Source organism: Lynx canadensis, chromosome A2 (assembly GCF_007474595.2).
Source record: "Lynx canadensis isolate LIC74 chromosome A2, mLynCan4.pri.v2, whole genome shotgun sequence".
NCBI lineage: Eukaryota > Metazoa > Chordata > Mammalia > Carnivora > Felidae > Lynx > Lynx canadensis.
The window spans coordinates 94715587-94787675 of record NC_044304.2 but is presented as its reverse complement, the minus strand read 5'-3'; the positions used below and the strand labels follow the sequence as shown (position 1 = coordinate 94787675).

Genomic DNA, 72089 nt, shown 5'->3' with positions numbered 1-72089 from the left:
AAAACTCAACACCCAAAAGATGAATAATCCAATTTAATAATGGGCAGAAGACATGGATAGACATTTTACCAATGAAGACATACAGATGGTCAACAGACACGTAGAGATGCTCAACATCACTGATCATCAGGAAAATTCAAATCAAAACTATAATGTGATATTACCTCATACCTGTCAGAATGGCTAAAATCAAACACAAGAAACAACAGGTGTTGGCGAGGATGTGGAGAACAGAAAAACTCTCTTATATTGTTGGTGGGAATGCAACGTGGTGCAGCTGCTGTGGAAAACAGTATGGAGTTTCCTTGAAAAGTTAAAAATAGGGGCACCTGGGTGGCTCAGTTGGCTAAGCGTCTGACTCTTGGTTTTGACTCAGGTCATGATCTCATGGTCATAAGATTGAGCCCTGCGTTGGGCTGCATGCTGACAGCACAGAGCCTGCTTGGGATTCTCTCTTTCCCTCTCTTTCTGCCTCTCTCCTGCTTCTGCTCTCTCTTCTCTCTCTCTCAAAATAAATAAATAAACTTTAAAAAATGTAGAACTACCCTATGATTCAACAATCGTACTACTAGGTATTTACTCTAACAATATGAAAATGTTGATTCAAAGGGATATATACATGTACCCCAATGTTTATAGTAGCATTATCTACAATAGCCAAATTATGGAAACAGCCCAAATGTCCACTAATTGATGAATGGATAAAGAAGATGTGGTATACATATACAAAGGACTATTACTCAGCCATAAAAAAGAATGAAATCTTGGGAAACCTGGGTGGCTCAGTCAGTTAAGCATCTGACTCTTGATTTCAGCTCAGGTCATGATCTTGCAGTTCGTGAGTTTGAGCCCTCATCAGGCTGAGAGCTGACAAGTGCAGAGTCTGCTTGGGATTCTCTTTCTTCTCTCTCTGCCCTTCCCCCCCCCTCTCTTATGCCCTCAAAATAAATAAATAAACTTAAAAAAAAGAATGAAATATTGCCATTTTCAATGACACGAATGGAGCTAGAAAGTATTATGCTAAGTGAAATCACTCAGAGAAAGACAAATACCATATGATTCTACTCATATGTGGAATTTAAGAAACAAAACAAATGAGCAAGGGGGAAGAGAGAGAGAGAGGGGGAGAGAGAGAGAGGAGGCAAACCAAGAAACAGACCCTTAACTACAGAGAACAAACTGATGGTCACCAGGTGGCAGGTGGGTGGAAGATGGGTTAAGTAGGTTATGGGGATTAAGAAGTACAGTTGTTGTGATGAGCACTGGGTGATGTATGGAAGTGTTGAATCACTATATTGTACACCTGAAACTAATATTACACTGTGTGTTAACTGGATTTAAATAACTAAAAAATTAAGCCAAGTTCTTGTAAGATCCGACTCCATCTGACCTCATTGCCTTTTACCTTGTTCATTTTGCTTCAGTCATGCTGCCTTCTTAATTGCTCCTTAAACAATGGTCTTATGACCTGTGCACTTAGTGTTCTCTCTGTCCAGAATGGTCATCCCCTGGATACGGGGGCTTTTTCTTTCACTTCCTTCAAGTTTTTCCTCAAAGTTGCCTTCTAAGGGATCCAGATTTCCACCTCTTATACTTCATATTCTCCTCTGCTGCTCAAATACTTATAACTATCTAATATATTACATATTTTACTTATTTATCTTGTTTATTATTTGTGGGCCTTCCCCCACTAGAATGTAAGCTTCATAAAAATGGGGATATATGCCTTTGTTTTCTTGATGCTATAGTTCCTAGCTTCTAAATCAGAACCTGGCACAGTAAATGGTTGCTCAAGAAATGTTTGTGAATAAAGGAATGTATGTTTATAAAAGCTCCCATAGAGGGGAAAAAAAACCCCACCCCAGATCCAAGGATCCTGATGGCACAATGCTTCTCAACAGCAATACTGGAAACTGGAAGACAAGAGACCAACAACATAAAAAATGTAGGGGAAAATGATTTATATAGTCTCCAGATTACGAGACAAACTGCTAAGGAGAGTAAATTAAAGACACTTTCAGTTTTGCAAGATTTAAAAAATATTGTTCTCATGAACTCTTTAAGAAGTTATTGATGATAGACTTCATTAAAATGAGATTTAAAAAAAACAAACAAGAAATAGGAAGATATAGGCTCCAGGAAACAAGAGATTCAACACAAGGGGAGACACAAAGGGAAAACTTGGGATAATACTTAGTATCCAAAACTAGGATAATACTTAGTAAAATTCTAGGCTGTTGCCATGCAGAACATCTGGAGAGTGATCAATCCAGACAGAGGCAGGAGGCACTGGACCCCAGGAGGAATGTCTCTGAGAAGAAAACCAGAACTGAGAGCTCCCCTGATATGTTTGCTCATAAGGACTTCTGCACTGTTGAAGAGTTCATGAAACAATTATGACAGATAAATAGAAACAACACTGTGTGGCTTAGTTATGAATAATATTGAATAGTAATAATTATGTAAAATAATGGTCAAATGATTTGACCAAAAGTTGGAAGGTGAGTAAGAAGGAATGTGGGGGAAGGGCGCTGGGCTGACTCAGTCAGTAAAGCATGCGACTCTTGATCTCGGGATTGTGAGTGATCTCTATACATTGGGTGTAGAGATTACTTAAAAATAAAATCTTAAAAAATAAAAAGGAATGTGGAGAAGTTAGATAGAGGAACTGAATCCAGATTTTTTCATAGTAAAAAGGAGATATATACACATCCAAAATGGAATAATAAACAGAATAGTATAAGCATATTATTTAGAATTATGAATATAAATAAAGAAAGAGATAAAAGAGTTGAAAGAAAGAAGCTGCCTCTGGAGTCTGAGTGTGAGAGACAGAAATAGACAGGACCCTCAAAGTCTACTATTCTCATTTAAGCTTTGTAGTACTATTTGACTTTTTAGGTTATATAAATGTTATTTCAATAAAAGTAAAGAATTAAAATTTAAGAAGTTGACATGAAATGAAGAAACAGCATTATGAAAATGTCATTTAGAGTTATGGAAGAAATAAAAGGAACCAAATATAGATGGGTAAAAGACAGGAGCACCTGGCTGGCTCAGTTGGTAGAGTATGCACCTCTTGATCTGGGGGTTGTAAGTCTGAACCCCATATTGGGTGCAGAGATTACTAAAAGAAAAAAATCTTAAAAAAAAAAAAAGTAAAAGACAATGGTTACCACTGAAACGTGGGATTAGGGGCTGATTTTTTATGACCATAGGCTTGATAGCTTTTACAATTAAAAATAAAACCAGGGTCAGGGTGCCTGGGTGGCTCAGTTGTTTAGCATCCGACTTCGCTCAGGCCATGATCTCATGGTTCGTGAGTTCGAGCCCCGCATCAGGCTCTGTGCTAACAGCTCAGAGCCTGGAGCCTGCTTCGCATTCTGTGTCTCCCTCTCTCTCCGCCCCTCCCCTGCTTGCGCTCTGTCTCCCTCTCTCTCAAAAATAAATAAACATTAAAAAATTAAAAATAAATAAATAAATAAAATAAAACCAGGGGCACCTGACTGGCTCACGTCAGTAGAGTGGGTGACTCTTGATCTTGGGGCTGTGAGTTTGAGCCCCATCTTGGGTCAGGAGATTACTTAAAATCTTAAAGGGGAGCCTGGGTGGCTCAATCGGTTAAGCTTCCAACTTCGGCTCAGGTCATGATCTCACAGTTTGTGGGTTCAAGCCCCGCATAGGGCTCTGTACTGACAGCTCAGAGCCTGGAACCTACTTTGGATTCTGTGTCTCCCTCTCTCACTGCCCCTCCCCAGCTTGTACTCTGTCTGTCTCTCTCTCTCAAAAAAATAAATAAAAATAAAATAAATTAAAAAAATAAAATTAATAAAACCAAACCACAGTATGTGTTGGCCTATTAGGTATCTGTGAGAATGGGATAATACTGAAGCAATTGTGCATTGGTCTGCTTTCCTTTAAGTCAGTTGTGCTAGCAAAAAGAAACCACTACTATTTTGAGAAAATGGATATATTTGCACTTTAATGTGATGATATTACAATGGTTTGTCATTCTAAACACTCAATCTAGTATCTTAATATCAAGGAAAGGTATGTGTTGGTTTAATAGGAGTTACCCAAATACTGAAATTCAAATTCAAAATTGTCCACTTGAATTGAAATGACCTTCCTAGAAGAATTAATCCTCTTGGGATTTTGTTCTAATCTTATTTTAGCAACAGATTTTCTCTAATACCAAGTGGAGTCATTTGAGTTCTGACACAGAAATAGCAAAGAAACAGTAATGATAGGTTAAGTATTTGGTCAGAACTTCTATGTGTGCCATGAGGGGCTGCATGGAACCCACACATTAATTACATTTACTCAGGAGAAAATATCTGTTTTTATTTTTTAAGATACTTAGACAAAAATTTCACAATACCTCTCAATAACTCATTTGTTTTAAAATTTTCTTTTAAAATGTTTTTATTTTTGTTTTTTGTTTGTTTGTTGTTTTTGTTTTTGTTTTTTTTTTTTTTACAGTGGCACCTGGCTCAGTCAGTTAAGTGTCTGACTCTTGGTTTCAGCTCGGGTCATTATCTCACGATTCGTTGGTTTAAGCACCGTGTTCGGCTGTGTGCTGACAGTGCAGGGCCTGCTTGGGATTCTCTCTCTCTGCCCTTCTCACCCCCTGCTGTCAAAAATAAATAAATATTAAAAAATTAAAATGTTTTATTACATACTTCAATACATACTGAAAATATAATCCATACATAAGGGATAAAATATTGTAATATAAGGAGCACCAGTGAAACCACCACTCAATAGAACTGGGACACTACCAATGCTATAGTAATAACCCCTGGATGCTTCTTTCCCCATCCCATCCTCACTGTTAAAATAGCTTTCTCTATACCTTTGATACTTCCTGTTATGATTTAATTTCCTCTGGCTCTATTCTCTGGAGACGAATATCTATGAAACGTCTCTGCTTTCACTTACAAATAAGTGAGCCTGGTATTCAGAGTTGATAGATCTGGTTCCAAGTCCAGCTCTGCCACAACCTCACTAACTGTGTAACTGTAGCCGAGTTATCTAACTCTCCTGAGCCACACTCTCCTCACTTGTAACGCAAGGACAATACTTTCTAATTTCTAGGATTGGTGTAAGACATAAGTGAGCTAATAAAAGTAAAGCATTCATTACCTATAGCTATTTTTATAGAAAATAAATCGTTGTGATCTTATCTTAGAGTCTTTTTAAGACTCTAAGTGCAAAGTGTGAAAGGAAGTACTTACATGTCTGGCTAATTTCTTCATTTGGTAATCTTTGCTTCAAGAACAAACATAATTTAAAAAGAAATACTTCATCCTGTTTTTTTCTGGATATTTTAATAATTGAATCCAGTCAACCAGTATGGATGATTTTTGGTTGGCTATGCAGATATTGCTTGTCAGGGTGCCTAAATGCCCTGTTTATTAATGAATTCAATGCCTTTCCAAAGGCATAAGGATGAAGAAAACAGTAGAAAAAGCACATCAGAAATTCAGTTGGATATTAAGTAAGTCTAGATCTTGTGTTTAGCTGGGAGAGCATGATAAATAAATAGAAAAAGTGACAACGATTTGAAAAACATTTCATTTTAGTCACTTATTTTTTAAAATCATTTTTCTGCTTTAAGAAATAACATAACCAGTTGTTACAATAAAGCAGTCCAGAATGTTACCAGTTAGTCTGTCACCATGGTAGCAGAATCTGGGGAACATGTAAGATACATTATTCTAGAAATCCTGAGATTGACGCCTACGTTTGTACCAGGATACCTGTTTATCTGAAGAGATAACAAATCAATTCTCTTTATCCTTCTGAATTGCATGAAATGTTATCCTCTTGAGAGAGAAGATACTAGTGTGTAAAATTCCAGGACATCTTAATGATGGCCAACATCAAATAGCTGCAGAAATGAGATCAGTGCCAAAAAGACAAGAGGATAAAGAGAATTGAGCCTTTAAACTTAGAACTACTTAGTTTTTTGGTACCATATATGATGCAGATGTTAGAAATGGGAATGGGAATGATGATGATGATGAAAATGCAACTGTGAGTGAATCAGGCCAGAAGATTTAATATTAGTGTTAAACACAATCATTTTAGTAGATTTTGCCCATTCTTCTTGAAGAGCAGCACTGTTTCACTGTCATGGGCTGTGCATCCTTCACTGTAGTCTTAATTGTTGACTAATACGTTGTATTGAAATATGTGACAGTTATATAATTAGGTTAATTTAAAGGACTATTGTGAAGAAGTGTTTTTCCCACCTTTTTTGCTGTCACCTGAGGATAGGGCTACAATTACAGCATGACAAATGTTTGAGTGAAATATGAAAAATCCAGACAAGTGACAGTTTGCCCATTACTTGATGTCAAAAGACTGGTTTGACTGATTTTATGTTTCATTCATTGACTTGACGAGTTGTTTGACCAAATTGTTTTCTTTGGTATTTTTTAGACACAATTTAAATGTGATAACCAGCTATGTGGAACTCTGTCTTTAAAACTGCTTGTTCAGTCATTTCTATAATCAGAGTTTCAATAATGAGGTTTCCCACTGAACTATCGGTCCAATCCCTGTAATATTATGAGAAAAATACACACAGTGGTATTAACTTTCAGTGAAACATGAATTTTGAATGACAAAATAAATTTTGGATGACAAAAGGATGGTTGAGAATTATTGAGAATCTTTTCTTAATAAAGGGGACTTTAATTTTGTTTCTGATTGTTACAAAATTTTATAGAACAGATTGCTCTGATCTTAATTTATCATTTCTTTTTTTCTTTTAATTTTAAGTAGGCTCCACACCTACGCCAACATGGGGTTTGAACTCATGACCTTGAGATTGAGAGTCACAAGCTCTACTGACTAAGCCAGCCAGGTGCCTCCATCGATGGTTCATAAAATTACATTTTTATCTATTTACATCACAAAAATCTAGAAGTGACAATCTGAGCTGGTGTCAATACATACCTATTGTCCTTTTTATGGAACAATCACCCGGTACTCATAGAAACCTTACCAAAGGCAGAACTATCTGTTTTTATATTCATATTGCTTAAGACTCTTACCTCCAAAACTATGCACTTAGATTTTTCTATACCATTTCTGCTATTTTTATAAATCTATAAAGCTTTTTTCACTTTATGAATAACATAGTATCTGGACTTCTGGTCAAGAATTTTTATAGCTCAACTAAATATACGTACAAGGGCTTTTTTCTCCAAAATTATTTTAAGATGTACTTCCAGAATAGCTATTAGTAATTTGAGGGTTAGAGTCTTGGAACATTATGATTCCTATTATTGCAATACATATTTCTAAAAAGTCACAGTCCAATTATATATTTGTTTTATGTATCATAACACAATTTTGAATACTCTACTCAATATCTCTTTTGTTATTATTGGCAATGACTCTTTATTACTTTTAATAATAGCATTATGAATAGAAATAGAAAGATTTAATAGTTTTCATGATTTGAGAAAATATATTTCAAAATTCTCTCTTGTAACATGGTAATTTTCTTGCTTTTCAACAAATAGAATGGTTGCTATATTCTGTCAGCTTTCTATCTCTTTATATTTTCCATTTTTCAAATGCTAGAGTTTCCTGACATTTATAACATGTAAGAAAATACAGTGGTGCTTTGATTCCTTTTGGAGTACAAATATGAAGTGGGCGCTAGTCAAAAACATTGCTGCCTTCTCATAAATTACTGCCAGTACAGTGTTCATGGATGGCAACTTGGTTCTATTTGTCAAAATTTAAAATGTTCATACGCTTTCACCCAGTACTTTCAACTCCGATGTTTTTATTCTATAATCTTGCATATGTACAACAGAAAATATGTGCAAATGAAATATTTTTTTGTGGCCCCTTTGTAATAGCAAAAATGGGAAACATTAGTAAATGCTTGCTACTAAGAAACTGTCTAGATGAATTATGGTATACTTGTACAGTGGATTCCCTACTATACAGACAACAGCTTGAATAATGACTTTTGTATGTACTTATTTGGAACAATATTCAAGAATGAAAACTCAAGGAACAGAGAAAAGGAAATGGTATACTACCTTTAGAATGAAGGAAGAGAAAGAGAAAGAAAGAAATTATACACGTATGTTGGCAAATGTATGGATTATCATTGGAAGAATCTCTCAGAGACCGGGCACAGTGTTTGCCTCCAGAGAGGGGAACTGGGTAACTGAGGAAAAGGAGAGAGATTTAAATTTATATTATATATACTTTTGTATCTTTATATCATGTATGTACATTTTTCTTCACATACACATATAAGTACATACAAGCATTTCTCTAACCTAAAAGAAATATAACCTCATGTCTCTGAAGAAATACTGTCTGATATTGCTATTCATTTCCTCCTTCCCTTTCCATCACTTGAAGAGGACTGAAAGTCTTTTGATAGTTGACAAAGAGCAGACATATCTACTTTTACAAGGAGCCTGTGCAATCATTGCCAAGAAATTAGAGAAGAGTTGAACCTCTTACTCTTAACATTTTATTTACATTTTTTAAAGTTTATTTCTTTTGAGAGAGAGAGAGAGCGAGCAGGGGAGGGGCAGAGAGAGAGAGAGAGGGAGAGAATCCTAAGAAGGCTCTGGACTGTTAGCTCAAACCCAGTGCGAGGCCTGAACCCATGAACTGTGAGATCCTGACCTGAGCCACAATCGAGAGTCGGACACTTAACCATCTGAGCCACCCATTTTGCCCCTACCCTTAACATTTTAAAAGTGTTTGGCTTTGTAAATATGCCAATGTAGTTGGGTCTCTGCAATCTAAAGAGAAGTGGAGATCTGATAGTTATAAAAGTTGAGAAGAATCCCCTCTGGAACTGTTTGTGGTCCGAACTCAGTAACTGCCAAATTGCTTCAGTGTACTATGTACACAGTCTCGGAACAATATTTTAGCATCAAACTATAATTAAATCTCTGAATATGGTTGGTTTTGCACCATATAGAATATGTTCGATGTTATAAAATGTGTACTACATATATAAAACATATTTAGAGATTAATTGAGGTAGGTTTGAAAACATATTTGTTTTAAAAGGAGTTTTTAAATTTTAAAACAATAAAATCATACATACACAAGAAAAAAGTTTAAAATTTCAATACAGAAAAAGAATTACAAAGATTATATAACATTTTGTAAAATACTATCCTGCTTATAGGTAAAGATAGCCTCAAATCTTATATTTTGTGGTCATCCCACTGACTGTTAAAGAGAAACAAGAAAAGTAATTTCCTTAAAAGAAATCTCAAGGACATTGGGAAAAAAATCACATTGTCACATGCATTCTCACAACTAAGTACAAATACATGCAGATCAGATCAGTGCCAGCTGACTAATGTTTTCCCTTCACCATCCCCAGGAATTCATAATCTGTTTCTCCTCTAAAGATATTTAAATGACTATATAATCATACATATGGACTGGCACTTGATCTCCTAGAATGACTATAATAATACATACCCCCAGGAGAAAGATGTCTTTGTTTCCTGGATCTTGGAGTTGTACAACATATGGTCTGACAGATTTTAAGCTCCAAGTATCTATTTTTAGACATGATAGTTCTTTACCCTTATCTTTTAATAAAAGAGAAAGTATTTGTTGAGCTGAGACTTGCTTTCACAATAGCACTTTAGCTAGCTTTGTCAGCTTAGAAAGTTTAGTGAGATGAATAATTTAGTCTGTAGGAGTAATATGTCTAGAGAAGAAATTTAAGTAGGGGTTAGATAATGCAGGTAATTAATTAAATGATCTTAGGATAGCTGATTCACAATGACTAATTTAAATATGTACTAAAAATACATAAAGATCATAAATCATGATTGTGATATTCTCAAGAGCAATACAGAACACATACTTCACTATATAACAGAAAAAAATTTTGTTTCTTGTGCTTTAAAACATTTGAAAATTCTCTCTCACCCTCTTTTTTTTTTTTTTTTTTTTTTTTTTTTTTTTGCTAATGTTCACAGAGAATAACAGTACCTGGTCAAAATAGAGAAAAAAAAATCAAACTAAAGTTTATATTTAATGTGAAAAAATTAATATGTTTTAGAATGTATCTTTAATTAGACTAATGTTTGATTTTTAAAAGCACTCTTCTGAGAATAGTTGTAGACATTATAATTAGGGATCAATTCTTCAGATTGTCATGGAATTAAATGGGTACATGTGGTACTATGTCACCATACTTTCCTTGGAGTTAAGAAAATCAAATATATAGTAGAGTCCCCTGGGCAAAAGAAGAGAGTAACTCCTTCCATCTCACATATGGCTGGGAAGTCATTAATCTTATCAACAGAAGCAGATGCCATTAAAATCTGTGTCATATTCATTCCTCTCCTTTGGCAAACCTTAAGAACAGTTCCTGTGACCTTAGAAAGCAAACTTCTTAGTTAAGGGAGTGTAGTCTTCAATTTACAGATGAACTGGGTTCCAAAGCTTTGGTACCCAAAGTAGAATTTTAGATTAAGACAGTGTTATAGGTGGTGCTAATCTGAGAATACAATAGGCCCCTTCATCTGTGGTTTCACTTTCTGTGGTTTCAATTTTCTGCGGTAAACCGCAGTCGGGAAGCAGATGATCCTCCTTCTGACGAATCAGCAGAAAGTCAATAGTATCCAAATGTTATGTCACAGTGCCTACATCACTCACCTCACTTCATCTCATCATGTATGCATTTTATCATCTCACACCATCACAAGAAGAGTGAGTACATTACAGTAACATATTTTGAGAGAGGGAGAGAGACAACATTCATGTAACTTTTATTACAGTATATTGTCATAATTGCTTTTATTATTATTGTTGATCTCTTATTGTGCCCAGTTTATAAACTGAACTTTATCATAGATAAGTATGTACAGGAAAAAACAATAGTATATACAGGGTTCAGTGCTATCCACAGTTGCAGGCATCCAATGGAGGTCTTGGAACATGTCCTTTGAGAGTAAGGGGGTGGGGAATACTCTAATCTATAAAATAAAGTGCTATAATAAATAATAGTAGAAAAAATAGTTGGCCAACCGACACATGAAAAAATGCTCAACATCACTCATCATCAGGGAAATACAAAATAAAACCACAAGGAGATACCACCTCACACCTGTCAGAATGGCTACCATTAACAACTCAGGCAACAACAGATGTTGGCAAGGATGCGTAGAAAGAGGATCTCTTTTGCATTGCTGGTGGGAATGCAAGCTGGTGCAGCCACTCTGGAAAACAGTCTGGAGGCTCCTCAAAAAATTAAAAATAGAACTACCCTACGACCCAGCAATTGCACTACTATTTATCCAAGGGATACAGGTGTGCTGTTTCAAAGGGGCACATGCACCACAATGTTTATAGCAGTGCTATCCACAATAGCCAAAGTATGGAAAGAGTCCATCAACTGATGAATGGATAAAGAAGATGTGGTGTATATATACAATGGAGAATTACTCGGCAATCAAAAAGAATGAAATCTTGCCATTTGCAACTACGTGGATGGAACTGGACAGTATTATGCAGAGAAAGACAAAAATCATATGACTTCACTCATATGATGACTTTAAGAGACAAAACAGATGAACATAAGAGAAGAGAAGCAAAAATAATATAAAAACAGGGAGGGGGACAAACCATAAGAGACTCTTAAATATGGAGAACAAACAGAGGGTTACTGGAGGGGTTGTGGGAGGGGGGATGGGCTAAATGGGTAAGAGGCATTAAGGAATCTACTACTGAAATCATTGTTGCACCATATGCTAAGTAATTTGATGTAAATTAAAATATATATATATGGAAATTAACAGCTCAATAAAACAGTAAAAACCAAAACTGTGTAAAACAAGTATCAAAGCAGAAAACAACAAACTGATTAAAAATAATATTTAAGTTGAATGCTGGTTCCTGAATAAAAGGTTTCATTAGAGGACAATAAAGAGAATATAGATTTTTGTGGGAATTGTGAAGAGTTTTATTAGCACTTTCATGGACTCTAGAGGTTTTCTTTTCACGTCACAACTGCATTTTCAAAAATGTTACCTCCCTTTGTTCTGGTTTAAAGACACTGCTGGTATTAGTCTTATGCTTAGGCATGATCACAGTTATGTCGAGGGAGGTTTGTAGAAATGGATTAAGAGATAGGAGAAGATTCTGGATTTAGCTAAATACAAGTTTAAAAGAGGGAGAAAAAAGGAAAGGAGATTAAAGATGAAATATCTTAGGGAAAGAGATTATTCAGGTATCACTAACAGAAGTGTGTGTACTGAAATAAACAAAAACATCTGGCAGGTTGACATATGTGTGGCTGAGAGATGTGAGGTTAGATAATTTCCTGTCTATGGCTGTCACCAAGTGACACTCTTTATTCAGGATAATACTCTTTATTGTTACCGAGGTTTAAGCAGGGAATGGCAGAAGGGGCAGAAGGAGCGTGAGGGCATTAGAGTAAACACCTGCTTAACTCTAGCTTTGCCTCCCCAGCAACCGTTTCACCTTCTTTTACTCCCCCATGTTCCTTTGGGGTAGGAGGTTAATCACAAGGAATAACAACAGTCGTTAATTGCTGTAACTGGGAGTCTAGGCCACAGCGGGATTAAGCCCTGAGCTGTTGAGCTGCTAGCTAAGGTTCTTTGAATTTTTACTGGCTGCAAACAGAATTGGTCCCAGAATCCAGAGAGTGGCCTTAACCAGCTGGGGAAAATTAAGCTATTTGTGGCTAAGGTATAGTAGTTCTCAATTCTGGCTATACATTAGAATCATCTGCTGAGGATTAAGAAGAAAACAAAACAACCCCCCCCCCCCAAAACTAGAGCTGTATCTGGGCCTCATGTTAAACCAATTAAATCAGAATCCCTAGAGGTGGAGAGCTGGGCATCAGTATGTGTGAGGTGGAGAGCTGGGTGTCAGTATGTGTAAAAAGCTCCCTGGGTGATGTGCAACTAGGACTGAGAACAGGAGGATACCAGAGAAACAGAGTGGAAAGGTCAAGATCATGGGTAAAGGTGAAGAGAGATACTCTATGGGCAGCTCTGGAGTAGGGAACACTTCATAATCAGTTGGCTTGCCTCGTGTCAAAATGGGGTTTGGAGGACTCAAAGGGAAGCAGGAGGATACCAGCCATCTGAACCCATATAGTGGAGTTAGGAGTACAGTGAGGAAGGCTGGAGGGCAGTAGGCAAGGGTTCCTGTTCTTTGCTATTTGGTTTAGGGGCAGCCTTAAATTCTGTCCTCAGTGATCCTTTGACTAGCACTCTCATCTCTCCTTCCCAATATCTAGACAAGGACAGTAATCTACCACCAGAGCAAACTTCCCATTCAACAGAATCACAAAATTTTAGAGCTGGAAGGGACCTTCAATATTATCTGGTTTAACACTTCTCTTTTGGACTGTGAATATCTCCACAGACCTGTTAAAGGCAGGGAGGGTTTCTTATGCTTCATTGTTTCTCTAGTGCCCACGGAGTAGATGCATAAATATTAAATGACCAACTGAATGAATGAATTTTCAGATAAGGGAGCTGAGTTGCATAGTCAGTAAATTAGTCAGTTCATTCATTCAGTTAATACCAGAACAAACAGAAAGCTTTAGATATCCATCGTACAGCATTAGGGACTATAGTTAATAATATTATTGTACATTTGAAATTTTCTAACAATAGGTCTAAAGTGTTCTTACCACAGTATAAAATAATAGTAACTATGTGAGGCGATGGATGTTAATTTGTTTGATTATGGTAATCATTTTACAATGGATAGATATATCAAATCATCATGCTGTACATTTTAAATATTATATAACTTTTATTTGCCAATTATATCTCAATAAAGCTGAGAAAAATAAAACTACCAAAAAGTTGCAATATACTCATAATTTTTGCTTTAGTTTAACATAATTTGTTTTTTCCTACAATGGATATTTGGTATTTCATAAACAAAAATAAATTTTTACTTCTGGGAAAAAAAAAGAAACATAAGAAACTAGGATATTTCTGATGATCTTAGAAATATAAGTAAATTTAATCCAACCAATATCTGGAGTACTTACCAGGAAAGGCATTGTATTAGGTGCTATAGAGGTTAATAGAGTTTAATTATTAAGGGCCCAGACTCTGGGTTCAAATTTCCTGGGTTTGATTTTGATTTCTGATTCTTACTTTCTGGCTGTGTAATATTTATTTATTTATTTATTTATTTATTTATTTATTTACCCTTTTCCTGTTTCCCTTTTTTTTAACTGTAAAATGGAAATAACATATGCCTTGCAGGGATGACTGTACATTATACACAGTAAATAACAAATGTTAACTATTATAAGCATGATTTAATATTATCTGTTTTGAAACCCCACTACTGGGAAGAGTGAGACCTGTTACCTAGACAGGACTTTACTTTATGGAGCCTAATGCTGGGTTTAGGTGTGCCAGTGTACAGATAGGGCTGGAGCACCTCTGAGTTTAGGCAAAAAATTGGGGAAAGGAGTTTGAAGTCTGGAGGATGATCCAGGAAGAAGAAAATGTGAGCCAGTGAGGATCTGAGAGTTGATTTTCTTTCTTTTTCTTCCTTCCTTTCCTTTTTTTTTTTTTTTTTGAAGAGAGAGGGTGCAAGTGAGCATGGGCAGAGATGGAGAGAGAGACAGAGAGAGACAGAGAGAGAGAGAGAGAGAGAGAGAAACAGGTCTCACCCAAAGTGGAGCTCATGCTCACTCGATGTGGCACTCAAACTCATGAACTGTGAGATCATGACCTGAGCTGAAGTCAGATGCTTATCTGACTGAGCCACCCAGGTGCCCTGAGAGTTGATTTTCTGTGTAATGTGTTATGTAACTTCCTTGACAAAGCCTGCAGTGGAGTCTGCTTTGCTCACTAATGTTTTCAGGTGATATGGTTTACTCTGGCAGAATTCTAAGTGGTTTTGGGTTCTAGACTTCTGGGTCTAGAAAGGAGGATAGGATGTACAGCTGGCAGAACCAGATGATGGGAGGACAGCTGGCACCTGGATTCCACAAAGATGAATGAGAGTCTGTGCCCTTAAGAAATTGCGATATAACAGAGATTGATATGAATGCACCATATTAATTTAAATACAAGGTAGAATAAATTTGGTGTTAACAATGATTACATAAAGTGCTACAGAAATACAGAAATGGGAAAGATGTATTCTGAATGGGGGTCTGGAAAGGCTTCAGGGAGAGATGGTATTACCTTTTCTAGGTTAAGTGACCATTATGGACTCAATGTTTGTGTTTCCCCCAAAATTCATATGTTGAAATCCTAATATCCAATGTGATGATGTTAGGCAGGAGGGCCTTCCTTTGGGAAGTCATTAGGTTATGAGGTTGAAGCTTTTATGAATGGGATTAGTGCCCTTATGAAAGAGACCACAAAGGGCTTTCTTACTCCCTTCTGCTGTGTAAAGACACAGTGAGAAGACAGTCAACTACCAGTAAGTGGGACTTCACCAAACACCAAATCTGTCACCACCTTGATCTGGAACTGTGACAAATAAATGTCTGTTGTTTAAACAACCTAGTCTATGGCATTTGTGTTATAATAGCCCTAACAAACTGAGACTAAGAGAGTACCTGACAAGTGGAGATGGTGAACAGAGGAGTGGGCAAAGGATCAGAGGCAAGGAAGTACAGTGTTGTGCTTGGGAAACTGTGAAGCTACCTGATATAAAACAATGCCAAAACCCACTCCTATCTCTAGACCTTTTGCTGTGTAAATTACCACTGTTACTTGCAGCTAAATACAATCTTGCTAGACTGCTCAGTAAATATGTGTTAAATGAATTAATGCAGGAATGAGAAGGGGATTGAGATAGGAGATCAAAGATCTCAAGTCCAATTCTGGCTCTCCAACTATAGTAATAGAGTTTTTGTCTGCCCAACTTACCTTTCTTCATTCTAGCAACAATAACACCAATCACATTATATGCTGCTTGCCTCACACTTCCCCTGAAATAATGGGGGTGGTCACATGACTCCAGGAAAGCCAATCAGAATCCTTATTTTGGATTTTATGTTCAAGATTAAGAGAATTTCTCTCTTCTGTCTTGAGTTTCTAGTTAAAAGGATGTAGCCTTAGAGATGCTTGCAACCAGTATTTTGTCCCACAGACGAGACTGAAAGAATGAGGGATAAATACAGAGGGAAGCATCCCTCTGTATCTGAGATGAGATGCAGAGAGAGCTATGGACCTAATTTAATTCTTGGATTTAGTAATGCCTGAGGAAATCTCTGCCCCTTTTCCTTTCATGTTATAAGATACAAAAATTTCCCCCATTTTTTACTTGAATTAGTTGAGTTGTATTTGAGTTGTATTTGCTTGCATTTGAAAGAAGTCTATGTAGTATATAGACACTATTATTTATTAGAAAAGTAATCTTTTATCACATTGGGTCTATTTCCTTACCTATAAATTTGGGGGTTGGACAAGATAATCATCAATATTCCTTCAAGCTGAGTTTCCACTTTTCATACTTGTATAAGAGCTGTAGAGTTGGAGCTAAATATGCTCATCTGAATTCTTGGTATTTATTTTTTTTAAGGGATAAATCATCCATAAAGAAAAATTCTCGTAACACCAGGCTGAAACCTACTTTCCTTTCTTCATATCAACCCTTAAGTTAGATCATCACAACAAAACTTTGAGAAATCTCTTCCAAAAATGGAATGCAGTCATTCAAAATTGATTACTTTGTAATTTAGTATATAATAAAGACGCATTTCAAAGCAGTGGGCAAAGAAAGTACACATTAAATGATGTTGTAACAATTGACTACCAACTTGGAAAAAAAACAGAACTGAATCTCTACCTTGCTTCTTATTACAAAATAAAATACAGATGACTTGGGGCACCAGGGTGGCTCAGTCAGTTAAGCATCCAACTCTTGATTTCAGCTCAAGTCATGATTTCATGGTTTGGCAGTTTGAGCCCTATATTGGGCTTTGTGATGACAGCATGGAGCCTGCTTGAGAGTCTCTCTCCCTATCTCTCTGCCCCTCCCCTGCTCATGTGCACATGCACTCTCTCTCAAAATAAATAATCATTAAAAAAAATACAGATGACTCAAAGATTTAAAGGAAAAACAAGAAAAATAATTAAGTACTGGAAGAAAATATGAGTGACTTTTTTATAAATAGGATAAGGAAAAGGTCTTGTTAAATGTGACAAGTAAGCATAAACTCAAGAACAGTCTAGGCCAGGGGTTAAGAGCACAGGTTCTGGAAGCAACAACCTCGGTTGAAATCCTAGTTCCACACACATATTACCTTTATGATCTTGAAAAAGTCACTTAATCCATCTAAGCTTCAGTTTCCTCATGTATAAATTATACCTACCTCATAGGCTGAATAAAGAAAAGAATTTTATGTTTAGGAGTATTCTGGGAGAATATAAACAAAATGTAAATAGTGATTATTTCTAGGTGACAGAATTATGGGTGAATTTTTTTGCCCTCTTTTTCTATTTTCTATAGAAAAATATTTCTATTTTTATAGTTTCTACAGTGAATTAAAATATTGTTTCTCTGGGTGTCAGCATAGCATTGCAATTACAATTACACACTCTGGAGTGGACTTCTTAGGTTCTACTTACTTATTAGCTGTGTGAGCTTAGGCAACTTAGCCTCTATTTCAGTTTCCTCATGCATAAAATGGAGATAATATTATTTCCATCATAGATTTAAATGGAGTAATACAGGTGAAACGATTAGAATAGTATCTGGCAGATAGTGTTATATGATGTTTTTAAATACTATTAACATAGTTTAATGTAGGTGTCAGCAGATTATGACCAGTGGCCAGGTACCCTTTGAGCTAACAGTTTTTACATTTTTTAAAGGGCTGTGAAAAAAGAAAGAAAAAAGAAGAATGTGCAAAAAAGCTGGTATATGATCCATAAAACCTAAAATATTTACTATCTGGCCCTTTATAGAAAAAGCTTGCTGACTATTGGCTTAATTTATTTACACTTTCGAATATGTTTAGGATTTAGGGGCACCTGGGTGGCTCAGGCAGTTGAGTATCTTACTCTTGATTTTGGGTCAGGTCATGATCCCAGGTCATGGGATTGAGTCCTGCATTGGGCTCTGTGCTAAGTGTGGAGCCAGCTTGCAATTCTCTCTCTCTCTCTCTCTCTCTCTCTGTTCCTTTCCCCCATCCCCCACTCAAATGTGCATGCTCTCTCTCTCTCAAATAAATAAAAATTAAATTTAGAACATATGTTTAGCATTTAAAATCACCATGCTACAAATACCAAGGAATAAATTTCTAAAGGTGGAATTTCAAGAAATACTGTAAAGAGGAAGTGAGACAGTTTTGGACAAGGAAGATCTTATTCTATTTTGTGAATATTTACTCCCCTCCTCTGTGGTAAGATCACTATTTTCCACCAGTGATTAAGAATCGAAATTGAATTGAAAGCATGGTACTATAAGATCAGACAACCACAAAGTACTTAAACTCACCAGGCTGAATGGAATTGAGGCTGAATGGGATCTCAAATTATTACTGTGTTTCACTTGGCCAACTCTGTCCTGCTGATGGTGGCACTCTAACTACTGTGGGAATCCAGGATCATATCGTGTCTGGAATCAGCAAATTTGCCAGGCTAAGTATCCAGTTCCTTGCCACAGACCCTTGTGGTAATGAGTGTGGGAGTAGGAAGGCTGACTCAAGAAGTCTCTCTAGACCCCAGTTAGACACATTTCAGAGAAAGTAAGTTGCCAACAGTCAAATCTTTAGATTTCAAAAGAAATCCAAGGTTGTTAAAAAGCAACTGTTTTGAAAAAGGGTTGGAGGGGATTAAACTAAGTTTTTTGTTTTGTTTTTGTTTATGTTTTTTTTTTTTTATTTTGGTTGCTTACAAACAGAAAGAGTGTTAACCTGTGATTATCAGGGTAACTTTACCTACTGCTTTACTCAGCAGTAAGCAATCTGTAGCCTTTTCATGTGTTTTCATAAGCATACAAAATGACCTCTGGCAAGAGAATGGAAGAAGACACTTGATGTTCCTCTGAGGGCCTTCAAACTACACTGGTAGGAAGCTGGTAGGTCTGTCTAGGAAGCTGTTGTGGGGTGGGGATGGCATTTGTCTACTGAATCTAGGAGTCTGGGTATTGCTGTAGTGGGTGGAGGGTGGAGCACTGAAGGGCTACATCTGTTCTGACCTTAACTGGGTCTTGCTGAGATTCAAACATGAGTGGTCAACCAAAGGGCTGTGTTTGCGGAAAGTCTATTTGCATGAAAAACTAAGGACACTGCCTGGGCAGAGCAGGGCATACAGGCACTTTGGTCAAGGTAAAAAAAAAAAATCTTTAGTTATAAAAGGGCAGAGGTGCTTCTGAATACAGCAGGATTCTGTATCCAGACTTGACTTTGAGCTCATCCTGTGTGTCTTAAGTCCCATTCTGGGAGGGAGGGCTCCAGAGTCTAGCTTTCCCCTGCAACAGGCTTTTGGATGAAAAAAAAGGGAGAGGAGATGTTCCAATACAGACTTGGCAACTTCTTCTTTTCTCAAGTAAAGTCATTTAAAAACACATATACCATCTAATATTACCATACTTTAAGAGAAGGAAATTTTAAAAGAAATATGTAACAAAACAAATTTAACTTAAAACTTGAATTACTTTAGACTATAAAAAACTCTGAAAGATGATAACTGTAGAACAGCTTATAGTAAGACAGAGTAGGGACTGACTTGGGCTCCTCACCCCTGACCATGAAATCTAGCTTTCCTTGATAGCTGACACTCTGTTTTTTGAGTAGCATATCTGGGAGGATTGTGGAAGCAGAATGATTATGTAAAGGAGAGGCTGAACTATAAACACTGGGGAAGATGGAACCAAACTAGTCTGGCCCATGTGGACCTTACTTCTGACTTTTCACCAAATTTCCCCCTCGTTACAATACTAAAAATCATTCTAATGATTTAACTTGGGTGGATATTTAACATGATAATTAGACGTGCAACACATGAAGAAGCAAAATCTTTAAGTGTGCAAGCGCCAAGAAATCCCTGGCTTTACATGCTTCAATGTCACTTCTTTCCCTCCTTTGTCTCTTTAAAAAGTTTCCCTGGCCTATGTTAGGGGAATCAGCCTGAAAGACTCTTTCCTTTGTGTTGTCTCCCTTGTGCTCCAGAATAAGCCTCAATAAAAGCTTTGCCTGGAGCTCCCCTTTGGCCTCTAGTTAATTTCTACTGCTTAGAGAGGCCATGGACCCCAAGTGGGTGACACTAGGAAAAACTCCCCTCCACCATGTTGCAACTACTTATCCCTTTTATTCTGTTTCTTCATCACTGCTTACTCCCTGCCTCTGGTTTTCTACCACACAGAGAGGCCACCAGTGTTTACAACCACCCTTTCTTCTTAATTACATCAACATAGTAGGGCATGGATCAGCTATGGTCTTGGGGGGTGGTGAAGTGGGGGAAGCATGTAGAGCTTCAGACACTCAGGCTGAGAGTGAGGCCCAGGAGGGCAGGGGTTTTGTCTTGTTTTCCACTATATGCCACCCCCATCCTGAAAACAAGGCCTGAAATGTACAGGTGTTCAGTTAACGTTTACTGAACCAATGAATGAAATACAGGCAAGGTACATACAGGTTATACTGTAATACACCACTAATGACAATGAGGTAGTAGTCACTGCTCTTACTGGAGGTAATGACAACATTTCACAAATCATTAAATACTAAACCTCTTTGCAGAAATCTGAGAGGGGGAAAAATTGATAATACACCATCCTAACCCAGCAATCATTATACTTTTGTTCCTACTCTTCTTGGTGCTTTACAATATGCATTTAAAATATATTTGTAATCAGAAAACTTTGGATAGGAAATATGGCACTTATTTTTCAAAAGAACCAATCTCCTTTACCTACAGACATCACTTAAAACAAACATAAGTGACATTGCCTAAGTAAGTATGAAATAACCTTTGGTAGTATATGTAAGTGCATGTAGTATAAGTCATAGAATACTTACTGGTTAAGGAGGTATAACACATGTATTCTCTTGCTCGCTTCTACTGTGTTTCAATATCTCATATCTGCAAAATGAGAGGATTCATGAGAGATTCATAATTTCAAGTCTTCTTAAAGTCTGAAGTTTAAAGATTTCTAAAAAAGATGTTATTGTTTTACATTGATTGTAAAGTAGCTTAAAAATACAATATTTATGCATATAACTATATACTTATATATAACAGTAAATATTAACTCAAATATGAGAGCTCCTTCCATGCAGAAATAGATTTTAGAAACTCACATAGACTATTTCTTTTTTTTAAAAATATAATTTATTGTCAAATCGGTTTCCATACAACACCCAGTGCTCATCCCAACAAGTGCCCTCCTCCCTGCCCATCACCCACTTTCCCCTCTCCCCCACCCTCCATCTACCCTTAGTTTGTTGTCCTTAATAAGGAGTGTTAAAGAGACTATTTCTAACATTTCAGGACTACTTTATATCTGGAGGGATAGCGGTAAGTAATTTCACTTAACTAGAAAGATTGATTATTGGTAAAGTCCCAGAGGTAAATCTTTACCCTTATAAACCAATAAAACAAAATTAATTAAAAAAAATTGACAACATACCAACTAAGAGTAATCCAAGGGATAGAGTGAGGATAAAACATTAATTAGCGCAGAAATGGGATAAAGAAAAATCTATCATATGCTGCTACATAGAGTAGGGTAAAGCAGCAAATTCTTCCATGCAGTAGAATTCAGGATCAACCCTCTCCCCCACTTTCTGTTTTTCTAAAGACCAAATCACTTCCTCGGGAAGATATAACTTAGTGGCTGGATGATTATTTCATTAAGCTAGGTCTTTCGGAGGCAACAGAATTGCTTTGAATTGAAGCTTAATCTCCAATGCTACTATCCCCAGGCAAGTGGGATTGACAGGACTAGGAAGGTTTAAGGCGATGCCTTCAAAAATGGCAAAAATGCATCTGCTGTGGAGATTAAGCTTCTGTTGAAACTTTATTATTATTATTTTCTGTTGAAATAATAGCCTAAATTAGTCACAATTTCAGAAGAAGCATAGGTAACTCGTGCTGCATAGAAGTATATGAAAACTGCTTCCTAGCCTGAAAGCCTAAACTGAATTCGGACTAGAAGACACAATCCAGGATTTCCAAGGTACCTCAAGAAAGAATGAGCACCTGAGACTCTTTAGGAGCCCCGGATCGCACAAGTCTTCTGGCATCAAACGCCGAGATATTGACCCGCACTTGTTAATTATGTTAATAAGCGTAATCACCCTATCACGCTGCAGTTCATCTACATGATAGCGACTTTCCCACCGCAAGTCGCCGGCAGGCAATACATCCCTGCAGCCAGCTTGGCCTCTGGCAGGGACGTCGGGGAAGTCTCGGGTTCCGCCTCCCAAACCAGCCAGAAGGCTTGTCCCCGGCACTCACCACGGTCTCGTGCTGCCCCCTGCCGGGCTCTTCGCGTTGGGTTTACGCCACGCGGCCGCCGGGGGGCGCAAGGAAGGCGACGTCACCTGTGCGCGACCGGAAGTTAGCCTGTTCATTTCCGCTCTTTAGTTCCCTCCCCAGACCCGGAAGTAAAGGCGTCTGGCGAATATTGGTACTGTCCAGTTTGAGGTCTGTGGCTAGCTGGGCCTGTACCTTTTCATTTTAGAAGCGGGGTTGGGTGATACTGATGTACGGTGGAGTCTTTATTCCTCGCCACCCCTGGGGGAGTTGATTTTGGGGAGGCAGAAGGGAAGAATCCATGGAATGGAACCCGTGGAATTAGCTTCATTTAGCTAATAAGAACTTGTGAGAGAGCTTGGCCTTTTCCCGACTTTTAAATTTTAGGAATAATGCCTTTTAAGTTGTGGGGTTGAAGACAGACCATGTACGTGAAGCCCTTAGCTCTGGTTTTACAAATCATATTCGTGATTACGCAGCTTTCTCCCATTAATACTCAGGCGTGTCCTCGCCGTTTTCTTCTCACATCTCTGAGAGAGATGCCTAGTAGGTAAGAGGTTACTCATTTCACAAGAACGTTATGCAGTGTTAGCTGGGATCGATTTCTTTATTCTGTATTACGAAGTGCTGACAATATTTTGTCCCCCCCCCCCCCACTTATTTATTTATTTGCCATTTTTAGGGACAGCTGTTTTCCAGACCTGGAGAAATGCAAAGTCCTCTCTCTTTAAGACAGATGAGGTGAGAAATGGATACCTGTAAAGATCTCCAAACTTCCTTTATTTTATCAAAAGAAGACCATCTAGAATTAGTACCCTGGGGGCATTGATTAACCATCTCCATTAAAAGTGCCTTTGTCAAGCGAATTGTGGAGCAGAGGAGAACGGATATCCTCTTTTATTCCTTAGGCTTTCCAAGTTATGAGTACAGAGGTTTTCAGTGTATTTGTTAATTTTGGACTTTAGCCCTTGGAATAATGGTTTTGGTTAATTAAAGACAGCAAATTGAGAGACGTTGAAATTAATTATGGAATATCAAGTTGTTTTTAATTTATCTGGTTGCACATTTGTTTTTAATAACTGGTTGCAAAAGAACATTTATTAAATAATATCACAGAATTTCAGAAACAGTACATAGACCCCTTTAAACTCTCAGAGATAACAGTCATCTACCTCCTCCCCCCCCCCGTATATATTAACGTCTTCCGCCTTTATATAAGTGATATTTTTTATCCATACAGTTATGCAGTTTGCCCCTTAGAATATCTTGGATATCTTTCTATTGTGTTAGTTATGCCTTTTTTTTTTTTTTTTTTTTTTTTTTTTTTTTTTTAAGAAAACTGGGTTGTGTAGTATTATGTTACATAGATAATCACTATCAACCATTCTACTGTTGGTGGCCATTTGGGCTTCTTTTTTGCTATAGCAAACAATGTTAGGATGGTCATCTTTTTTAATAACAAATGTGTTTTGTCCTTTCCTTTGGATAATCTTAATGCAGTGAAAATACTGGGTTAAAGGATATGGTGGATGGTGCCAAATTCCTTTCTAGCAGTGGTATTTGCAGAGAATTTCCTACATTTCCTCACATGCTCACCAGCAGTTGATAATAGGTGTCATTGTTTTCAGGCTTAGCTGAGACCACTCATACCATTTTTTCAGTCAATATATTATATTTATAGTATTGTAATCAAATCCAAATTTTAGTTGTCAGTTCTAAGTCCAGTTCGGTTCTTTTTTAAAATTTATAAATAGAATATTATTTGTAGATTCTTTAGTAATAAGTTATTAGAAAACAAATGATTCACTTAAGCAGTAAGTTTTTGTTTAACAAGTTAAAGATTTGTGGGAGCTAGTATTTGAATGAAACCTTATACTATGGATAGATATTAGGAGAACGGACCTTTTTTTCTATTTTTTAAAATTTTATTTTATTTTTTAAATTTATATCCAAGTTAGCATACAGTGCAACGATTTCACGAGTAGACTCCTTAATACCCCTTACCCATTTAGCCCATCCCCCCTCCTACAGCCCCTCCAGTAACCCTCTGTTTGTTCTCCATATTGAAGAGGCTCTTGTGTTTTGTCCTCCTCCCTGTTTTTATATTATTTTTGCATCCTTTCTCTTGTGTTCATCTGTTCTGTGTCTTAAAGTCCTCATATGAGTGAAGTCATATGATAGTTGCTTTTCTGTGACTAATTTCGCTTAGCATAATACCCTCTAGTTCTACCCATGTAGTTGCACATGGCAAGATTTCACTCTTTTTGATTGCTGAGTAATACTCCATCTTCTTTATCCATTCATCCGTCGATGGACATTTCTTTCCATACTTTGGCTATTGTTGATAGTGTTGCTATAAACATTGGGGTGCATGTGCCCCTTTGAAACAGCATACCTATATTCCTTGGATAAATACCTAGTAGTGCAATTGCTGGGTCATAGAGTAGTTCTATTTTTAATTTTTTGAGGAACCTCCATGCTGTTTTCCAGAGTGGCTGCACCAGTTTGCATTCCCACCAGCAGTGCAGAAGAGATCCTCTTTCTCCACATCCTTGCCAACATCTGCTGTTGCCTGAGTTGTTAATGTTAGCCAGAGAATGGGCCTTTCTGAAAGAAAAGCTTCCACAAAGGCAGGGAGACAAGAATGGGGAAGAATGTTTAGGATTTGAAGTTTGAGAGGCGATAGTGCCTGTTGTGGGGTTGTAGAATAGAACAGACAGCTAGAAAGGTAGTTGCAACTCTGTGGTGAGGTTTTTATTGTTTTTTTAAATTTTTATTTATTTTTGAGAGAGAGAACATGGGGGAAGGGCAGAGAGAGAGAGGGAGACAGGATCTAAAGTGGCCTCTGCACTGAATGCGGAGAGTCCAATGCAGGGCTTGAACTCACCAGTTGTGAGATCATGACCTGAGCCTAAGTCATATGCTCAACCAAGTGAGCTACTCAGACACCCTGTGCGGTGAGAGTTTTGAAGGTCAGTCTGAAGATTTGTGCTCTCTAGGAGAGAACTGTAGAGGTCTTTAATCAGGGAATAGGGTATGTAATCACTTTTTTGTTTGACAAGTATACTATGGTGGCATTTTTGCATGACCGATGTTCGAGAAGCCAGTTATGTGGCTGTTATAGTCTGGGTGGGAAAGAATAGCAAAGTGTAGAGATACTAAAGAAGATACTGAGGAAGCTGAATCTACATGATTCAGTGACTGGGGGTTGAGGAAGAGGAAGAAAGCAATCACTTTTAGATTTTTATCACGAGTGACAGGATAGTGGTAGTGATTTCATTAATCAGAAGAGAGCTAGTTTGGGGGCTGGGAAAGATGTTCAGTTTAGTTTTAGACATGTTAATTCCTGTGAAAGACATTTCTATGGAGAGCGAATTATACACAAGATGTAAAATTCACCTTCACAGATTCAGTAGAAACCTTAGTAGATTTGTGACTCTTTTGTTAAGAAATTTGGCATATATTTTCACTTTTAGTTTTTCATTAGTACAGTTACTCGTGAACTTTCTGTGGCTTGCTCAGCCTGTTTGTCATGGTGCTAATCATTTCAAGAGTTTATTGTTTAGATGGTCGTCTTCAGATTTTTGATTGTATACACTCTCAGTGAAAGAGGTTTATACATGTGTACTTCCAATGTATGTATATTTACTAATTATACACATTTTACCATACTGTTATATATATATAATATATATATATATATATATTATATATATATATAGTGGAATTTTTTAAAGGCAAAGCCAAATATAAATTGGAGTTTTACTCTTTTCTTCCTGTATCCCATTTGATCATCTTGCACCCCTCGTTCCAAAACACAAATCTTATCTACTACTGTCAGTGTTCTGAACCATTATCCAGTTGAGGGCACCCTTAAGCATCTGAAAGAGAGAACAGATTGTTGAACTGTGTGAGTAGAGCCTTCATTCTTTAGTTAGAAGGAGGATCTTGTTTTTGAGTTTCTAAATTCATGCATTTTTGGAAGAGTCTGTAGTTAAAGAGTAGTATGTGGTATTATGGAGAAGAAAAGAATAGTGAACTCAAAGCATAGGGCAATCTGAAACATGCTGTTGTTGGGGCACCTGGGTGGCGTAGTCGGTTAAGCATCTGACTCTTGATTTTGGCTCAGGTCATGATCTCACAGTTTGTGAATTCAAGCCCCATGTCAGGCTCCTTGCTGACAGTGTCGGGCCTGCTTGGGATTCTCTGTCTCTGTCTCTCTGCCTCTCTTTCTCTCTCAAAAATAAATAAATAAATATTCACATTGTTTGATGTTTATTATATGAGTGTCCTTCATTTTTGTTTGAATGTTATTTGCTTCTATAGTTTGGGAATCTTTTTCCAATTCTTTGAGCATCTGTAGAATCTTGTGAATACAGGAGTGTTCCCTGCCTGTAGACATAATCTTAAATTCTTGTTAAATTGGTATAATTAAAAGGGTAGACACAGAAAAGCTTTTTTAAAAACATTTTTAAATGTTTATTTAATATTTTTGAGAGAGAGAGAGAAAGAGAGAGACAGAGGACAAGCAGGGGAGGGGCAGGGAGAGAGGGAGACACAGAACCTGAAGCAGGCTCCAGGCTCTGAACTGTCAGCAGAGACCGACGCAGGGCTCGAACCCATGAACCACGAGATCATGACCTGAGCTGAAGTTGGACACTCCACCAACTGAGCCACCCAGGTGCCCCGAGGCTTTCTTTGATACTGACTGAAAGCAGTATCTCTGAAGCCCAGAGATATTAGTGGTGAGTTGGAACCATCTGTCTCTGTTTTTTATTTTATGTTTAATTAGGAGAGGTAAGAAAGGAAATACCTCCTTTAAGTGATAAGAGCCCATTGTTACTAATTAGAAATTAAGAATTAAGTTTGTCACAGCTATCTAGTCTAAAAAGGAAAAAGTAGGCATGCCTGGGTGGCTCAGTTGGTTAAACGTCTGAGTCTCGATTTCGGCTCAGCTTGTGCTCATGGTTTGTGAGATTGAGCCCTGTATCAGGCTCTGCGCTGACAGTGCAGATCCTGCTTGGGATTCTCTCTCTCCTTCTCTCTATGCCCCTCCCCTACTCATGCTCTCTCTCTCTCTCTCTCTCTCTCAAAATAAATAAACTAAATTAAGAGAAAGTACAATTTAAAAAATATGTTATGACTCAGACCATAATTAGCTTAAGAACATAAGTCATCTGACAAATTGAATAACAGAAGAAAATTTTTCTGTTGCTTTCCTGATAAAATATTTCCTATAAATGGAAATACTCATTTTAGTAGGGACCTATGGTTATTATATATAAATTCGTAATTTTGTGCCCCATTTCTAAATGATTAGGAAAGTTTCGGTCATTTGCCTGAAGTTATGTGTTGTGAAACAGATGCAGAGAGACCTGGGTTCATCTTTTATAATGTAGGGTGGGGGAAGATGGTAAGAGTAACTTTTCAATGTTTATGTGCTCTCAGCACAGTTCCACATATGGTGGACTATGTGGATTAAATAGCCCAAGTAGATCGTTTTGAAGATAAAAATTGGTTTGGAGTAGTTGGGTTGCAACCAAGGGAGCAGTAGGGTAAACTGAAGGAGATTGAGATTGGGAACTGTTGACCAGAGGTCCATATAAAGCTAAGAATTAAGACTAATGATAGCATGGGTTTAAAGAGAACCCTGAATCTAGAAAAAGATGTTTAAGGTGGAAATTAGTCTGAAGAGTTGGTTTTCAGGGCTATATTTAGAGTTTGTGGAACCAGGAAGAGAGAACAGGGGCAAAGAAGTCTGGTATCTATGGGCAGAGGCAAGCCAAAAATCTGGGAAGTTGAAAGACAAGGCAGAATTGAAAGCGTTGGTTAGTAGGAATAAACCAAAGTTTGAAAACCAGGATAAAGCAGAGGTAGAGAGGGGCAACTGTTTTTGGGTAGCAAACGTAGACAAGGCCAAATATAAAGAGCAAGACAAAGGCAGGAATAATTCTGGGGCAATGATGATATTATACTTCTTTTCTTCACATTAAGAACGGAAACAGTTCCAGGCCCACAGATAATCAGAAGCAGTGACCTAGAGAGTGGGAATGCAGCGGCTGAACAACACCAGGAAAGCTGGAGCTACAGATATTTTTTAGAGAAAAGACCATGGTGCTTATAGGATCATAATATGGGTTTTAAGCTGGTTAACACATGCATTTGTATAATATTATGTATGTTGTTTTATACAGCATTCCAAAAGGTTTGGGATATCTAACCATTATGGCACCAAGAAACTTCTTGTGTATGAGAGGTAACTTTCTCTTTGGTTCAAGAGGTTGGATGATCCGGTTTCCTGCAAAAATCCTCTTTAAATTAGTTTCGTTTAGGCTTTACAGCATGAAGTGTGGTAAGACAGACAGTGAGTCTTCAGAGAATGAAGAACTACTGAATAACCTACTTAAAATGGGAGTAGATGTTGACATGGCGAAAAAACGACAGCCTGGAGTTTTTAATAGGATGGGAACTAAAGAGCAAGACCTGAAGATGTTCCTTCTATCCAAAGGAGCTAGCAAAGAAGTGATTGCTAGCATTATATCAAGATACCCACGAGCCATTACACGCACACCTGAAAGTCTTTCAGAACGGTGGGATCTGTGGAGAAGAATTATGACATCAGACCTTGAAATTATAAACATCTTGGAACGTTCTCCTGAATCTTTTTTTCGGTCCAGAAACAACCTAAACTTAGAAAATAATATCAAGTTCCTCTACTCAGTTGGATTGACCCATAAATGCCTTTGTCGATTGTTGACCAATGCCCCACGTACCTTCTCCAATAGTCTAGATCTGAATAAACAGATGATTGAACTTTTGCAAGAAGTCTGTTTGTCATTGGGTCACAATGAGCCCAGAGATTTTGTTGGGAAGATAATTTTTAAAAACCCTTTCATTTTAATTCAGAGTACCAAACGGGTGAAAACTAACATTGAGTTTTTACAGTCAACTTTCAACTTGAACAATGAGCAGCTGCTCATTCTGCTGTGTGGTCCGGGAGCTAAAATTCTAGACCTTTCCAATGACTATGTCAGCAGAAACTACACAAATATCAAGGAGAAGCTGTTTTCTCTTGGGTGTACTGAAGAAGAGGTGCACAGGTTTATCTTAAGCTATCCAGATGTGGTCTTCTTGGGAGAGAAGAAGTTTAATGATAAAATAGACTGCCTCATAGAAGAAAATATTAGCGTATCACAAATAATTGAAAATCCTCGGATTTTGGATTCAAGCATAAGTACTTTAAAAAGTCGAATCAAAGAATTGGTAAATGCTGGCTATAATTTCAGTACATCAAACATCACTCTTTTATCTTGGAGTCAAAAAAGATATAAAGCTAAATTGAAAAAGTTAAACACTGAACAGAACATTGTTCTGGGGAATTAAAAAGTATCTTATAATGTAATGATACCTCATTTTGAATTTGGGCCTTTCAAAAAGGAGAGGTTTGATTTCTTAACTGTATATACTGTATAACCTGCAAAAATTGCTGCTAATGATCCTTCGGATATTTTACTGTAAAGGTTTGTAAAAACTCATGGTCTGGATGCTCTAGTATAGTTTTTCCAGTTATCTTTTCTCTAGTTTGAATTAATACAACATCCAATTATATGATACAGGCTGTGACTGTCCTATGAATGGTAGTTTCCTGAGTGCAGGACAGAACAATATGTGGAAAGATAAAAAGTACAAAATAAGCTTTTGGTTCCTATTCAGATTAAAAAATCAACAGAGTCATTTGGATAGTTCTATTTCCTCTCAGGGTTTTGAATGGCAACTGATTTCTCCTGTTCCCACATATCTAATTGTGGCTCATCTTCAAAATAAAATGCCAGTAAAAATCTGACAAACCAGAAAGGAGGGGTTTTTATCTCAAGTTCTACATTCTCCAATTAAACCATTAGTATGTTCCCCCTACCCACCCCCCCCAACTTAGGCTCAATTTACTATGGGTATATCCTGATTTTCTTTGAAGAAAATGGCAACTATGATGGGCAGAAAAATGGCCACCCAAAGATGTCAGTGTCATAATTCCCAGAATCTGAATGTGTTATGTTACACTGGAAAAGGACTTTGCAGATGCAATTAAGTTATGGACCTTAAGACAGGGAGATTATCCCAGATTATCTGTGTGGGCCCAATGTAATCATATGGGTCCTTCAAAATGGAAGAGGGATGTAATAGAGGAGGTCAGAGTAATATGATGTAAGGACTTGACCCTATTTACTGTCTTTGAAGGAGGAAGGGACCATGAGCCAAGGAATGCAGGTGGCCTCAAAGAAAATGGAAAAGGCAAGGAAACATTCTCCCCTAATGCTGCTAGAAAGGGACACAGCCCTGCTGGAACCTTAAATTTAGCACACTGAGACATGTGTCAAACTTCTGACATTCAGAACTATAATATAATCATTTTGTGTTGTTTTAAGCCACTGAGTGTATGTCTGTTGTTACAGCATCAAATAGATGAATATAGGAACTAAATGATAATTAGTTGCATTATAGGTGAAGAAGTCACAAAATACGGTTCTTTTTAGCATATCTGTGTTTCTTTCTCTTGTAATTAACTTTTTTTTTTATCCACATACCTTTTTGGAATGATGACTAAGTTACTGTTTGTGAAGACCTCTAAATGTATAAAAAACTAAATGTAAGTAATAAAGTCTAAATAAAGAAATATTTTTACCTGATAATGTAGTTTAAAGAAATGGTTATGGTTTCTATATATTTATGTTTTATTGGAATTTCATATAATATAAATAAAGAACAAGGGATTTTTAGATGCACTGACTTAAAAAATGACAAACCAGGTAATGACTTGAAGACATTTGCAATGTAGCTCTGATTTGAACTGAAAGAGAAGGGACAAATTATATGACCTTAGCTACTTTCCACTGTTTTCCAGAGGCATTTGTTTTCTAGATATGGATTTTGAATTAAATAACAATGGTGCTAAACCTCTTAAACCTTATTTCCTATCAGTGATACCTCCAAAAAATCTTTCATGACATGGATAGAAACATAATGCCTGTGGCCTTTTTCAAGGCCATTTTATGTCAATGATAGTCTTATAATTATTTCCAATGCACTATTTGATGGCAAGTATGGCATGGTTAAGAAAACATAGGCTTTAGAGAGATACTTATTTAGAGTGATATATCTGGGCATCATTCCTGACCAGCTCTGCACCTTTGTGTAAATATTTTAACTTCACTGAACTTGTTTTCTCAGCTGTAAGATTAAAAATTGGCCTCACAGATGGCAAAAATCAGATGATATAGAGTCTCTTAAGTCTTTTTGCAGATGGTAACTGTCCAATGATAGCTGTAATACAGTTATAATAATATTTTTAAAAATAGATTTATGGATAAATAATTCACATAACTCACCAACTTAAATTATACAGTTCAATATTTTTTATACTCCTAGAGCTGTATAATCATCACAATCTAATTTTAGGATATGTTTATGCCCCCTAAAAGAAACCCTTTGCCTATTAGCAGTAAATTCCCATTGTCCCCTCCCTTCCCTGGCCCTAAACAACCAATGATCTACTCTCTGTCTCTCTAAATTTGTTTATTCTGTAATTTCATATAAATGGAATCATACAATATGTGGTCTTTTGTGACTGGCTTCTTTCACTTAGCATCATGTTTTCAAGTTTGGTCCATGTAGCACATATCAGTATTTTATTACTTTTTATTCCCAAATAATATTCCATTGTATAGGTATAATAGTATTATTGGGAGTAAATATTATTGTTAACAAAGCATTGGTTCCCTACATCTTCTGAATTTTATGAAGTATTTTCTGAGGCATTGCTTTGGAATTTAGCAATAAGGAACCTGAGGGACGTGGGTGGCAGAAGAGATAAAACATTATTGGCATCAAAACTGGACGGCTCCATGCAAAAGAATGAAACTGGGCCACTTTCTTACACCATGTACAAAAATAAACTCAAAAGGGGTTAAAGACCTAAATGTGAGACCTAAAACCATAACTCTTGGAAGAAAACATAGGCAGTAATCTCTTGGGCATCAGCCTCAACAATATATTTATGGATATATCTCCTCAGGCAAGGAAGACAAAAGCAAAAATAAGCTATTGGGACTACACCCGAATAAAAAGGTTTTGTACGGCAAATGAAACCTGCAAGAAAACAAAAAGGGAACCTAGTGAATGGGAGAGATATTTGCAAATGATACATCTGCTAAGGCATTAATATCCAAAATATATAAAGAACTTATACAACTTAACAACAACAAAAAAAATCAAACAATCTGATTAAAAAATAGGCAGACTGGGGCACCTGGGTGGCTCAGTCAGTTAAGCGTCTGACTGGATTTCATCTCAGGTTATGATCTCATGGTTTGTGAGATCAAGCCCCATGTCGGGCTGTGCTCTGACAGCCTGGAGCCTCCTTGGGATTTTCCCTCTCCCTCTCTCTTTGCCCTCCCCCTACTCTCTCTCTCTCTCTCTCTCTAAATAAACTTAAAAAAAAATGGGCAAACTATCTGAATAGACATTTTTCCAGAGAAGACATACAGATGGCCAACAGATACATGAAGATACTCAACATCACTAACAAGGAAATACAAATTAAAACCACAATGAGATATCCCCTCACGCCAGTCAGAATGGCTAGTGTCCATGTGTTGGTGAGGATATGGAGAAAAGGGAGCCATTAATGCACTGTTGGTGGGAATATAAATTGGTGTGGCCACTGTAGAAAACAGTATGGAGGTTCCTCAGAAAATTAAACATAGAAATACCATATGATCCAGTAATTCCACTACTAGGATCAGCATATATGAAATAAATGATACCTGCATGTTGAGTTGGTGTGGGTGGGGGAAGCAAGCATAATTTTAAGTGTTAAGCTTTACATCCAAAAATTATTAAAAATCCCTTCTCCAGTATTTGCTGTATTCTCTTTATGGCTAATGTAAATAAAATATAAAGGAGCATTAAAAAAAAGGAGGGGATCCTAGGCCTATATAGAGAGGATATATATATCATATATGTTGATCCTCAACTGGCCATGATGATTATACCTGGGTTGGCAATGGGTGATATAACAGCAACAGTTTTGGCCAGGGAGAAATGCGGGATGCGCAGCAGTACAACATAGCACATCTCTGGGAAGCTGGGAGGGACAACCTCTTTGTAGCAACAAATGGATAATGCCTGTCAGGCAAGATTAGGATATCATACTTTATGTATGTATACCTTCTTTTAGAAACTTCTAAATTATAAAAATTATGCTTTTTAAAATTATAAAATTTTACATTTTAAACAAAATTTTAATATTTTTTTCATGAGTAAAAATAAAATCTATGTTTATAATGGGAAAGATGGAAAATAAATGAAATAAAAGAAAAACTATAGTTTTACTTTTCAGAGATAATTGATTAGCATTTGGGGACTTCTGCTTTTTTTGTTTTTTGTTTTTTGCAGAATATATCATACATGGATGTAATATGAGTAGGTATGTGGCATATATATTTAAATTGAGATCAAACTGTATTTTATAAGTTGCTTTTTAAAAAACCTGACAGATCCTGAACATACTATTTTTTTTAGTAATCATTTAATTACAGAATCAATTAAGTATTCACCTGTAACACAATTTTTAACATTTGCATGAAATTCTGTCATTTGGATGAGGCAGAATTTCTCTAGTCAGTCCCCCTCTATTAAACAGAGTGAGTAAATTTTAGTACATTACTAATTTTTTGAAAAATCCTACCTACATTAGTTCGGTATTCCATAGTGTTATACATAATATCATTTTTTCACCATTGGTATACTTTATAAGTTGAAATTTCACTGTAGAAAATGTGAACATTAAAAATGCTGCATTTTGCTGTTCTCCAAATGTCAGATGTATCTGCAAAAACTTAATTTTTTAAATGGAAATTATTACATTTTAAATGGCATAAACTTGAGGACTTTCAAATAACTGCAAGAATTAGGACAATATCAAAGATTAAAGAAAAAATTAGTTTCTTCATCATGAACTTAGCAGGAAGGAATAAAAGAATGAGTAGCACTTATAAGAGTTTATTGGGTTATTAAACCAATCATTTCTCTCCTTAAATCATATAATTTCTAAGGCCTGGGTAGGTACATGGTCTGTGACTAAAGATCCAATAAACTTGACTATTGGCTCCTTCCCTGTGGACTGTAATACTCTACACATTACACTGGAAGTATGATTTAGTGGAGATCTCTTGATGGCAGAACTCTAGCCACAGACTTTAATAATAGGCAGTTATCCAATGCAGGAAGAGCTTGGCATAATCAAGGTAGGATAGCAGGACTGTTATTAGAGAGATTTTGGGAAGAGATCATAGCAGAAGCCTGGTTGCCCAACATTGGGGAGGTTGAGCTGTGAATTATAGTCATTGTGGTCCTCTAGGGATCATCTCTGGAGGTCTTGGGTTTGATTGGCTACCTGGTACTTGAGAGATGGGTACTCTAAATTAGCCAAGAAGTTCCTAGACTGAGGCCATTCATTCACTCCTTAGTTTATTCCCTGTTGACTCAGGAACTTGGGACAAGGCAGAGTTGCAGTAGGATCATTTTGGGGGAACTGAGAAAGGCACTCATGGTGAATGTTATGACCGGCTCTCTGTATCTTCTTGCTCATTTTCATGTTTCTGGTATTCCCCCTCATGACAGTCTTGCATCTTCACTTTCTTCTGGTCTTTTCAAGATAGTTGATGTTTACCTTTTTGGTTTCACATGTTTTTTTTTTTTTTTTCCTCAATTCACGAAGATTTTAAATAAAAAGAAAAAAACAAATTATGTATAGAATTTCTTTTTTAGCCTTTTGACTAATTTCTTTTTTTAAGTTTATTTATTTATTTGAGAGACAGAGAGAGAGAGAGCAGGAGAGGAACAGAAAGAGAAGAAGAGACACAATCCTGAGCAGGCTCCATGCTGTCAGTGCAGAGCCTGGTGCTGGGCTTGAACTCACCAACAACAAGATCATGACCTAAACTGAAATCAAGAGTTGGACACTTAACTGACTGAGCCACCCAGGCTCTTCCTTTTGATTAATTTCTGAGTGGAATTTGGTAGAGAGATAGAAGGCATACTGATAAAATCCCATTTTCTGTCTCAGTTTCACTATTAATCAGATGGATATTTGGAATTTGTTTTTCCTTAATAGCAATATTGTGTGAAAATTAATGAGCTTATGTACAGGAACAGCTTTGTGTTAATTGTGAAAAATTTTAATAGTATGTATGAGAGTTCTTCCATCTCCATTTTGAATGTCCCAATGCCACCTTCACAGCTGTCAGGGTACCTTCAATTTATGCCTACAATCATTATCTTTCTTCTTTTTATTTTACAATGGAAATGAATTTATTCTCTGAGAATACAGAATCATTATAAAAACCTTCAAACAGTACACAGAAACAAAGTTCCAGCTAGCTTATTTATCATGCAGTTGGGGAAACATTCTTTTATTCTTAGTTCACAAAGAGGTTTGTTTATTTTTAAAATCAGGGATAAATGATAATTTTTGAAAAAAAATTAAAAAATCGTCTCTTCAGTTCATTAATGAATGACATTAATTGATTTCTTGATATCATCCTTTGTTTTATGGAACTACAACCTATGCCATATTCAATTTACTGATATTTGGCTTAGGAGTTTTCATTAGTATTTACAAGGGGAAGTGATCTATAGGTTTCCTCTTCATCTCACCTTGTTATTATGGAAGTTTCAGTGCATAGTTTCTTTGTGTTTTAGGGGGAGGGAGGTTAACATTTTGTCAGGTTTTTGGATCAGGATTGTGTCAGCCTCATAAATTAATTGGAAGCTTATTACTATTTTTTGCTTATGCTTTGGAACCATTTGAAAATGGTGGATACTATCTATTCCCTTAAAGATTGGCAGAACTTGCCTGTAAAATCAGCTAGGACTGGTATCTTGTTCACGACAGATCCTTGCTAACAATGGAAAGTTGCTGTGAAGGCTTCTCTAGAGGCTTTTTTAAAAATTGTTTTTAATGTTTACTTTATTTTGGGGGGGGGAGGGACAGAGAGAGAGGGAGACCCAGAATCCGAAGCAGACTCTAGGCTCTGAGCTGTCAGCACAGAGCCCAATGAGGGGCTTGAACCCACGAACTGTGAGATTCTGACCTGAGCTAAACTTGTTGCTCAACCAACTGAGCCACCCAGGTGGCTCTAGAGGCTTTTTTTTTTTTCTAATGTTTATATTTGAGACAGAGAGAGACAGAACATGAGCAGGGAAGGGGCAGAGAGAGGGAGACAGAATGTGAAGCAGGCTCCAGGCTCTGAGCTGTCAGCACAGAGCCTGACACGGGGCTCGAACTCGTTAACTGTGAGATCGTGACCTGAGCTGAAGTCAGACACTCAACCAACTGACCCACCTAGGCGCCCTGGCCCTAGAGGCTTGTGACCAATATCTTTTTAGTAGATAACAGTATAATGTTCTCTCTTATCCTAGTTAATGCATTTTGCTTTGAATTCTACATTGATATTAACATTGCCTGCTTTATATCTATGCAAAGACTTTGTACATACATGTTCATAACCAAAATCTGGAAGCAGCCCAATATCCATCAACAAGTGAATGAAAAAATAAATTGGGATATATTAATGCAATGGCATACTATTCAGCAACACAAAAGAATGAACTATTAATATATGCAACAACCTGGGTGAATCTCAAAGCAATTATGCTGAATGAAAGAAGCTAGACACACACACAAAATGTATAATCTGTATGATTACATTTATGTAAAATTGTAGAAAATGCTCACTAATCTGCAGTGACAGAAAGTAGAGCATTTGTTGTCTGGGATGGAAGTAGGGTGGAGTGAGGAAGACCATGAAGGTGAGATTACCAAGGGGCACAGACTTTAGGGGGGTGATGCATATATTCATTATTTTATTATGGTGATGGTTTTGTAAATATATACATATGTCAAAATGTATCAAATTTTATATTTTAAGTGTGTGCACTTTAGTATACTTCAATTATACCTCAGTAAAGTTGAATAATTTATACATTCAAAATTGACTTGAAGTGCAATCTTCATCTGAGACTAAATTTTCGTGTGTGTGTGTGTGTGTGTTTAGATAGTCTTCATTTCTATTGAACAAATGTATACGACTTTATATTTCCACACTGATATCAAGAATCAAGGGTCGGGGCATCTGGGTGGCTCAGTCGGTTGAGCATCCGACTTTGGCTCAGGTCATGATCTCACGGTCTGTGAGTTCGAGCCCCGCGTCGGGCTCTGTGCTGACAGCTCAGAGCCTGGACCCTGCTTCGGATTCTGGGTCTCCCTCTCTCTCTGACCCTCCCCCACTCATGCTCTGTCTCTCTCTCTCTCTGTCAAAAATAAATAAACATTTAAAAAAATTAAAAAAAAAAAGAATCAAAGGTCTATCTACAGCAAAATTAGTGCACTTAGATCAGCATTATCCCACTCTGCATATATAAATGTGTATCTCTCAGACTTGCTCACCTTCTTCAGAATGCCTGTTTATCCTGACCAAAGCTATATGACTGCGTTTCTTATAGGACAGTACACATGGCCGCAGCTTATTGATTTAGCTAAATGTGATAAAGTTATTCACAGAATTAAAATTTAACTTAGTGTGTATGATGAATAACTGATAAACAATTAAAGTTGTATACATTACACATTTAATTAATAATTCAAAGTAATCATAACTGGTAAAAGAATTAAAATTTGGTCCTAATCACTCTGTGCTGACTTGCACACAGAACTTCATGAACTGCAGGGGGAACTGCAGGCAGAGGTTTTGCTCTACAGTTTTCTAAATAAAGTCAGCTAGTTGTACGTCTGGCTGATAATTTAAACTAAATAAAAACATCCTTTAAAAACCAGAAAAGAATTGGTGGGGTACCACTTTATCTGTAGGTTCTGTCAGCCTCAAGCTGGAATAAACAGACACTCTTGTCTACAGTTGTGTTTTTTTCCCCCTGGTAGTTTAATGTCTTTTAAAAGAATGCAAGCGTGGTTTTTCTTGAATGGTTATTCATTCCTTTAAAAATTTTTTTAATGTTTTTTAAAAATTTATTTTTGAAGGAGAGAGACAGAGCATGAATGGGGGAGGAACAGAGAGAGAGGGAGGCACAGAATTCAAAGCAGGCTCTAGGCTCTAAGCTGTCAACACAGAGCCCAATGTGGGGCTCAAACTCATGAACTGTGAGATCATGGCCTTAGCTGAAGTTGGACACTTAACCAACTGAGCCACCCAGGTACCCCGGTTATTCATTCCTTTTAAAAAAATGCCACTGTTTAATTGTCTCAGATACTTCTGAAATGATATAATTAGGGTACATTTGGCATTTTTACTTAGGTTTGAAGCTCTCTTCTTATCTGTTACAAATCTTAGTGCTTTGCAATATTATGTAGCAACATCTTTGCATTTGTTCAGTTACTACTGCCAGATCCTCTCCTTTATTTAATTTTTATCTTTAAAGCTGGTGGTGTTTGTTGTGTGTCTGTACACAAAACCCAGCATCAGATAGTACTGTCTCCCCATCACTGCAGTTAATCCAATTACTTTGTTAACTTTATGTTTGCTTGGGAGCTTGAGGAGGATTTTTTTTTTAATTAAGATCTTAATGTCATCTGAAGTGAGGAAATCAGAGTTTGATGTGAAAATAGTTATATATCAAATAAACACAAACTGTCCTTGGTTTCTTGATTGTTTAGAAGACACTGCAAGTATGAATGCATGTGCTCTTGAGTCTCCCATGGCATCTAATATAGCAGCTTTAATGACCTTGTTCACTTAACTATGATTGGGTGAACAATTCTAGATCTGAGAATCAATATGTAAGGGAGGATGATAGAATTGGGAATAAATGTAAACTATCTTCAGTACAAAGCACCATATGCACAATGCATGCACCAGAGGTCATGGTAGGCACAAAAGAGATTGAAACTTCTGCAGTTACAGGATGTCTTGTCATGTCTTTACAGTCTGCATCATGCCTTCATCAAGTTGAATTCCGGTTCACATTCTATCTGACATCTGAAAACTTGAGAACAAACTAGAACAAAATTATCATCAGATAGAGAAGTTTCCTTCTCCTCCTCCTGCCTCTGCCCATCCTTCCAACCTGAAATTAGTACCCACTTAGATAAGTTTTGCCTTGCACGCCTTGACTTTCTTCCATAGAGTCAGTGAACAAATGAGTCACCTTGGCAATGGCTTGACCAACTGGATCCTTCAGAAAACCTAAGTTCACCCCTTTCTCCTTTCATTTTCCAATCAAAATGATATTTATGTAACTACCATAGTTTGATCACTGCTAAAATTAGATCATAGGGAGCCTAGAGGAATAGTTTTGATAGTTCATTGTTTTTTAAATAAAAATAACAGTTTTTCCTGGTTGCAAAATCATATAACTTCACAACATTGGAAAATACAGAAAAACACACATACAAAAAGTACCTATGATCCCAATACCCCAGAAACAGCACTTGTTAATATATTGGTATATAACTTTTTAGTCTTTATTATGCATATATATCATGTGTGAAAAATGTAGTATCTTTTCTAGCTAAAATTAATAATTTGTTCAATACATATTTACTGAATACCAACTAAGCACTATTGTGTTTGACACTGGATTATTACATAGTAACTATTTTAACCCCATTTTTATAAATATGCTATGAGTATTTTCTCACATCATGTATAATTTATTACCTGTTTTTAGATAAATTTGAGGCTTGACAACACTCTGATTAAGGGAACGTGCCATTTGAGAACTGTAGGGAAAAGAACTGCCCTCCCAGAGGGCTTATCAAGTCACCATGGGGTATTGTGCTCCGAGCTTGGTCAGGGGATCCTATCTTGTTTCCAGTCAGCATTATAGAAGTTTCTGGAATGGTTATCAAGGACAAGAAAGCAGGAGGAGTACTTGGGGAGCTGTAACTTTAAACTCATCTCCAAATCATACATTGAATTAACATTCTGATAAAAAGACTGGATCTCTTGGCCAATATTGGCCCATTTATTAACAAAAGATATTAGAATGTTTCTGGATCACATATTTTAATCTAATGTTCACAAAGATAATCCAGATTTAAAGCTTTTTTTCCAATACCAATTAACTTCAATTTTGACATATTCTTTTCTGGCAATTCCTGGATCCATGAGATTTTTTTTAACCTCTAAACAATCCCTACTCTTGAATATTCTATGCGGGGCCCTTAAAGTAATTTTCTTGACCAAAACTGGGTCTATACTGGTAGGCTGATCAGGCCTGGTCCCTTTTATCATAGCACTTACAGTCCAGCAGAGGAAGGGAGACAAACAGTTAAACATACAAATAAATATGTCACTACAAACTGAGAAAAGTGTTTCAAGGAAACAGAGTTTCTAGGATGGAGAGTAAAGGGCACAAGCCCTTAGATTGGTTGATCAGGGAAGACCTCTTAGGGAACTAATTATAAGTTGAGACTTGAAGGATGAGAAGGAGATAGCCAAAGAGCTTACACAGAACATTCCAGACATAGGCCCAGGTGGGTGTAAGCTTAGAATGTCTTAGGAACTGAAGGATGTCACATGCTGCTGGAGAATAGTGAGTGCTGTTAAGTGGCTTTTGAAGAGGTGATAGTGATGGAAAGGAGTGTAGGTGGCTGGAATCATATCATATGTAGGCCCTCAAAATGCATGATAGCAAGCTTGGACCTTAAGGAAAATGAAAAACCCATTGAGAGATATTAAGCAAATAAGAAATATGGGATTTACATTTAAAAAAGATTTCTGTAATTTGTGAGGAGAATCAATTAAATGGGACAATTGAGAAGCATGAAGATAAATAATGAGGCCATTGCAGTAGTCCAGGCCAGAAATGATAGTAACTTGAGTTAAGGAGATGACAGTAGATTTGGGAGATGCTGATGGATACACTATAGCAGGACTGTCCAATAGAAATATAATGTGAGCCACAAATGCAAGCCAAATATATATTTAAAATTTCTTTCATAAATGAAGATATTTGCAAATGATATATTCAATAAGTGGTTAGTATCCAAATATATGAAGGACATATACAACTCAACACCAAAAAAAATTAATCCAATTTAAAATGGGCAGAAGACATGAACAGATATTTCTCCCAAGAAGACATCCAGGTGACAAACAGACCCATGAGAAGATGCATATCATCACTGATCATCAGAGAAATGCAAGTCAAAACCAAAATGAGATATCACCTCACACCTGTCAGAATGGCTAAAATCAAAAACACAAGAAACAATAAATGTTGGTGAGAATGTAGAGATAAAGGAACCCTCATGCACTCTTGGTTGGAATGCAAACTGGTACAGCCACTGTGGAAAACAGTATGGAGGTTCCAAAAAAAAATTAAAAATAGAAATACCATATGATCCAGTAATTTCGCTGTTGCGTATTTACCCAAAGAGTACAAAAACATTAATTTGAAAAGATATATGAACCTCTATGTTTATTGTAGCATTATTTACAATAGCCAAATTATGAAAACAGCCCAAGTGTACACTGACAGATGAATGAGTAAAGAAGTACACACACACACACACACACACACACACACACACACACTGGAATATTACTTAGCCATAAAAAATGAGATCTTGCCATTTGCAACAACATGGATGGACCTAGAGTATATAATGTTAAGTGAAATAAGTCAGTCAGAGAAAGACAAATACCATATGATTTCACTCATATATGGAATTTAAGAAATAAATGAACAAAAGAAAAAAGAAACTGAAAAACTGACTCCTAACTATAGAGAACAAATCGATAGTTACCAGAGGGGAGATAGGAAGGGGGATGGATGGAATAGGTGAATGAGATTAAGAGCACACTTATCACAATGAGAACTGAATAATAAATATATAGAATTGTCAAATCATTGTATTGTATACCTGAAACTAATATAACACTGTATGTTAACTGTACAGGAATTATAAAAAAATTGTTTCCAAGACCAATGACATTGAGCTTTTTCCCTATGGTTTCTTGTAGGAGTTTTATGGTTTCAGGTGTTATATTTAAGTTTTTAATCCCTTTTAGTTAATTTCTGTGAGTTGTATAAGACAGGGGCCCATTTTAATTCTTATTATGTGATTATCCACATTTTCTAACACTAGTTATTAAAGAGCCTTACCTTTTCTCCATTGAGTATTCATGGCTCCCTTGTCAAATATCAGTTCACCACGTTTGTGTAGGTTTATTTCTGGGCTCTTTATTCTGTCACTCTATGAGTCTCTTTTAATGCTAGTACCATACTCTTTTGATTACTATAGCTTTGCAATACAGTTTTAAATCACAAAGTGTGATGTTTCCAGCTTTGTTCTTGCTCAGGATTGCTTTGGCTATTTGGAGTCTTTTGTGGTTTCATACAAATTCTAGGATTTTTTTTTCTATTTCTGTGAAAAATGCCATTGGCATTTGGATAGGGATTGCATTGAATTCATAGATGGCTTTGGGTAATATGGACATTTTGACAGTATTAGTTCTTCTGATTTGTGAACATAGAATATCTTTCCATTTATTGTGTTTTTTTCAGTTTCTTTCACCAAAGTTTTATACAGGCATGCCTTGGAGACATTGTGGGTTTGGTTCCAGACCACCATGATAAAGTGAATATCATAATAAAACAAGGCAAATGAATTTTTGGTTTCCCAGTGCGTATAAAAGTTACGTTTACACTATACTGTAGACTATTAAGTGTGCAATGGCATTATGTCTAAAAAATAATGTATATACCTTAATTAAAAAATACTTTATCGCTAAGAAATGCTAACCATCATCTGAGCTTATAGTGAGTCATGATCTCTGATCCCAGAGAAACATAATGAATATAATAATGAAAAATATTGCCAGAATGACCAAAATGTGACCCAGAGACATGAAATGAATAAGTGGTATGAGAAAAATGGCACCAATAGACACGCTTAATGCCAGGTTGCCATAAACCTACCATTTGTAAAAAAACACAGTATCTGCAAAGCACAATAAAGTGAAGCATAATAAAATGAGGTATGCCTGTGATTTTCATTGTATAGATCTTTCACCTCCTTGGTTAAATTTATTCCAAAGTATTTTGTTTTGTGATGCTATTGTTAATGAGATTATTTTCCTTATTTCTTTTTCAGACACTTTGTTATTAGTTTATAGAAGTGCAACTGATTCTTGCTTGTTGATTTTGTATCCTGCAACTTTACTGACTTTGTTGATTAGTTCTCACAGTTTTTGGTGGGGGTGTTTAGGATTTTTATATATAAGATCATATCATCTATTAGCAGAGACAATTTTACTCCTTCCTTTTTAACTTGGATGCTTTTTCTTTTTTTTTTTCTTTTCTTTTCTCCCCCCCCCCCCAAATTTCTCTGGCTAGACTTCCAGTATTATATTGAACAGAAGTGGTGAGGGTGCGCACCTTTGTTTTATTCCTGATCTTAGAAGGAAAGCTTTCAACTGTTCACCATTGAGTGTGAGGCTAGTTGTGGCTTGTCATATATGGCCTTTATTTTGTTGAGGTATGTTCCTTCTACACCCAATTTGTTGAAAGTTGGTTTTTATTTTTTTAACCATGAAAGGATGTTATATTTTGTCAAATGTTTTTTCTGCATCTATTAGAAGATCACATGATTTTTACCTCATTCTATTAATATAGTATATCACACTTATTGATTTGCTTTGTTGAACCATCCTTGCATCCCAGAGATAAATCCCACTTGATCCTGGTGTGTGAGTCTTCTAATGTGCTGTTGAATATGGTTTGCTGATAATTTATTGAGAACTTTTGCATCCATGTTCATCAGGGAAATTGGCATGTAATTTTTTTTTTCTTGTATTGTCCTTATCTGGCTTTGGTATCAGTGTAATGCTGGCCTCATAGAATGAATTTGGGAGTGTTCCCTCTTCAGTTTTTTGGAGGAATTTGAGAAAGATTGGCATTAATTCTTCTTTAAATGTTCAGTAGAATTCACCTGTGAAATCATCTGTTTCTGAGCTTTTTTTGTTGTTGAGAGCTTTTAGACTACTGATTCAATCTTTCTCATTATTGGTCTATTCAGATTTTCTATTCTTCATGATTCAGTCTTGATAGTCTTGGTAGGTTATATATGTTTTTAGGCATTTCTTCACTTTCTAGGTCATCCGGTTTGTTGGTGTGTAAATTGTTCACAGCAGTTTCTTATGATCCCTTTTATTTTTTTTTCTTAAAAAATTTTTTAAATGTTTATTTATTTTTGAGAGAGAGAGAGAGCGCGCAGAGGAGGGGCAGAGAGAGAAGACACAAAATCTGAAGCAGGCTCCAGGCTCTGAGTTGTCAACATAGAGCCCAATGTGGGGCTTGTACCCATGAGCCATGAGATCATGATCTGAGCTAAAGTCAGATGCTTAACTGACGAAACCACTCAGGTGCCTTGATCCATTTTATTTCTGTGCTCAGCAACGTGTTGAATTTTCACATATTGTGAATTTTCCAGTTTTCCTCCATTATGATTTGTTTCATACTATTTTGGTCAGAAAAGATATCATTAATTTTCTTAAGTTTGGTGTGATTTGTTTTGTGACTATTATTGTATTTGTTGTGTATTTCTCCCATCAGATCTGTTTGTATTGCTTAATATATTTAGGTGCTCTGATGTTGGGTGCATATGAATTTCTTTTTTTATTAAAATTTTTTTAATGTTTATTAATTTTGAGAGAGACAGAGCACGAGTGATGGAGAGAGACACAGAATCTGAGGCAGGCTTCAGGCTCTAAGCTGTCAGCACAGAGTCCAATGCCGGGCTTGAATTCATGAACTGTGAGATCATGACCTGAGCCAAAGTTGGACACTTAACCGAGTGAGCCACCCAGGTGCCCCATGGTACATATATATATTTCTGATTGTTATAGCCTCTTGAGGAGTTGATCCTTTTAGCATTATATAATGATTTTTGTCTCTTATTACAGCTTTTGAGTTAAAGTCTATTTTGTCTGATATACATATAGCTACTTCTGCTTTTTCATGTTTTTCATTTTCATGGAATATCTTTTTCCATCCCTTCACTTTGAGCTATTTGTGTTGTTAAAGCCAAAGTGAATCTGTTGTAGGCAGCATATAGTAGGATCTTGTTTTTAATCTATCCAGCCACTCTATGCCTTTGGACTGGAGATTTTTTTTTTTTTTTACATTTCAAATAATTATTGATAGTTAAGGACTTACTAAAGCCATCTTATTGTTTTCTGTCTGTTTTGTATCTCTCTTATTCTTTTCTTCCTCTCTTGCTGTCTATCTTTGTGAACTGCTTATTTTCCATAGTGGCATGCTTTAATTCCCCTCTCTTTATCTTTTGTGCATCCACTATAGCTTTTTACTTTTTGGCTACCATAAGACTTACATAACACATCTTATAACATTCTATCTTATGATACAAGAACTTAATTCTAGTTGCAGTATTAATTAACAAATTGTTGTAATTGTAGTTTAAAAAATATTTTGTCTTTTAACATTTTTCCTAGAGAGTTAAGTTGTTACTACACATACCTTTACCAGTGTATTGTAATATTTTCATGTGTTTTCATGTTTCTAATTAGCATCATTTCACTTTGACTTGAAAAACTTCTTTCAGCATTTCTTATAAGGCAAGTGTAAGTGGTGATGAACTGCATAAGGTTTTATTGTCTGGGAAAGTATTTATTCTTCATTTTTGAAGGACAACTTTGCTGGATAGAGTATTCTTAGTTTGCAGTGTTTTTCTTTCCACATTGAATAACCATCCTGCTCTCTCCTGGATTGTAAGGTTTCTGCTGAGAAATCCACTCATAGCCTTATGGGGCTTCCCTTGCAAGTTACAAGTTTTCCTTTTGCAATTCTCCCTGTGTTTGTTTTTTGACAGTTTTTTTTAAAGTTTATTTATTTTGAGAAAGAGAGAAAGAGAGAGAGAGTGAGTGAGCATGCAAGTGGGGGAGGGGGAGACAGAGAAGGAGAGAGAGAATCCCAAGGGCTCTGATAGTGCAGAGCCTGATGTGGGGCTCAATCTCACAAACCGCAAGATCATGACCTGAGCCAAAATCAAGAGTTGGATGCTTAACTGACTGAGTGACCAGGCACCCCTTGACAATTATTTTAATGTGCCTTGGAGAAGATCTTTTTAAGTTGAGTTTGTTTAGGAATCTGTGAGTTTCATGAACTTAGATACTCAAATATTCCCAGATTTGAGAAGTTCTCAGCAATTATTTCTTTAAATAAATTTTCTGCCCCCTTTCTCTGTCTTCTTCTGGGGTTCCAAAAATTCATAGATTGTTTCTTTGAAGGTATCCCACAGATCACATGGGGTTTCCTCACTCTTTTTCATTATTATTATTTTTTTTTCTGTGTTCTCCTCTGGGTAATTTCAAAGGTCCTGGTCTTCTAACTCACAGATTCTCTTTTTTCTGTTTGGTCCATGCAGCTATTGGTGCTCTCTATTGCATTTTTCATTTCATTTAATGTATTCTCCAGGTTCAGAACTTCTTTTTAATTATTATTCTATCTCTCTTTTAAACTTCTCATTTTATTTGTATATTGTTTTCTGGCTGAGGAAGCTGGATGCTCACTCACACATTCTCATTTTTCTCCCATAGGTGAAATCATGGGCCTCTTGGCACTGAACTGTGCTGCCTTGGAGAGGGGTGATGTGAGTAAAGTCAAACTCTCCAATGCATCTGAGCCAGTATTATCATTATCATCATTATTATTATTATTATTACTACCCTAATTGTGTGGTAAAACTTCTTTGCTGGACTCCTTGGCTTCTACAAAGTCTCCTCATATGTGAGTGATTGTTTAAGACAGTGTCCTCCAGGGGCTTCCAGACCATAACTGGCAGGGGCTGGAGCCAGTATACAGGCCACTATAGGGTCCATAGCCTGGACCAACTTCTATATGTCTGTTACCTATGCACAGGTGGGAAAGAATCCTCCTGGGTTCCTTGGTTTAAAGTGCCAGACCCAACAGCCCCTACAAAGGCACATTTTGTCTGTGAACAGACACCAAATTGTTGTTCTTGAGGCATGAGGCATGTTCTTGAGGTATGAACAAGGGATGTCTCATTGAGTCATCATGCTGATGTCACTCCTGAGGGAGAATTTTGATATAGAAGTATAAATCTTGGGGTCAGTGTCATACAGATGATATTTGAAACCTTGAGAATGTGTTAGAGGAGGAGCAGAGAAGAGGGCCTAGGTCCTGGCCTGAGGGTCTTCAACATTTGGGGGCTGGGTGGAAAAAAACTGGGGAGGTATGGAGTCATGGAACCTAGGAGAAGAGAATATTTCGAGAAGGAGGTGGTGGTCATCTATGATGATGCTGTGATGAGAGGCTGAACAGAAGTTCCTCAGAGGTTTCACTGTGTCCCTCTGATGAGATGCAAGATGCAGAACTTCAAAGTCTTCTGCCTGCTGCTTCTCATCCTTATCTTCCCCTACATTTTTATTTATATATTTTTTATTTCTCTAAGCCTGGATTTTGTGATTTTTCCCCATCTCTAGTTTGAATATTGAATTTTTAATACTTGTAACCCCAATCCTTCCCTCAGATTGTTCTATATATATGTATATATATATATATATATATATATGAATAACCAATGTGCCTTGGAGAATGGAATAACCAGCACGTGTTTTGCTATATGGTACACATCTGTTATACTTATTTGGATACCTATAATGATCATATTTTTTATGTCCAAGGGAAAAAATTTTAATTTATGACATATTTATTCTATATACACTTAGTGTTTAGTATAATACTTCTATTCACATCTAGATATCAAATATTCATGTCAATTCATACAGTGTATTAATAATAAAATAAATTAATAATAACAAGGGTTGACAAAATTAGGCTAGCATCTTAGTGGCAATGCTATTCTTTAGACCAGTGCTACTCAATAGAACTTTCTGCAACAATGGAAATCTCTATTCTGTTCTTTTTTAAAAATATTTTTTCAATGTTTATTTATTTTTGAGAGACAGAGAAAGACAGAGCATGAGCAGGGAAGGGGCAGAGACAGAGGGAGACACAGAATAAGAAGCAGGCTCCAGGCTCTGAGCTGTCAGCACAGAGCCCAATGTGGGGATTGAACTCATGAACCATGAGATCATGACCTGAGCCAAAGTCAGATGCTTAACCAACTGAGCCACCCAGGCACCTCTCTATTCTGTTCTATCCAATAGGTAGACACTAGCCTCTGGCTATCGAGTATTTAAAATATGACTAGTGAGACTGAGGAACTGAACTTTAATTAAAATTTTTTTAATTAATTACATTTTCAATTTAAATAGCCACACATGGTTAGTGGCTACCATATTGGAGAGTACAGCTTTAAACCATACGTTCTGATAATAAGCCCTCACTATTATTTCAATTTGGGCATAATATTCTCATGTTAAAGCCTGGTAACCAGCTGCAGACAACATAAGCAGGCCAGTTTTTAAAAATATTTACAGCCTCATGTATTTTTTTTTCTTTAAATAGTCTTTTTATGCCTGTTGCCCAACTCCCCCACCCAACCCTGCCCTGCCATTCAACCGTTTGTCTTTTTGCAGGAGCTGTTCATATATTAAAGAAGTTAACCCTTAGGCTGCACTAAAGCTATAATTTTTAATTTAAATTTGAACTTTTTTTTGGCCATTTAAAATATTTTAACTTGTATGTGCTTGGACCTATTTATTTATTTTTAAAGTTTAATTTATTTTGAGAGAAACAGAGAGGGAGCAGAGGTCAGGGAGGGACAGAGAGAGGAAGAGACAGAATCCCAAACAGGCTCTGTGCTGTCAGTGCAGAGCCCAATGTGGGCCTTGAACTCACGAACTGTGAGATCATGACATGAGCAAGATCAAGAGTTGGACACTTAACCAACTGAGCCACACAGGTGCCCCTGGATTTATTTATTCTTTCACAGTTTAGAGAGGTTTTCCCATTCTAATATAATTTTTCTATGTTTTCTTCTAATAGTTTTATGATTAAAAAATTTGATTCATCTCAACACTATTTATGGAATAATCCTTTCCTTCTCTACTGAGAAATATTTGTTTCATTTCTTTACTATTATCTGTGGTATCACATTGTTTCTATTTATTCAAGTCTTCTCTATGCGTGTATGTGACCTGCAGTAACAATTTAAGGTTTTTCTTTATATAGCTTTGACATATTTCTTGTTAATTTTATTACTATCTTATTATTGCTCTTATAAATGGGATCTACTATTTCATTATATTTGTAACTGATTGTTGTTTGTATACAGGAAGGTTATTTATTCATTCATTTATTTTATCTTAATTTTTCACCCATTCCTTTAATTATTGTGTCAGCTGATACTTCTATAACAAGGTTAAATAATCATGCTAACTGATATTCTTTTTCTTAACTTTAATAGAAATGTGTTTCTCGGTTAAGCATGATGTATGATTTTATAAAATTGTGCGTGTAAAATTGTGTGAAGCAAGAACCTATATATCCCCATTTTATTAAGAATTCTTTAATTAAAATGAAGAATGGATGTGAATATGATTAAATGCAACTTTTTATCTATGGAGATGATTATGTTATTTTCCTTTCATCTTAATTAATATGATGTATTACATTAATACATTTCCTAATAATGAGTATCTTACCATCCTTGGTATGAACTAAGCTGACCAGAGTGTATTACTTTGTTTATTTGTATTTAAATTTGTATTTATTTGTTTATTTGTGTTTATTTTTATTTAAATTCGAGTTAGTTAATATACAGTATAATATTAGTTTCAGGTATACAATACAGTGATTCAACACTTCCATACAACACCCGTTGTTTATCACCAGTGCCTTCCTTAATCCCCATCACCTATTTTACCCATCCCCCCAACCCAGAATGTATTAGTTTTTTTTTTTTTTTAATTTTTTTTTTTCAACGTTTATTTATTTTTGGGACAGAGAGAGACAGAGCATGAACGGGGGAGGGGCAGAGAGAGAGGGAGACACAGAATCGGAAACAGGCTCCAGGCTCTGAGCCATCAGCCCAGAGCCCGACGCGGGGCTCGAACTCACGGACCGCGAGATCGTGACCTGGCTGAAGTCAGACGCTTAACCGACTGCGCCACCCAGGCGCCCCTGTATTAGTTTTTTAAATGTGCTGTTAGATTCCACTTTTTAATGATTTAATTATGATTTGTGAGTAGATATTTATAATTGATCTATAGTTTTTTGTGTGCAACAAACGTTGGGTTTTGGTGTCAGTGTTTTGCTGGCATTAAAACAAAAAGAAAAAAATGTGTGCATGATTTCCTTATTTTTCTATTTCCTGAGACAGTTTATTTTTTAAGTTTATTTATTTATTGAGAGAGAGAGAGAGAGAGAGAGAGAGAAAATCCCAAGCAGGCTCCACGCTGTCAGTGCACAGCCTGATGCAGAGCTCAAACTCATGAACTGTGCAGTCATGACCTGAGTTGCAATCAAGAGTTGGATACTTAACCAACTGACCCACCTAGGTGCCCTGCCTGAGACAGTTTAAATAGTATTGGGGAAAGTTTTTATTGTGGAAAATGTTAAACATATATGAAAGTAGTTAGAATAGTGTAAAGTAACCCCATGTATCACCTAACTTCAGCAATTATAAATTAATGATCATGCTAATTTCATCTACTCCCCCCACCCTATTTCTCCTTTCATATTATTTTGTTTCCATATTATTTTGAAGCAAATCTTAGACAATAATAATGGTCTATTTAAACTTTCTGTCTTTTCTGAAGTCAATTTGATAATATTATGGTTTTCTAAAGAATCATACATTTTCAGATTTTTGTTCATGAATTTGATCAAAGGAGTCTATTGTTCTTTTAATATCCTCTAATTCTAATTCTGTGGTTATTTCTAAGTTTTATTTCTTTCAAAAGTATAACTGTGATTTCTTCACTTTTTTCCTTAGAATCATGAATGTTTTATTTAGCATACTTTTCTTAAAGAACTGACATTTAAAAAATGTTCTGCCTTTTTTCCCATTTTCTGTTTAATATTTTTCTTGCTGTCATCTTCCTTTTGCTTTTTTAAGGCTCATTTTGTTGTCTTTTTAAAAGTTCTTGAGTGAATACTTAATTTTTATTCTTTTTATCATTAATATCAGTTATAAGACTATCTATACTCTTCTGAGCACTGCTTTATCTGCATCTCTTAGGTTCTGGTATGCATTATTTTTATCACTTTTATTTTCTGGGTACTTGTCAAGAATGGTGAAAGATCTGAGATTTTATCCTATATGCAAGGTAACAAGTTAGCCTGCCACAGTTTCATGGATGCTGGCATAAGATATGAGACCCCCTAATAAGAGGAAAAGACTGTTTGTTACTTATAGCAGTAACAGCAGTCTAAGAATTGGTATTTGTGCTAGTTCCCTGAGCCTCGCCATATGAGTGAAATCATATGGTATTTGTATTTCTCTGACTGACTTATTTCACTTAGGATTATGCCCTCTGGGTCCATCCCTATTGTTGCAAATGGCAATAACTCATTTTTTTAATGGCTAAGTAATATTCGTGTGTGTGTGTGTGTGTGTGTGTGTGTGTGTGTGTGTATTCATGCACACAAAAGCCTCATGCTTCTTTATCCATTTTTCTAAATTTTTGGAACAGCCAGTAAGCTTGATTGTCTTTTTCCTTTCCTTTCTCTTCTCTTCTTTTCTTTTCTTTTTGAAAGAGAGGGGGAGAGAGGGAGAGAGAGAGAGAGAGAGAGAGAGTGAGTTGGGGGGCAGAGGGAGAGAAAGAGAGAGAATCCAAGCAGCCTCCATTCCCAGTGTGGAGCCTGACACAGGGCTCGATCCCACAACCCTGGGATCATGACCCAAGCCAAGTCAAGAGTCAGAAGCTCAACCAACTGAGCCACCCAGGCACACCAGCTTGATTGACTTTTGAAGCTCCAAAGGGAGATATTATCTGTATATTCCAAGATCTGTTCCAAGATCTTTCCAAACCTGCTCCCTATACAAACATCCTTGAAAAGATAGTCCAGAACAAAGGAAATTACTGCCTTAGCTTAAAAGATATGCACAAATGCGAGAGACCCATGAAAAATAGTTTTCCAACAATATCCATTCTTTGTTTCTACACCATCTTGGCTTCTAGAGATTATCCCCAAGAATATGCCACTCTATTGGCCACTCTGATTAATCTGAACAGAACCAAATCCATTCACTTTGTCTCATACAAACACATGCGTCTCAACAGGACTTTAAGCTGCAGTTTAGACAAACTGCAATATAGACCTCAACCATGCCCCTCATGTTTCTAGATTCAATAGCTGAAAAACTCCCATAAACTCATCAGGTCTATCTTAGAAAAACTTGATGGCTTTACTAGTCATTAGAGAAATGCAAATCAAAACCACAATGAAATATCACCCCACACCTATTCAGATGGCTACTATCAAAAAACCAGAAAAAAGCAAGTGTTGGTGAGGATATGGAGAAAGTGGAACATGTGTACTGTTGGTGGGAATGTAAAATGGTGCCAGTATTATGGAAAACAGTATGATGATTCCTCAAAAAATTAAAAACAAATTACTATATTATCCAGCAATTCCACTTCTAAATGTATGTCCAAAAGAATTGAAAGCAGGACCTTGAAGAGATATTTGCACACCCACATTTATAGCAGTGTTATTCATAGTAGCCAAGAGAGGGAAGCGACCCAAATGTCTGTTAATGGAGGCATGAATAAACAAAATGTGGCATATATATATATATACACAATGGAATATTATTCAGCTTTAAAAAGGAAGAATATCCTATCATATACTACAACATGGATGAATCTTTAGAACATTATGTTAAGTGAAATAAGCCAGTTACAAAAGACAAATAGTATATGATTCCACTTATATGAAATATTAAAGTAGTCAAGTTTATAGAAACAGAAAGTAGAAATGGTTGTTTCCAGGGGCAGTAGGGGAGGGAGAAATGGGGAACTGTTTAATGGGTATAGAGTTTCAGTTTGTAGGATAAAAAATTTCTAGAGATCTACTGCACAACAATGTAAATATACCTACCATTATTTAACTGTACACTTAAAAATGGTTAACATGGTGGGGCGCCTGGGTGGCGCAGTCGGTTAAGCGTCCGACTTCAGCCAGGTCACGATCTCACGGTCCGTGAGTTCGAGCCCCGCGTCGGGCTCTGGGCTGATGGCTCAGAGCCTGGAGCCTGTTTTCGATTCTGTGTCTCCCCCTCTCTCTGCCCCTCCCCCGTTCATGCTCTGTCTCTCTCTGTCCCAAAAAATAAATAAATGTTGAAAAAAAAATTAAAAAAAAAATGGTTAACATGGTAAAAAAAAAAATAGGTGTGTGTGCATGTATTTGTGTTTTACTGCAATTAAAAGGAACTCAAACCAGGTGGGTTTCTTCTTCAATTTAGTTTCTATACTGCACCCATCACCCAACTTTTAACAATTATCAACTCATGATAAGATTAACAATTTATTCTTGTTTAATCTATATACCTATCTACTCCTGTATCCTTCATTATTTCAACATCATATAATTTCACCCATAAATCTGAGTATATATGTGCAAAAGATAAAGATTTCTAAAAACTTTTGTTATAATTTTATCTGTCAGCACAAAACCATCATCACATCTAAAAAAATTAATGATTTCTGGTTGCTGTGCCTAAGTATGGTCTTTTCTTTACACTACTTAAAATTTATATTGATTCTGTATCTTGCTATATTTCTTTAGTCTTGGAAAATAATCAGACATTATCTCTTCAAGTTTTCTTTCTGCCCTATTCACTGTCTCCTTTCTTGTGCAACCCTAATTACAAGATTCTTAGAACTTCTCTCTGTATCATTTATGTCCCTTGCAAATCTTTTATGAAAAAAAAAAAAACCCAGAGAAACCTGAGTCTGAGAGTTCCTCTAAAATATATTTGGGAGGATAATGGACATAATTTAAAAATTTTTCCCACCACCTCCAGAAGCTGTTATGTTCTGATTCTGGGCTTTCCATCTTCAGGGTGTCATAAACAGCCTTTATACGGAAGGCCTGAAAAAAGAACATGGATGAAAATGGGAGTTTTTTGACACCTGGAACAAAATCTCACCACTCAAGTTTTTGTTTTTGGAGACAGATGTAGGAGGAGAATGGCAGTAAGGGCATGAAGATGGCAGGAGGTTGGTGAAGAGGGCAGAGGATACAAACTGACAAGAATGTGGGTTAGTTTTCAGAGACTGGAGTGGGATGCCGATCTAGGCAACAGCTTTATGAGTACTGGGAGCCTGTCCCCCTTGTCCTCATAGTGAGGTTTTCTGATGGGGAGTTGAAGTGGGGGATGTTAATCCTATGAATGGCGAGCATTTATGACTATCTTAAATGCTGACTTATGGGGTACCTGGCTGGCTCAGTCAGTGGATTATGCAACTCTTGATTATGAGTTTGAGCCCTATGTTTGGTGTAGAACTCACTTAATAATAATTTTAAAAAGCTAACTTAAGAGATCTCTGGTATAGAAGAATGGTGTGGTCCATCTTTGGATGGACTAGGAGACTTAAGCAATAAGCATTTCATGTGTGGCCGTGATGGCCTGATGATCAGGAGAGATTTACCCTATTCTCAGGGCACCACCCTGGAGGAAAAGGCAGTCTCCCAAATGTGAGCTGGAATATCCTGATACCTCTGGCTGGCGGGGGCTGAGCAATACTTTTTCCAAGTGGAGCATACCCACTAATGTGATCTATCTTGCTCTTGGATGTTATAGAACAAATTCATACCTCGTTTTGTTCTCCAGAACCTATTGTTATCATCCAGGTGTACTACTGTCTTTCTCAACTTAATCTACTTTTTTTTTTTTTTAAAGATATAGAAATTAACTTTAGGAGTGCTCTTTTATCCCTTGACTTCCTTTGTTAGCAGCTATACTAATCTTTAGGAAACTTCAAAAGGACGTATAGGAACAAAGGGAAAAAAAAATCAAGACTCCTATTCTGAAGTGCAGTAGACCAGGCAGAAGAAAGAAACCTTGACAGAAGCAACAGGTAGTAGCAATCAAAGGTGAATTAGACAGAATAATCCTCAGGGCAAAAGAAAGGAATGATGTTGCATAGGCTAGATCAAAGAGTGGGGCCTGAGGTGTATGCTGGCAAGAGACTTTCATCTATTCTTTACCAATTAGACTATCCCACACATTTACCCATCACCCCCAGTCTCTGTCTTCACCTCCTGTCTGTGATTCATCTATTATGCTAGAACCCTGACCCCAAATAACAGTGGCCATTGCTGGTGGCTTGTATTTAGGGCAAGAAAGTCTAACTCCTATTGCCCAACAGGGAGGGAGGTCTGCAAGAAGAATTAAAAAGGGTGTTACTGAAGCTGTGTCAAAGGCATGAAAACGCAGAACTCTCAGTGAATTTTCTCATTGAAATATTGTGCATAGTTTTATAGTATTATTTAGTACAGGTGCCTTTTGATACTGTTAAACTGTTAACACAACTATAAGATGTGTAAAACAGGCTTTTATGGCCTATTCTAAGCATCTAACCACTGAGTATACCATTGTTTCTTTTTAAAAAATTTTTTTATTTATTTTTGAGAGAGAGAGATAGAGCACAAGTGGGGGAGGGGCAGAGAGGGATGGAGACACAGAATCTGAAGCAGGCTCCAGGCTCTGAGATGTTAGCACAGAGCCCAACGTGGGGCTCAAACCCACAAACAGTGAGATCATGACCTGAGCCGGAAGTCAGATGCTTAATCTACTGAGCTACCCAGGCGCCCCTATACCATTGTTTCTATGGTAAAATGCTTTCAAAATCCCACAACAGACTGAAAAAGAACCTTTGGAAACAATCTGTTTGCAAATTGGATTGGCCTGGCTGGGTTAAAGAGGCTCACCCTGCTTCTCAGCTTTAATGTCTATCCCAGTACAAAGAAGACAATGTCTTATAGTGACAGACAAGCCACCTAACTCTGAGTTTAAATAAAGATAAAGATTGCTTCCTTGTAGCAGAGCCTGTCTGATTTAAGACAGGCCATATTTAATGAAATATGGCATTAAATGCGCCTGCTTTAAAAGAAACAGTTTGTACAAAGTTCTGTAATATTATCAAACCATCTGTATTTACTTTTGTCTGAAAGCAAAAGTTTCATTCTTAGTTTGGGTCAAAAATGGCATTGCTCATTGTGAAAAAGGGTGTGACTATCACCAAGTAAAAAGTAAATAAAAATGGGGTTTTATTCTTTTACTGGTTGCCTTTTCAATGGAGAATAAATTAAATATGTAGAGTCAAAAGTGAGGTAAAGAAGCGGTGGTTGATAGTTTAGTCCTGGTTTATGTAACACTTGTTTTTCTTTTACATGAACACATTATACCATCTATCAGGACAAATTAATATGTCTTGGGCCTTTAAAAACTAAAAAAAAATAATTTTAATGGTTCCAATAACAGCTCCAGATGAATGCTGGAAAACAGATACTCCAAACTGTCGAATAGCATATGTATTACTTGGCTCTGTTATAACTGAAAGTAAATGCTGCTTTTGTGTGAAGTCTCCTTGACTGCCAGAGGAAGAACTGTAACACATTTATTGAGAACAAAATTGGAATGGGAATGAGACATGTTATAACAGAATGGTACCTAATTCCCTCTTGCCACTTGGACTGAATTAAAATAATAAATCATTAGGACAATAAAGGGTTCTTGGTTAAAAGAAGGAATAATTTAATTAAAGAGAGTATTTTTAAATGGCAAGTTCATACATATATCAACTGTGGTATGAGGATCTTATTTGAAAAATAGGATTTTTTCTTATCATGTGTGGAAATAGATTTAGGTCCCATATAACTGTGTGTGTTAAATGGAATAAATATCAAACAAACTTCAGAGACCAATTTAACTGTGGCATGCATTTACATGAAAGGGCAGTTCCTACTTGCTGTTTACTGCAGGTGAGGGGCTTCAGGATGCAGTCCTGTGTTTGAAAAGGATGAATCATGCCATTATCTATTGCAATTAATTGCTAATGTTTGTGAAAACCACAGCATGTTGCAAAGCAGGACTGAGTAATCCATGATGACCTTTTGTGCTATCAAAGCTTTATCAATTAGAAGCCCTTGACTGTAAATTCAGAGAACACTCAGTGAGTGCCATCAAAGAAAAATTATACTTGGCTTCTTATGCAATCTATTTTGCAGGGTGGGGGGTGTTCCTTTTCCTCTAAACTGAATCCTCTCTAGGGTACTGTTTCCAAATCCACAAAGTGAAGCATATTCAAAATGTTTTCCAACTTCAAGGAGTATTGTGGTTTTTATAAGCAATAGTGAGAATTATAGAAAAATAGTGGTTATATTTTCCTGATAAATGCCTTTCTTCTTGAGGTCCCCGCACTGGCTGCCTAACTTCCTGCTTACTCTTTCCCCCATCTATTATATTTTGTTTATTCTGGGCTTGTATGACCTTTCAAAAACGTTAAATGTTTCCAAATTGTTAATTAAAGCCCTTATTTTACTAATACTTTTCACTGTGAGTTAGTCTTTTTTTTTTTTTTTTCAACGTTTATTTATTTTTGGGACAGAGAGAGACAGAGCATGAACGGGCGAGGGGCAGAGAGAGAGGGAGACACAGAATCGGAAACAGGCTCCAGGCTCTGAGCCATCAGCCCAGAGCCCGACGCGGGGCTCGAACTCACGGACCGCGAGATCGTGACCTGGCTGAAGTCGGACGCTTAACCGACTGCGCCACCCAGGCGCCCCTGAGTTAGTCTTAAAATAGTTGTTCGTTCTCATTCACTGATCTCCAGATAGGATTTTTCAGTTCTTACTCTCCCTCATGCTACTGCGGTTTTGGACATTGTTTAATTCCTCCTTTTTGAAATTCTCTGTTCTTGTGTCTTCTATGACCACATTGTCCTGGTTCTTCTTCTGTTTACTTTGTCCTTTTTCTTCTTTTTAAAGGTGATTTATCTTTTTTATATTCTCCAATTTGATCATTCCCAAAGGCTAAGGCCTCAGCTTTCTTTTCCTCCTCTACTGTCTCAGCAATCTACTCCAACTATTTTCCAGGCTCCAGGTCTGCATTTCCTACTGCTGTTGAACATCTCTACCATCTACATCAAAAGCATCCAAAATCAAATTCACAATCTTCCTCTTCCCAGATTCAGGATCCTAAATTGTTACCTGAATTACATCTCCTTACCAATTTCTCTTGAGGGATTACCGCTACTGAGTCCTCGTTTTGGCACTAAGTTATAGTTCTTTCTCCCACCGCCTGCTAGCATGGGCTAGTCTACAAGAATGCACTTTTGGTTTGGTTTCTATTTATAATTGCTGAGGAGTTTATGGATCAGTGGGGTAGTTCTGGTCTCAGCTGGCCTCATTCGTGAGTCTGTGGTCAGGTACGGGTTGAGTAGATGGCTCTGCTGACCTAGCTTGGGCCCACTCACATGTTTTGATATCTGCTAGCTATAGTTTGGTCTTTTATCTTGTTATCTTTGTGCTCAAAAGGCAGCCCAGGCTTGTCCTCATGGCAGAGACAAGGTTGTAAACCTCTGACAACTCATCTGAACTAGAGTGAGAGGCCTGGTGGCCTATTCGTTCAAAGCAATAGGAAATGGAGTGAGGGAAATGGCCCCTGGATAAGAGCTGGTATGGAAGGCATGACAGATGCTGAGAGGAGTGATAAAGCTGCAGAGACTAACTCTGCAGTGGCAGCCCTCAGTGAGGAAGCAGAGCAAGTTAAGAGTCTGTACACTTAGGTGGGAGCTGACAGAGCATGGCACACAATTCAGTGTGCATTGAATATATTGATAGCGTAATTAATGGCCTTCCTGTATTGTGAGCCTTCTCAGCATGACTTTGCAGCTTTTTCCATGCAGAGGAGGAAACTATTCCACCACCCCTTGAATCTGGGCTTGCTTGTGGCTTGCTTGGTCAATACAATATACATAAAACCATAAAATCTCTGCACCTACGTCTTAAAAGCCTTAAGGCCTTCAAAGGCTTCCCTTTCTCTATTCCCACTGAAAGGTGAATTGCTTTTGCTGAATGCTAAGTAGTTAGTCACTATGGAATGTTCACTCATTTGATCACAGCTATATCAATATTACTCTGAAAAACAAAAAGGATATATACTGAAAATGACTATATAGAGAAACAGATTTTTAAAAAGTTAGTTTACTTTGAGAGAGAGAGAGAGAGAGAGAGAGAGAGAGAGTGTGTGCGCGCGCACAGGTGCCCTCAAGTGGGGAAGAAGCAGAGAGAGAGGGAGAGAGAGAATCCCAAGCAGGCTCTGCTGTCAGTGCAGAGCCTGACATGGGGCTCAATCCCATGGACCTTGTGATCATGACCTGAGCCAAAATCATGAGTCAGCTCAACCAACTGAGCCACCCAAGTGCCCCAGAAAGATTTTTTTTAAAGACCTTGACTGAATTATTTAGTTATATTGGTGTCCTCCTAACCCCCTCAGTTGGGAGCTCTTTTAGTTCTTCAACTGAGCCATGTTTTTCTGCTTCAGGGCCTGTTCCTCATGCTAGCCTCCTGATAAAATGTCATCCCTTCATAATATCTCCCCTAAACACTCTATCTAAAGTTGGTTTCACTGTTTTAATTTTTTTTCTATTTTTAGTTCTTTGTTTTTATAATTCATAATTGGTAATTATTTTGTTTTTTTTTTTTCTCTTTTAGTCTCTCTAGTTAAACTGTAAGATCCATGAGGATCTAGTGTATGACACATATTAGGGACTTAATAAATATTTGTTGAATGAATCAATAACTTGGAGGGAGACACCTTGGGGTAGGGGACTAAACTGGGTCTGGGGGTGGTCAGACAGAGCTCAAGGTCAGTCTATCTGAAAACCCCAAGGCTAGTGGTTAACAGTCAAAATATAGTATCCAAAGGAGAGTGATTGATTGAGATTCAGTTTGGACTGTTATCTAAGAGGTCTTTTCTGGTGAGTTAAGAAAAGGCAGTAGGAGTCTGTGGGGTGGTGGGATAGTCTTACTCATACTTATATGGGATACTCATATGCAGATGGTAGTATCCTAGTTGTCCTACTCAGAACTACCTTAAGTTGTTATTGGTCCTCAGTCAGTGTCTAGGGGAATAGGCTAGAAGGCCTAAAGAGGCTAGGCATGTTGCTGTCAGTCATCTCCCTCCATTAGGGTAAGAAGGGACATGGGTTTAGGGCCAAGTTTAGGACATGGGTTTAATTCAGTTATTTTCATTCTAAGTAATAGAAGCTCTCAAGTCTTCAAATAAGGTAAAGGAATTTCAGCTGAGTGGGAGAACCTCACAGAAGCCTGGGACAACCTAAGCCTCATAAGAAAGCAGAAACCACACTACAAGAGAGTCTCAATGAAGCTGGAACAAAATTTCAGGTGGCTCTTTGGATCTCAGTATCAGGAGTTCACACATCTTTAGACCAGGTCTCTGCCTTTAATATAAGTCAGCAATTCTCTGTGCCTCTTCTTTTTTGATGTTTTATCTCCCTTTCTCCACTTCTAACTTGCTCCTTTTCTTCAACAGTTCTTAAGTCTGAGTCAGACTCATCCATGGAGCTTTAAAAATTATCTTAGTCAGTTCAGGCTACTATAACAAAGCAAACAAAATGGATGCCTCATAAACAACAGAAATTTATTTCTCACAGCTCTGGAGGCTTGAAGCCCAAGATCAGGGTGCTGGCATGACGGAGTTCTGGTAAGGACTCTCTTCTGGCTTCTTTTGTAAGGATACTAATCCCATTCATGAGAGCTCTGCTCTCATGACCTAATCACCACCCAAAGGCCTCATTTTCTAATACCATCACCTTGAGGGTTAATATTTCAAAATATAAATGTTGGGGGGGAGACATTTATTTATTTAAAATTTTTTTAACGTTTATTTATTTTTGAGACAGAGAGAGACAGAGCATGAACGGGGGAGGGTGAGAGAGAGGGAGACACAGAATCTGAAACAGGCTCCAGGCTCTGAGCTGTCAGCACAGAGCCCGACGCAGGGCTCGAACCCACGGACCGCAAGATCATGACCTGAGCTGAGGTCGGCCGCTTAACCGACTGAGCCACCCAGGCGCCCCGACAGACATTTAATCTATAGCAAATATATACATCTAATCCCATCTCTGTAGATTCTGACATAGAACATAAGCTGAATAAAGATAAGGGTTTTATTTGTTTTCCTCACACCTGTAACCTGTGCCTAGAGCAGTGCTTGGCACATAGTAGATGTTCAAAAAAATATATGTAGGGTAAATAACAGTCTATAGGATGGGGCCCAGATGATTGAGTTTTTAAAGTTTCTCAAGTCATCTTGATGTGTGGTCAGGTTGACAACTACCATAGTATACTTGGTTTCTCTTATCTACCTTACAGATTCATCTTCAGAATGTCATGGCTTGTCATGTCATGTTCATGGCTTCTGCTCTATTTCATGGCTTTTTTCTCTGCATCATTTCAATTTCATATCTCTTTACTAATGGCCTATTTCTCTGTATTTTGCAATTCACTATTAGCAAGAGTGATTGGTCTAGCTGATCTCTGAACAGATTTCCCACATCGGAGGCCTGTACAGTTAGCTTGCAGATTGGATGCCCCTTGCTTCTCTCTAGCCTAATTACTTGTAGCCAAGAAGGAGAGAAATAGAAAGAACAGAACCACATGGTATAAAACACAGCAGCCTAATAGACTGTAGGTGTGGCAGGTAATATGATTGGGTTGTCTAGTACAGAAGGCTTAGTTGTATCTCCATATTTTTACTAATTATAATTAATGGATTAAATATCTTTGAATGCCGTATGTGCCAGGTGTTGAGTGAGTGCCTTACATGTCGGGCACAGGAAATAGTAAGCAAGAGAAACATGTAATCTTCCCTCATTGAGCTTATTCTGTGATAGGAAGGACAGGCAATTAATAAAGCCATTAAAATATAGGGTGATATAAAAGAAAATTGGATAAGTTGGAGCCCATAAAAATTGAAATCTTTTGTTTTTCAAAAGACCCTTAGAAGAGGGTGAAAAGGTAAGTTTTTGCCTGGGACAAAATATTTTCAAAACATATATTTAATAAAGGACTTGTATCAGAATATATAGAGGACATTTTAACGCAATAATAAAAAGTCAACCTAATACAAAAGTGGGAGAAATATTTGAACAAATACTTTACTAACAAAGATATATGAATGTCACATAAGCATATGAAAAGACGTTCAACACCATTAGTCATTAGAGAAATGCAAATCAAAACCATAGTGTGATACTGTGCAGCGACTTGAATAGCTAAAATTAAAATGACTGACTACACCAAGTGTTGTCAAGAAGACAGAACAACTGGACCTCTCATATATTGGTGGGAATGCAAAATGAAACAGCCACTTTGGAAAGCAATTTGGCAGTTTCTTATAAAGTTAAACATATATTTACCATATGATCCAGCAATTCTACTTGGGGGTCTTTGCCTAGGAAAAATGAAAATATATGTCCAAAGACTTGTAAGTAAATATTTATAGCACCTTTATTCACAATGTCTCCAAACTGGAAGCAAACATTTTGGAAACAACAGGTTAATAGATAAACAAACTGGTATATCTATGTGAAGGAATTCTATACAGCAATTTAAAAAAAAGGAATGAACTACTCTTATATGAAACAAGAATGAATTTCATTCAGAAGCATTCCATTAAGTGAAAGAAGCCAGCCACGAATGACTGCCTATGTGTGCATGTATGATTCTATTTATGTTTATGGAAAAGCAAAACTACAATGGCAGAGCAGATCAGTGGTTAATCTGAAGGCAGAGGTGTTGCGGGGAGGACTGACTAGGAAAAGCACAATGGAATTTTTGGGCTAATAGAAATATTCTATATCTTGATTGTGGTGGTTGTTACACAATTGATACATTTGTTAAAATGTATTAAATTATACACTTAAATTGGCTAATTTAATTGTACATAAATTATACCTCAACTAAGCTGGGTTTTAAAAAAGAAAAATGAAGTGTAATAAATGCTTGGATTGGGAAAGGCATGATGCTCTGGGAACACCATATAGGTCACTTCACAATCCAGGAGAGTCTGAGGGGGATTTTCATGGGATGATCCACTTACTCTCAGCATAAGTAGGAATATGCCAAGCGCACAGGGCTAGGTGAAAGGGAAGAGGGTTCTACAGAGTCAGCAGCAGAGGCTCAGAGGTAGGAGAAAACAAGAGACTTCAGAGATGTTAGTGAAGGAGGAAGGAGGAACACTGAGTGTAGAAAGGTAGGATGGGGAAAGTAAGGACTTTTAAAGTCATGTTAAGTTTGGATTTTATCCTAAGAGTGACTGACGTGTTGTAAACCCTTCTTATGACAGAATTATACGATGTTATTTCTGATTTGTAAGAATGTCTCTGTCTGCTGTGTGAATGGGTTGGATGGAAAAACCTTGATCAAGAGGACATCAGATGATAGTGCCACAAATTGGGGGAGTTATGAGGGGGATGGACAGAGGTGGGTGGATTTCAGAAATATTTAGGAAGCAGAATTTCGTGCGGGAGTTGAGGGTGAAGGAAGAACCATCAAAAATGGTTCTAGGTTTCTAGTTTAAATAATTGGGTATGTGGTGGTGCCATTCACTGAAATAAAGAATAAAGGAGCCAGAAAAGGTTTGGGGGAAAATTCATGACTTCAGCTTTGTACATGTTGTTTTGAGGTGCCTGGGAAGCATTGATGCTGTGTTTAGAGGTGGCTGGATATATATATCTCTTGCTTAGAAGACAGATCTCGGCTGCAGAAATATATATGTCATTTCCATGCAGGTGGTAATTGAAATCATGGAACTGATGACTGAGGAGATGGATGAGTAGATGAGGAAAAAAGAAGCCCATGGCACAATCCCAAGAAATTCCTATGCTTAAGGGAGAGGTAGGAGGAAAATTAGGAGAGCACTGTATTATGAAAGCCACTAGAAGGAGTGAATGGTCAACAATATCAAATGGAATTGCTTCATTAAAGAATTTGGTGACTTTTAAGGTTCTTGATTAATATGTATTATGGAATTTTTGAGAGATGGACTTACAGTAAAAGATGAATCACTGTTATGCAACCATTAAGAAGAAAAAGAAAGTAAATAGTTTGATGGCCTGTGAAAAGGCAGGGCATTTCCTACACAGATGGAAGAACTGAGAGTTTTCTATCATTTTGTTTTGTCCTTCTCCCTTTGGATTTTCCTCACCCATTAGAGACTTTTAGAACACTAAACATTAAAGAGCTTCCAGAAATCCCCTTATATACATTCTGGGTGGAGAAGCTTGCATCAGATATTCCCTTATTTACAAAACTATGAGCAAGAACCTACTTTTTCAATGTTTGCTTAATAAGTACTATCCACCTTAATTCCCCTGTTCCTTTTGGTCTCTTTCACTCCTTGAATGGGTGTGACTAGCTTGAAGAGATCAATGGGAAAAGGTTTTTGATCCCCCTACCTTAAGCAAGAAGTGTTTGTTGAGCGGGCAAGAGTATCAGTCACTGATGCACAGAGAAATTGTTTTTAAGTGAGTTCCAGTTGTTTTCAAATTGATCTTTTTTTAACATTTTATTTTATTTTTTGAAAGACAGAGACAGAGAGAGAGCATGAGCAGGGGAGGAATAGACAGAGAGGGAGAAACAGAATCCAAAGCAGGCTCCAGGCTCTGAGCTGTCAGCACAGAGCCTGATGCAGGACTCGAACCCACGATTGCCAAATCATGACCTGAGCCAAAGTTCGATGCTCAACCAACTGAGCCACCCAGACACCCCTGATTCCTTTTTTTAAAGTTTACTTCTTTATTTTGACAGAGAAAGAGTGGGGGAGGGACAGAGGGAGAGACAGAGAAAATCCCAAGCAGGTTCCACACTGTCAGCACAGAGGCTGATGTGAGGCTCCAACTCATGAACTGTGAGATTATGACCTGAGCTGAAATCAAGAGTTGGAGACTTAATTGACTGAGCCACCCAGGCACCCCCGAATTGATCTTATTATCATGGTCAGCTTTAGAGGTCCATTGGAGAATGCTGGAACAAAAGTGTCCACTTCTCCAGATGCCATCTTTCCCTTTCCTTTTTTGTAATTGCCTTCTCCCCCCAAAAAACGATGATATAGAAAGCTTTTGAAGAGCTGGAGTTAGAATTGTTAAAGGTTCAATAGAAGAATATTTTTAAGGAGCAAACTGAAGGTCATGGCTATAAGAGCTCAGATAGAAGAGCCTGGGAAATGGCTATAGGGCCCTTACTAAATCATGGTTCTAACCAATGACAATTTCTGTTGTCATTTCTCTGTTCAGGAAGGATGGGGGAGGACTTCCAAGCTATCTGTGCCAGTTATAAGTTTATTGTCTTTGAGCTCCAAATTTAGTTTTCAATACATGCTTGGGATAATGGACTGGACTCTTTAAGCATTTCTCTGTCACAGTGAGGATGATGTTAAGCTTCATCAGTAAAGATTGTCCAATGGACACCACAGGAGGACAAGAGCTTCTCTTCCTGGTTTCATGTGCTACATTTTACTTTTCTTTGCTCCTGCTTTGAGGTCTGTGCTTATGAACTATCTACTGGTGCACTACCCCAAATATGCCCCAGAATGTGTAGTCCATTGGTGACTTTGCAGGCCTGGCCTGGACCTGGTGACTATCTTGCTTCAACCCTCCCAAGGTGGACACCAGTGTGCTCAGATCTAATGCTGGCAGTGGAGCCTGATTTCTTTTGTGTGTCTTCCTTGTTTGCTTGTACTCCAGAATGTTGTTTCCTATAACTGTCTCACTATGGATACCACATGCTCCAGACCTTGTATCAGCAGTAATGCCCTGATTCCCTGTGTGTGCTCATCCACCAGCCTTGACTCGCTTACTCCCTGGAGTGTTATTTCTTGCTGTGCAGTGACTGTGGATCAACTCTGGCCTGGCCAATTAGCAAACATCTCCCCTATCCAGTGGACTGCAACCATACCTTCTTCAATGAGGTTTTTCACCCCAGTGTTGCAGGCCCTCTGTCCACATTTGGAGGCCCTCTGTCCAAATTTCTTCTTTCTTCTTCTTCCCCAACCATAATGTTCTCTTTAGAGTTCTCTTACATCTTTATAGTTACTTCTCTATCATAGTTAAATAATTTTTTAATGCTAAACTTACTATGTGGTTTCTGTCTTCTGATTACATGCAGACTGATTCACTATCTTTTCCTTTATCTATTATACATACATTTCTAAGATTAGTCAATCAACAGCTCAGCTCTTATTTAAAACACAAACCAACTCACCCCAAGCCCCCAACCAAAACACCCCAAACCCAAAAAACAACAGCAATCCTTGAGTGATTTGGCATTACCTAGCATTCAAGACCCTCCATGTTCTGGCCCCTGCCTGCCTTTACAATCTTATTTTCTCTCTTTCTAGAATAACCAAGGCAAGTAGCACTGTGCAGTACAGAAAGTCCACTTATAGGTTTGACTTTAAGCTCTACTACTTATTACTAAGCAGACAGAGGCATGTTCTTAGGTGCCCTTGAGTTTTAGTTTAGTCAGAATATGTGGAAATGCTTTGTAAACTAGAAGGAAATGAATTATTTGTAGAAAGAAAAGCTTCCAAGCTGGTGAGAAATTCAACCTATTCAAAATTCAAACCTCTTGGGAGAGGTATTCCTATTCCATGAGAATTTGATGAAGGGTTGTAGGGCCTTAAGTTTGTAATAAAAGATGAAGGACCCTACTACTTGTGTAGAAAAGAAGCAGATTTCTCTGATTGCTCATGGATTGGACTCATCTTTGTTGGGCATCAGGCCAGCCTGTGGATTTTTTTATCAGCAGGTGGTTCTTCTGAATTCCTCATTATTTTGGATACATAATGCTGGGGCAAAAAAGCCAATTCTAGGAGAACTTGAAACATGAATATAAAAGGCATTTAAAAATTTCTGTTAAAAAATGTCCTTAGGGAAGAAATATAGTGTTCCTTCTTCTGTGGCCTGAAGAGAAAGGTGAGTTCAACAGAGGGTAAAAATAAAGAGAAGTAGCCATTCCAGTCTTGCTTAGACAAAACCTTCATTATCTAACCTTTCTATAGCTCTTTGTAATTTCCAAAGACCTTTACAAATGCATTTTTCTCCCAAGTAACAAGTCTCTGATCAAAGCAGGTTAGTATTCATCTTTCCATTTTCTAAATGAGAAGAAAAGAGTTCCAGAGAAGTGAAGTCACTTTCACAGGTCCCAGGATGAGTCAAAGTTAGAATGAGGTTTTGAACCTTTGCCACAGAGTTCTTGGCTTAATTACTCTGCAACGTGTTATTTCCTGTCTTGACGAAAGCTCTACAAATTGGTTAAAAAAATTCTTAATCTAAGAAGCCAAGTCCAGAATTCTGAATAGAGGAAACTCTGTGGGAAGTCTTGAGGTTTTATTAAAACTGAGATTCCTCTGGGCCACCCTGCTTAGAGGGATGTGGAGAAGAGCAGATGTGGTTCATCGACTTCAGAGATGGAAGTCCTAGATTTTAGATGAGGTGCTCCCTCAGGTTTCCTGGGGATTATGGTTGTATCTCTTTATAGAAGAAATCTCAAAGTGATGTTTGTAGGATTGGCATCTGAGAAGGTGGTTTAGCTCAGCAGTTGAGATTTGTGTCCAGTTCTCATGTACCCAGTCAGCTCTTCATGTTTTTGAGTTCTTTCTTCTCAGGGGAGAAACTGGCCAGTCTCCAATTTGTAGAATTCTAATTTAGGTTATATATTTATTTGCATTGTGAGTCTATTTCAGATTTGATGTAAGATTGCTGACTAGTACATTGCCAAATACCCTATAGGTACCTCAATAAATATTTATTAATGTTAATCATGAGAACGATCTTTTTCAATATTTACATTTGAAATATGTACTCTACCAATACAGCAACAGGGAAAACTTTCAGGATAATTACATTTTGAATTTATATCCAGTGATTTTCTTCCCATAGCCTCAAATTTTGGCAGAAACATGATTATGGTATTTTTTTCCTCAACCTTAAGTTATTGGCAAATGTTAGTCCTATTTTACAGATGAGGAGTGTAAAAAGGAAAAGAGAGTGATTTGCAAAGAGTCTCACAGTGAATTGAAGCGAAGTAGAGAATGAAAATTTAGGTCTGTGTTTCCAAATTTCAGTAAAAACAGCCTAGTTCTGAAAACTAAACTAATGGTAAAGAAGTTATAATGGGGCATGACTAGTTCACTTGCATGGAAATATCCTCCTGACTAAAATTTAATTTTTAAAGACAAAATTTTCTTTTGACTCTACCTGTAGATTATAGCCTCTACTGGCAGTTGGAGGCTGTTTTTTTCCCCACCGAATTTAACCTGTGATTGTTTATTCCTGATGATTCAGACAGCAATATTACTTATTTATATTATTGCTATCTATTTTTTCAAATCAACCCACTCAATATGTAAGTTTATCCAATATTTTGCTCTTTAATATATAGATTCACACTGCAGTAGTTGAAGGGGCACCTGGGTGGCTCAGTTGGTTAAGCGTCCAACTTTGGCTCAGGTCATGATCGCAAGGTCCGTGAGTTTGAGTCCTGCATCAGGCTCTGTGCTGACACGTCAGAGTCTGGAGTCTGCTTCAGATTCTGTATCTCCCTCTCTCTCTGGCCCTCCCCTGCTCATGCTTTCTCTCTCTCTCTCTCAAAAATAAATAAACACTAAAATAAATAAATAAATAAATAAAAACAGTAGTTGAGGTATGAATAGCTATTAATATTTCCTTTTTTTTCATTTCAATATAATTTATTGTCAAATTGGCTTCCATACAACACCCAATGCTCATCCCAACAAGTTCCCTCCTCAATGCCCATCACCCACTTTCCCCTCTCCCCCACCTCCCATCAACCCTCAGTTTGTTCTCTGTATTTAAGAATCTCTTATGGTTTGCCTCCCTCCCTCTCTGTTTGTAACTTTTCCCCCCTCCCCCATGGTATTGTGTTAAGTTTTTCAAGATCCACATATGAGTGAAAACATATGGTATCTGTCTTTCTCTGACTGACTTTATTAATACTTCTCTTAATCAAAGTGGAAAATGGCTTTAGTAGTTATTTTAGAAATAAGTTCAGTAGATATTTTAGAAATGTACTACCAGTTGTTCTTTTTTTTTTTTTTTTAAAGTAATCTCTACACCCAACGTGGGGCTCAAACTCATGACTCTGAGATCAAGTGTCAGATGCTCTATTGACTGAGCCAGCCAGGTGCCCCTACCTAGTTAATTTTATAGCTTCATGTATGAATAACATGAATAACTGGTGTGTGTATATATATATACATATATATATATGTATATATATATACATACATATATATGTATATATATACATACATATATATGTATGTATATATATATATTTAAAAATAACAGAAAGAAATGCATTTTGTAGCAATTTTTCTTTTTTTAATGTTTATTTGTTTATTTTGAGAGAGAGAGAGAGAGAGAGAATGAATGAACATGTGCAAGTGGGGGAGGCGCAGAGAGAGAAGGAGACAATCTCAAGCAGACTCCACACTGTCAGCACAGAGCCGGATGCAGGGCTCGATCCCACAAACAGCGAGATCATGACCTGAGTCGAAACCAAGAGTTGACTGCTTAACTGACTAACTGAGCCACCCAGGCGCCCCCGTAGCATTTTTTCTTGTTAAAATTCTGTAAAACATCTTACAGTATTAACTATTTTTATTACTTGTTTTAAATAGTATTTCTTAACAGGTAATTTATAATTCACCTGCATCAGAGTTACCAGAGATATCTATTAAAATTCAAAGCCCAGGGTCTTACCCCAAATCTACTGAACATGACTGTTAACACTGGGGTCCAGAAACCTGCATTTTAAATCTGCTTTTTTAGGTGATTTGTACAAACTGCAGGTAACTTAGCATCGCTTCAACGTGAGAGGACAGACATATGGGGACTGAGTCAAGGGAGATGAGCAAGGACATGAAGGGTATGATATGCTGTGGTATTTGGATCTTATCCTGGAGGTAACAGAGACTTAAGATAGGCAGCCACATAAATTTACTGAGTTCATTTGTGTTACTTTTATAAAGTATTTATTTGGGGAGTTAATCTTACTATCAAGAAAGATGGGTGAGGCTAAACACCCATAGGCTTGCATTCTTATATAAGATTATTTTGAAGGATACCAGATATATATAATTTATTTCTCACTCTCCTGGTATTAATGGTTCCAAGTTTTTCACCTGTGAATGACAAGCAATATAAACAACTATTATTTCCTCTTATGATTCATGTAAAAATTAATGTATGAAAAAAGAAATTCAAGGATCAAACTGGTAATATTGATAATATACATTTACAATTACAAAACCATTGATAACTATAAATGCCATCGTTATGCTAATAAAATGGGCAACAGTCCTGAAGCACCTGGCTCAAGGTTGGTATACTTTTTTTTTTTAAGTTTATTTATTTATTTTGAGAGAATCAGAGACAGCAGGAGATAGGGAGGGGAAGAGAAAGAATCCCAAGAAGCTCTCTCTCCCCGGTATCTCACCGCTGCGTCAGTGCAGAGAAATCACAGAATTTTCCGGCTGAAAGGGAATAACACACTTCTTAATTGAAGAGTGGTCAGGAAAGAAAGCACATGGAGAGCAGTGCCCTGTGGCAGCTTGTGTAAAAACTGCATTCCATGCCAGGCCTGAAATGTTCCAAATCTCAGTTCGTATTTTCTTTTAGAAATTATTTTGGCGAGGAGAGAGGGAAGATGGCAGCATAGGAGGACGCTGGGCTCACCGTGCGTCCTGCTGATCACTTAGATTCCACCTACACCTGCCTAAAACCCAGAAAACCACCAGAGGATTAGCAGAATGGAGTCTCCGGAGCCAAGCGCAGACGAGAGGCCCAGGGAAGAGGCTAATACGCCAGATCCCCAGCATCACAAGCCTGGCAGTGTGCAAGTAGCCCACACGGGCCACGCCACCCCACAGTGAAACCCACCCCTAGGAGAGGGGAAGAGAAGGCACACACCAGTCTGACTGTGGCCCCAGCGGTGGGCTGGGGGCAGACATCAGGTCAGACTGTGGCCCCGCCCACCAACTCCAGTTATACACCACAGCACAGGGGAAGTGCCCTGCAGGTCCTCACCACTCCAGGGACTATCCAAAATGACCAAGCGGAAGAATTCCCCTCAGAAGAATCTCCAGGAAATAACAACAGCTAATGAGCTGATCAAAAAGGATTTAAATAATATAACAGAAAGTGAATTTAGAATAATAGTCATAGGGGCGCCTGGGTGGCTCAGTCGGTTAAGCGTCCGACTTCGGCTCAGGTCACGATCTCACGGTCCGTGAGTTCGAGCCCCGCGTCGGGCTCTGGGCTGATGGCTCGGAGCCTGGAGCCTGCTTCCGATTCTGTGTCTCCCTCTCTCTCTGCCCCTCCCCCGTTCATGCTCTGTCTCTCTCTGTCTCAAAAATAAATAAACGTTAAAAAATTAAAAAAAAAAAAAGAATAATAGTCATAAAATTAATCGCTGGGCTTGAAAACAGTATAGAGGACAGCAGAGAATCTCTTGCTACAGAGATCAAGGGACTAAGGAACAGTCACGAGGAGCTGAAAAGTGCTTTAAACGAAATGCAAAACAAAATGGAAACGATGA

The 72089-nt window shown here is 37.3% G+C and overlaps 1 protein-coding gene across 5 annotated transcripts; it reads left to right on the top strand.

Moving 5' to 3' along the window:
* The first annotated feature begins 22580 nt into the window (after window positions 1–22580).
* Window positions 22581–31147, top strand: MTERF1 (mitochondrial transcription termination factor 1). 5 transcript variants are annotated; one of them, XM_030307925.2, is made up of 3 exons: window positions 22581–22634; window positions 23146–23204; window positions 28658–31147. In XM_030307925.2, the coding sequence occupies exons 2-3, from the start codon at window positions 23173–23175 to the stop codon at window positions 29844–29846; spliced, it is 1221 nt and encodes a 406-aa protein (XP_030163785.1). In that variant the 5' UTR covers window positions 22581–22634; window positions 23146–23172; the 3' UTR covers window positions 29847–31147. The 5 variants fall into 5 exon arrangements, with proteins under 5 accessions (XP_030163785.1, XP_030163784.1, XP_030163789.1 ...); XM_030307924.2 differs by having other exon boundaries at window positions 22589–22634; window positions 28458–31147; XM_030307930.1 differs by having other exon boundaries at window positions 22619–22634; window positions 28786–31147.
* Window positions 31148–72089: the final 40942 nt, after the last annotated feature.

Bases quoted from the DNA above. Each gene is read 5' to 3' on its own strand.
- MTERF1 (XM_030307924.2), top strand. From the start codon at position 28,620: ATGCATTTGTATAATATTATGTATGTTGTTTTATACAGCATTCCAAAA.